At 42.6% G+C, this 72,089-nt stretch overlaps 1 protein-coding gene across 2 annotated transcripts; it reads left to right on the top strand.

Annotated features, from left to right (window-relative positions):
* The first annotated feature begins 21,828 nt into the window (after positions 1-21,828).
* Positions 21,829-60,146, top strand: LOC110504813 (glutamine--fructose-6-phosphate aminotransferase [isomerizing] 2). 2 transcript variants are annotated; one of them, XM_036969993.1, is made up of 19 exons: positions 21,829-21,985; positions 25,487-25,594; positions 26,806-26,910; positions 27,608-27,733; positions 29,734-29,792; positions 39,257-39,391; positions 43,366-43,427; positions 46,129-46,208; positions 46,748-46,825; positions 49,545-49,671; positions 49,765-49,928; positions 50,926-51,021; positions 52,777-52,874; positions 53,076-53,196; positions 54,754-55,026; positions 55,257-55,384; positions 55,630-55,797; positions 56,021-56,182; positions 57,834-60,146. In XM_036969993.1, exons 1-19 carry the CDS (start codon positions 21,979-21,981, stop codon positions 57,876-57,878), a joined length of 2,142 nt encoding a protein of 713 aa, XP_036825888.1. In that variant the 5' UTR covers positions 21,829-21,978; the 3' UTR covers positions 57,879-60,146. The 2 variants fall into 2 exon arrangements, with proteins under 2 accessions (XP_036825888.1, XP_036825889.1); XM_036969994.1 differs by lacking the exon at positions 46,748-46,825.
* Positions 60,147-72,089: the final 11,943 nt, after the last annotated feature.

Raw genomic sequence — 72,089 nt, 5'->3', positions numbered from 1 at the left:
GTCTCTCTGATAGAGTTCTAGAGTTCCTCTGTGGAGATGGGAGAACTTTCCAGCACTCCACCAATCATGCCTTTATGGTACGGTGGCCAGACAGAAGCCAATCCTCAGTAAAAGGCACATGACAGCCTGCTTGGAGTTTGCCAAAAGGCACCTAAAGACTGTCAGACCATGAGAAACAAGATTCTCTGGTCTGATGAAACCAAGATTGAACTGAATGCCAAGTGTCACATCTGGAGGAAACCTGGCACCATCCCTACGGTGAAGCACGGTGGTAGCAGCATCATGCTGTGGGGATGTTTTTCAGTGGCAGGGACTAGGAGACTAGTCAGGATTGAGGGAAAGATGAACGGAGCAAAGTACAGAGAGATCCTTGACGGAAACCTTCTCCAGAGCTCTCAGGACCTCAGACTGGGGCAAAGGTTCACCTTCCAACAGGACATCGACCCTAAGCACACAGCCAAGACAACCGAGGAGTGGCTTCGGGACAAGTCTCTGAATGTCCTTGAGTGGCCCAGCCAGACCCCGGACTTATACCAGATAGACCATCTCTGGAGAGATTTGCAAATAGCTGTGCAGCGACGCTCCCCATCCAACCTGACAGAGCTTGAGAGGATCTGCAGAGAAGAATGGGAGAAACTCCCTAAATACAGGTGTGCCAAGCTTGTCGAGTCATACCCAAGAAGACTCAAAGCTGTCAAAGGTGCTTCAACAAAGTACTGAGTAAAGGGTCTGAATACTTATGTAAATGTAATATTTCAGATTTTTCGAAAAACCTGTTTGTTTGCTTTGTCATTATGGGGCATTGTGTGTCGATTGATGAGGGGAAAAACGATGTGATCAATATTAGAATAAGGCTGTAACGTAACAAAATGTGGAAAAATGGGTCTGAATACTTTCCAAATACACTGTAAACTGGTTAGCCTAGCTATCCTGTAACCTCAAATGGAGGATGACAATAAACATTTTCAAAGCTGCAGGAGCTGTGTTTAGTTTGCTCTATTGCGGAACAATGTGGACCGCCCGGACTTTCAACGTAGCAACTGTGTGCTTGCAGAGGACCACAGGGGCAAAGTGGCTACTCTTAACAAACAAGTATTGAACTTACACACGCTACTGGGGAATCCATGCCCGCCTACTTTTTCTTTCTACACTACCCTAGTAGCCGGATGCCACTCTGGCCTGGTGGAAGTGTCACCGCCGTGTTGGCTCTCCACAGCAGGCTGGCCGGTGCTCTGCAGCCGACTGGCCGCTGCTCTGCAGGGATCCCTCCCCAAAGTGGTTTCCCCCTTCCTTGGATAACAGAGTTAGTAGGTTGCTTCCGGATGACTTGGTGGATGTTCCTATTCTCAATCCTACAAACCAGCCTTGGAGATATGTCACTCGCCGCGGAAGTCAAAAGCAGCGACCTCTGGCAATAGGGGCCTCCTTGGCAATGGTAAGCCCGGACTGGACACAGACTAGAAACAGCTTCGCCGCCCTGGATCCAGAGGTTCCAACGCCTTCTACCCTGAGTTCTTCCAATTCAAGATCAGATCGGGAGTTACTTGCGCCTTCAACCTTTGTTCTGTCTTCTTCTCCGATGGCTTCAACCTCGGGTTCATATCCTCTGAGCTCCCCTTCATCGGACCGTGAGGCTGTCTGAGACTCCGAGCCCATTCAGCATCCACAATGGATACTACAGCTGGCTCGTGTCCATCGGGTCTGACCATCAGGTCCAGTACCATCATTCGACCATGGGTGTGAAAGATTCAGCAGGCTACTGGCATTGCACACCTGGCTAGAATATTACTGTAGCTCTGTTGGAATAACTTTTACAGATAACTTTGACACCTTCTGGAAACAGAAGATGCTCTACAGGAATGACGGAGGCCAACCAAATCATCTTGGCTACTGAAGCCTGTCCACGCGTTTCAAGGTTGCGTTGAGACAATGACTTATCAATGACTCAAGCCCAGGTCAAATACATTTTGTCGTTGAGCTGTCGTAATGCTGCATAAAATGTACATTATCCCAGGGGCGTTGGCAGTTACAATGTACAGTTGAAGTCGGAAGTTGACATGCACTTAGGTTGGAGTCATTACAACTCATTTTTCAACCACTCCACAAATTTCTTGTTAGTTAACAAACTCTAGTTTTGGCAAGTCGGTTAGGACACCTACTTTGTGCATGACACAAGTAATATTTCCCACAATTGTTTACAGTCAGATTATTTCACCTATAATTCACTTAATCACAATTCCAGTGGGTCAGAAGTTTTAGCCAAGACCTCAGAAACAAAATTGTAAACCTCCTGAAGTCTGGTTCATCCTTGGGAGCAATTTCCAACTTTCTGAAGGTACCACATTCTTCTGTACAAACAATAGTACGCAACTATGTACACCATGGGACCATGCAGCCGTCATACCGCTCAGGAAGGAGACACGTTCTGTCTCCTAGAGATTAACGTATTTGGTGCGAAAAGTGCAAATCAATCCCAGAACAACAGCAAAGGACCTTGTGAAGAAGCTGGAGGAAACAGGTACAAAAGTATCTATATCTACAGTAAAACGAGTCCTATATCCACATAATCTGAAAGGCCGCTCAGCAAGGAAGAAGCCACTGCTCCAAAACCGCCATAAAAAAAAACAGACTACAGTTTGCAACTGCACATGGAGACAAAGATCGTACTTTTTGGAGACATGTCCTCTGGACTGATGAAACAAAAAACAAACTGTTTGGCCATAATGACCATCGTTATGTTTGTAGGAAAAAGGGAGAGGCTTGCAAGCCGAAGAACACCATCCCAACCGTGAAGCACTGGTGCTTTGCTACAGGGGGGACTGGTGCACTTCACACAATAGATGGCATCATGAGGATGGAAAATTATGTGGATATATTGAAGCAATATCTCAAGACATCAGTCAGGTTGTCAAGTTAAAGCTTGGTCACAAATGGGTCTTCCAAATGGACAATGACCCCAAGCATACCTCCAAAGTTGTGGCAAAATGGCTTAAGGACAACAACGTCACTGTATTGGAGTGGCCGTTACAAAGTCCTGACCTCAATCCTATAGAAGATTTGTGGGCAGAACTGAAAAAGCGTGTGCGAGCAAGGAGGCCTACAAACCTGACTCAGTTACACCAGCTCTGCCAGGAGGATTGGGCCAGAATTCACTCAACTTATTGTGGGAAGCTTGTGGAAGGCTACCTGGAATGTTTGACCCAAGATAAACAATTTAAAGGCAATGCTACCAAATACTAATTGAGTGTGTGTAAACTTCTGACCCATTGGGAATGTGATGAAATAAATAAAAGCTGAAGTAAATAATTCTCTCTACTATTATTCTGACATTTCACATTCTGAAAACAAAGTGGTGATCCTAACTGACCTAAGACAGTTCATTTTTACTAGGATTAAATGTCAGGAATTGTGAAAAAACTGAGTTTAAATGTTTTTGGCTAAGGTGTATGTAAACTTCCGACTTCAACTGTAACTGCCTTAATGTTGCTGGAGCCAAGGAAGAGTAGCTTTTGCCTTGGCAATAAATACAAATACAAATAACAACATAATTGGAACAGTAAACAAGTACAGTGCCTTGCAAATGTATTCATCCCCCTTGGCATTTTTCCAATTTTGTTGCATTACAACCTGTAATTTAAATGGATTTTTATTTGGATTTCGTGTATTTGACATACACAAAATAGACCTAATTGGTGAAGTGAAATTTTAAAAATAACTAGTTTTTAAAAATTCTAAAAAATAAATAACGGAAAAGTGGTGCGTGTAAATGTATTCACCCCTTTGCTATGACGCCCCTAAATAAGATCTGGTGCAACTAATTACCTGCAGAAGTCACATAAGTAATTAAATTAAGTCCACCTGTGTGCAATCTAACTGTCACATGATCTCAGTATGTATACACCGGTTCTGAAAGGCCCCAGAGTCTGCAACACCACTAAGCAAGGGGCACCACCAAGCAAGCGGCACCATGGAGAACAAGGAGCTCTCCAAACAGGTCAGGGACATTGTTGTGGGGAAGTACAGATCAGGGTTGGGTTATATAAAAGATCAGAAACTTTGAACATCCCAATGAGCACCATTAAATCCATTATTAAAAAATGTAAAGAATATGGCACCAAAACAAACCTACCAAGAGAGGGCCGCCCACCAAAACTCACGGACCAGGCAAGGAGAGCATTAATCAGAGAGGCAGCAAAGAGACCAAAGATAACCCTGAAGGAGCTGCAAAGCTCCACAGCGGAGATTGGAGTATCTGTCCATAGGACCCCTTTAAGCCGTACACTCCACAGAGCTGGGCTTTACAGAAGAGTGGCCAGAAAAAAAGGCATTGCTTAAAGAAAAAAATAAGCAAACACATTTGGTGTTCGCCAAAAGGCATGTGGGAGACTCCCCAAACATATGGAAGAAGGTACTCTGGTCAGATGGGACTAAAATGTAGCTTTTCGGTCATCAAGAAAAACATTTTGTCTGGTTCAAACCCAAAACCTCTCATCACCCCAAGAACACCATCCCCACAGAGAAGCATGGTGGTGGCAGCATCATGCTGTGGGGATGTTTTTCATCAGCAGGGATTGGGAATCTGGTCAGAATTGAAGAAATAATGGATGGCGCTAAATACAGGGAAATCCTTGAGGGAAACCTGTTTCAGTCTTCCAGAGATTTGAGACTAGGACGAAGGTACACCTTTCAGCAGGACAATGACCCTAGCATACTGCTAAAGCAACACTCAAGTGGTTTAAGGGGAAACATTTAAATGTCTTGGAATGGCCTGGTCAAAGCCCAGACCTCAATCCAATTGAGAATCTGTGGTATAACTTAAAGATTGCTATACATTGCAGAACCTATCCAACTTGAAGGAGCTGGAGCCGTTTGCCTTAAAGAATGGGCAAACATCCCAGTGGCTAGATGTGCCAAGCTTATAGAGACATATCACAAGAGACTTTTAGCTGTACTTGCTAGAGGTGGCTCTACAAAGTATTGACTTTAGTGAATAGTTATGCACGCTCAAGTTTTCAGTTTTGTTGTCTAATTTCTTGTTTGTTTCACAATAAATCAATCTTCAAAGTGGTAGGCATGTTTGTAAATCAAATGATATGAACCCCCCCAAAAAAACATTTTTAATTCCAGATTGTAAGGCAACAAAATAGGAAAAATGCCAACCGGGGTGAATACTTTCGAAAGCCACTGTAGTTTGCATCATAAGCCAATAAGCATCCAGGATCCAAACTACCCGGTTTCTAATCAAATCAAATCAAATGTATTTATATAGCCCTTCTTACATCAGCTGATATCTCAAAGTGCTGTACAGAAACCCAACCTAAAACCCCAAACAGCAAGCAATGCAGGTGTAGAAGCACGGTGGCTCGGAAAAACTCCCTAGAAAGGCCAAAACCTAAGAAGAAACCTAGAGAGGAACCAGGCTATGAGGGGTGGCCAGTCCTCTTCTGGCTGTGCCGGGTGGAGATTATAACAGAACTTGGCCAAGATGTTCAAATGTTCATAAATGACCACCATGGTCAAATAATAATAATCACAGTAGTTGTCGAGGGTGCAGGAAGTCAGCACCTCAGGAGTAAATGTCAGTTGGCTTTTCATAGCCGATCATTGAGTATCTCTACCGTTCCTGCTGTCTCTAAAGCGTTGAAAACAGCAGGTCTGGGACAGGTAGCACGTCCGGTGAACAGGTCAGGGTTCCATAGCCGCAGGCAGAACAGTTGAAACTGGAGCAGCAGCACGGCCAGGTGGACTGGGGACAGCAAGGAGTCGTCATGCCAGGTAATCCTGAGGCATGGTCCTAGGGCTCAGGTCCTCCAAGAGAGAGATAGAAAGAGAGAAAGAGAATTGGAGAGAACATACTTAAATTCACACAGGACACCGGATAAGACAGGAGACGTACTCCAGATATAACAAACTGACCCTAGCCCCCCGACACATAAACTACTGCAGCATAAATACTGGAGGCTGAGACAGGAGGGGTCAGGAGACACTGTGGCCCCATCCGATGATCCCCCCGGACAGGTCAATCAGGAACGATATAACACCACCCCCTTTACCAAAGCACAGCCCCCACACCACTAGAGGGATATCTACAACTACCAACTTACCATCCTGAGACAAGGCCTAGTATAGCCCACAAAGATCTCCGCCATGGCACAACCCAAGGGGTGGCGCCAACCCAGACAGGAAGATCACGTCAGTGACTCAACCCACTCAAGTGACGCACCCCTCATAAGGACGGCATGAAAGAGCACCAGTAAGCCAGTGACTCAGCCCCTGTAATAGGGTTAGAGGCAGAGAATCCCAGTGGAAAGAGGGGAACTGGCCAGGCAGAGACAGCAAGGGAGGTTCGTTGCTCCAGAGCCTTTACGTTCACCTTCACACTCCTGGGCCAGACTACACTCAATCATATGACCCACTGAAGAGATGAGTCTTCAGTAAAGACTTAAAGGTTGAGACCGAGTCTGCGTCTCTCACATGGGTATGAATAATAACTCCTACTGTAAATCTGTGTTGTTGTTTGTGTCGCACTGCTTTGCTTTATCTTGGCCAGGTCGCAGTTGTAAATGAGAACTTGTTCTCAACTGGCCTACCTGGTTAAATAAATAATAAATATAAATACTGCAGCTATCTGATAGTGAGTTAAGCAATTAAAGTAGGGTATCAAAGGTATTAAACTGTCCCTCTGAAAGGAGGGTATCAGGGATTAAACTGTCCCTCTGAAAGGAGGGTAAAACAGGTAATAAACTGCCAGTCTTCCTCTCATTGCTGCCTGCCAAGGAGTAATTGTTGTCTGCTTTCTCTCTCACCTCACCTGGAATCTATCTCACCCTGATTAATAACTTGTAAATTCACAAGGTTAACATGGTGTTATCAATGTTAGAGGAACTGTAAAATAAAGTTCAAGTTGATGCCTCATCCATACACACAAATACAACCCACCCAAACCATCCCTAATGTAAAAACCAAGTATGTTCTCGACAAAAGGCTTAAAAATTATGATGAAGTCAGAATGTTGAAGCAAACCATCCCTGTCTCATTTATATGGCTGAGTGCTGAATGGATGCCCATCCTTTCATATCACCATAGCGATTAGGGAACCTTTGATCTCTGGGGTGGAATTGATAGGATGAGGAGGAGGGATGGTGAACACATCGTAAGAACACGCCAATGCTCACAGGCACGCACACACATCTGCGCATGCACCTTGCACACAAAACACATGCACGACTACACCTCTTCCTACTCAGGAGGTTAAAAATATTTGGCATGGCCCCTCACATCCTCAAAAAGTTATACAGCTGCACCATTGAGAGCATCTTGACTGGCTGTATCACCGCTTGGCATGGCAATTGCACCGCGCCTCGATCACAAGGCGCTACAGAGGGTAGTGGCCTAGTACATCACTGGGGCCGAGCTCCCTGCCATCCAGGACCTCTATACCAGGCGGTGTCAGAAGAAGGCCCTAAAAATTGTCAAAGACCCCAGCCACCCAAGCCATAGACTGTTCACTCTGGTACCTCATGGCAAGCGATACCGTAGCGCCAAGTCTGGGACCAAAAGGCACCTGAACAGCTTCTACCCCCAACTGATATTTTGGCGAGGCAGAGATGATTGGCCGATACCGAGACGTGCGAGGACAGCAGTGGAGGCATAAATTCTGACCCAATGACAACCACCAAATGTCTTTTTAATCTTTTAAATTTTTTAGAACATACCTTTATTATTCCCCGCAAACCCTACCACCCCTCCCCCAATTGGAGTAAACTAATCAATTCTACCTTCAGTTTATACATACTATACACATTTTACAGACACAATCTATTTTACAATAGTTATATTTTGTTTGTTTTTAGTTCTGGCCTTCCTCTATTTCTAATGTCCATCCAGTTTGATTTCTATTTGTAACTGTGCTATTTCACAAAAGTTCTGAACCTATATATATTTTACAGACCCCGTATGTTTACATTTGTTCTCTTATTGTTGTCAGCTCCCATCTACAGTGGGGCAAACAAGTATTTAGTCAGCCACCAATTTTCATCATAGGTACACTTCAACTATGACAGACAAAATGAAAAAAAAAATCCAGAAATTCATTAAAAATCCTACAATGTGATTTTCTGGATTTTTTTTCTCATTTTGTCTGTCATAGTTGAAGTGTACCTACGATGAAAATTACAGGCCTCTGTCATCTTTTTAAGTGGGAGAACTTGGATCTTTCTTTTTGTTTTTCCTCTAACTTACTCTGAGCCTCTATGGTACAGTTTTTATTGCTAGCTATCTGTACTGTTAGTCCTTCAATTTCCTTGTGTTTTATAAATGAGAACTGAATTGCATGGCCTCTAAATGCACATTTAAAAGTGTCCCATACAATAAGGGGATCTGCTGTACCTATGTTATGTCGGAAAAAGTCAGTTATAAATTCTTCTGTCCTAGTTAAAAACAAGTTATCATCCAGTAGGCTTTGATTACATTTCCAATATCCTCACCCACGTGGAAATTCTGTAAGAGTAATATAAATTATGTGCCAATTATGTGACTTTTGGTGCCAGAGAGAATGACATAAGAAAGTAATCAAGATGACTAGCTTGATTAAGCCTCCGCCATGTACATCTCACCTGGTCAGGGTATTTAAGCCTCCATATATCCACTAATTCCAATATATCCATGACATTCATGGATATCCTTAAGTGCCTGAGGGTGATATGCTGTAGTGTGATTTCCTTTATGGTCAATAGAGGTATTTTAAACCATATTAAAATCTCCCACCATAATAATAGAGTATAGTGTTGCTTGTAGAGTTGATAAATTCTAATTTGTATTTTCAAAGAAGCTTTGGACCATATAGGTTAATAAGCCATATCTGGTTATGGTCCAATAACATATTTAAAATCATCCATCTGCCTTGAGGATCTGTTTGGACAATTTGCACATTTGGATCAAAATGACTGTTAATTAATATCATTACCCCTTTTGAATTTCTTTGCCCATGGGAGAAATACATTTTGCCCCCTGTCCTTTTTCCTCAAAACTTCCTCTAAAATAGTTGAATCAGTTTCCTGTCAACAATAGATATTATATTCCTTCTCTTTAGCCAGGTAAATACTGATCATCTTTTTTTTACTATGTGCTATTACAATTATAACTGGCTATACTTATTTCACCAATTACCATAATGAGAAACATGTTTTAATTCTATTTATCATAATATATGTTTGTAAACGTACCATTAAAAAGTAACGTGATGATCGAGTGTCTATATAGCTGTACCATGATATTTGCATTGCTACAAAGTAAACCTCCAATTGGTCCACAAGACCCCTCCTCATCCCGAGTTTCCTTCGAAAAGAGCACATAGTGCCACCATCAGAACAGAAGCAGATCAGATGCTAAATGCATTTCCACCATCCTTACTTCCATTAAAATACATACCTATATAAGAAAAATCCTGTTTATCTTATTTTTAATTAATATTTGTAATAATGTAGGCAGTTTATGCAACGGATTTTTACCTCTCGCCAGTATCGCCATTACCAAAATACATTATGGCAATCAATTATTATTTTAGCAAACAATTCTTGTGATTCATCCTACTGTAATGACTGTCTTCGGGTGAAAGAGAGGAGGACCAAAATGCAGCGTGATGATAATCCATATTTTATATTTTAATGGGACACTTAAACAACGAACAAAACAATAAACCGACAAAAATCAACAAAGATGAAACCGTCCCGTAACGTGAACACTAACACATAGGAACACTGGTAACAGGAACAATCACCCACAAAATACCCAAATAATATGGCTGCCTAAATATGGTTCCCAATCAAAGACAACGATAGACAGCTGCCTCTAATTGAGAACCAATCTAGCCAACCATAGACTTATAAAAACACCTAGAATAGAAAACACCCCCATAAACATACAAAACTCCTAGACAAGACCAAAACACATACATCACCCATGTCACACCCTGACCTAACCAAAATAACAAAGAAAACAAAGAATACTAAGGTCAGGGTGTGACACCTACATTGTCCCTAACATATTTTACTCCCTCGCAACAGTTGTTGGATACACACACATGCACACACACACACACACACACACACACACACACACACACACACACACACACACACACACACACACACACATAACAACCATAGACTCAGATTCTCAACAGTTGCACCATCCCTGAGCCCAGCTCAAGAAAGATCTTGATTTACGAATGCATATACAGCTGCAGCTGTATGAGAAGACCTGCAAAATGAAGCAAAAAAAGGGCAGAAACGGGGAGATTTATTTAACCATTGTCACATCCTAGGTGATGGAGGTCAGATATAGCCCCTTCCCCTGAAACACCCACACGGTCCCCCATTGTGACCATATTCCCAAGCATCTCTGTGCCACCAGGGCCACAATAATATGCCCCTTCTCTGAATGTCAGAGTGTGACCCCCTCCCAGCAGCTAGTGTTGCCAGCATTGCCACTGCCTGGTTGGGGACACCCCACCGGAATCCCCACCGGCTAGGTACAAGGTCATCAAGGTTCTCATTAGCAGCTTTGAGAATTTCCTTGTATATTAAGCTCTTCATCAGGGGGCTCTGGATTTGCAGGACCAACCCTGCCAGGCAGGCTCAGAATCTTGAGGGGGCGGTGTTGCTCTAGAAGGTCCCAGACCGCATTTTGGCTGCGGACAGGCCTCTTACAGCAGCCCATAAAATAGAAAGGGACCCAGACTAAAACCCCAAACAGCATCAATGCAGATGTAGAAGCACGGTGGCTAGGAAAAACTCACTAGAAAGGCAGAAACCTTGGAATAAACCTAGAGAGGAACCAGGCTCTGAGCCAGTCCTGAGCCAGTCCTCTTCTGGCTGTGCCGGAAGGAGATTATAAGAGTACATGGCCATTAAGGCCAGATTGACCACATATGTTCAAACGTTCATAGATGACTAGAAGGGTAAAATAATAAGGTGTTTGTAGAGAGTTGTAGAGGGTGCAGAGGTTGTAGACGGTGCAGCAGGTCAGTAATTCAGGAGTAAATGTCAGTTGGCTTTACATAGCCGAGCATTCAGAGGTCGAGACAGCAGGTGCGGTAGAGAGAGAGAGAGAGTCGAAAACAGCATGTCCGAGACAAGGTAGCACATCCGGTTAACAGGTCAGGGTTCCATAGCCGCAGGCAGAACAGTTTAAACTGGAGCAGCAGCACGACCAGGTGGACTGGGGGCAGCCAGGAGTCATCAGGCCAGTTAGTCCTGAGGCATGGTCCTAGGGCTCAGATCCTCTGGATGGGGGAGATAGAAAGACTACTGAGATAGAAAGATAGAATTAGAGGGAGCGTACATAAATTAATACAGGACACCAGATAAGACAGCGGAATTACACCAGATATAACAGACTGACCCAAGCCCCCGCAACATAGACTATTGCACCATAGATACTGGAGGCTGAGACAGGCGGAGTCGGGGGACACTGTGGTCCCATCCGACGCTACCCCCAGACCAGCCCAATCAGGCAGGAAATAACCCAACCCACTTTGCCAAAGCACAGCCCCCACACCACTAGAGGGATATCAACAGGCAACCAACTTACTACTCTTAGACAAGGCTGAGTTTAGCCCACCGCACAAGCCCGAGGTGGCGCAAAACCAGACAGGAACATCAAGTCTGTGACTCAACCCACTCAAGTGATGCACCCCTCCTAGGGACGGTATGGAAAAGCACTAGTAAGCCAGTGACTCAGCCCCCGTAATAGGGTCAGCTGCAGAAAATCACAGTGGAGAGAGGGGAGCTGGCCAGGCAGAGACAGCAAGTGCGGTTAGTCAGATCCAACAGCAGATCTCTTTGTTTCTTGGGACCTAGAACTGGCAACTCTGATTTGTCCGAGTTTAAAAGTAAAAAATATGCCGCCATCCACTTCCTTATGTCTGAAACAAAAGCTTCCAGGGTAGGCAATTTTGGGGCTTCACCATGTTTCATCAGAATGCACAGCTCTGTGTCATCCGCACAGCAGTGAATGTTGACATTGTGTTTCTGAATGACATCACCAAGAAGTAGAATCTAAAGGGAAAACAATAGTGGTCCTAAAACAGAACCTTGAGGAATGCCAAAACTTACAATTGATTTGCCAGAGGAAAAACCATCCACAGAGACTAACTGATACCTTTCCGACATATACTGTAAGATCTAAACCAGGCAAGACCAATTAGGGCTTCTAATCTCTCTAAAAGAATGTGGTGATCGATGGTGTCGAAAGCAGCAAAGGTCTACGAGCATCAGGACAGATGCAGAGCCTTGGTCTGACACCATTAAAAGGTAATTTACCACATTCACAAGTGCAGTCTCAATGCTATGAAGTGGTCCAAAACCAGACTGAAGCATTTCGTATACGTCATTTATCTTCAGGAAAGTAGTGAGTTACTGTGCAACAGCTTTTTCATTTTTTTTGAGGAATGGGAAATTCGATACAGGCTGATAGTTTTTTACATTTTCCAGGTCAAGGTTTGGCTTTTTCAAGAGAGGCTTTATGTCTGCCACTTTCAGTGAGTTTGGTACACATCCGGTGGATAGGGAGCTTGCTTTCTAATGATCATGATATTTTCATGAATTCATCACTGCTGTAGTGAAAGCCATCCTCTCTTGTTGAATGTTGCTTTTAAGTTAGCTTTGCGACAGTATAATAAATACATTTTGGATTGTTCTTATTCTCCTCAATTAGGTTGGAAAAATAGGATGACCAAGCAGCAGTGAGGGCTCTTAGATATTGCACGGTACTGTGTTTCAAAGAAAGTCGGAAGACTTCCAGTTTGGTGGAGTGCCATTTCCGTTCCAATTTTCTGGAAGCTTGCTTCAGGGCTCGGGTATTTTCTGTATACCAGGGAGGAAGTTTCTTGTGACAAAGGCTTTTTTTTTAGGGGTGCGACTGCATCTAGGGTTATATTTAGATCCTCAGTTAGGTGGTTAACCAATTTTTGTACTCTGACATCCTTGAGTAGGTGGGGGGAGTCTGGAAGGGAATCTAGGAATCTTTGGGTTGTCCGAGAATTTATAGCAGAGCTTTAGATGATCCTTGGTTGGGGTCTGAGCAGATTATTTGTTGCGATTGCAAACTTAATAAAATGGTGGTCTGATAGTCCAGGATTATGAGGAAAAACATTAAGATCCACAATAATTATTACACGGGACAAAACTAGATCCAGGGTATGACTGTGGCAATGAGTAGGTCCGGAGAAATGTTGGACAAAACCCCACTGAGTCGATAGTGACTCTGAAAGCCTTTTGGAGTGGGTCTGTGGACTTTTCCATGTGAATATTAAAGTTACAAAAAATGTGAATATTATCTGCCATGACTATAAGTTCCAATAGGAATTCAGGGAACTCAGTGAGGAACACTGTATACAAACCAGGAGGCTTGTAAACTGTGGCTGTAAAAAGTGATTGAGTAGAGTACATAGATTTCATGACCAGAAGCTCAAAAGACGAAAACGCAGTAATTTCCTAAAAAACTTTTATTCAATGTAGATTTTTTTGTCTCTGGCCTACACACAATACCCCATAATGTCAAAGTAGAGTTATGTTTTTCAATTAGTTCAGGAGTAAAACATTTGCTTAACAAATCACACAAAAAATGGCGATTAAATCAATTTTTAACCCATTTTGGAACAAAACTAAATGTGGAAAAAGTCAAAGGGTGTGGATACTTTCTGAAGGCACTGTACATGTACATTATCTCAACTAATTAATACCCCTGCACATTGACTCCATAGCAGTAGTCCTTGTATATAGTCTCATTACTACCTCGTACCCCTGCACAATGACTCCATAGCAGTAGTCCTTGTATATAGTCTCATTACTACCTCGTACCCCTGCACAATGACTCCATAGCAGTAGTCCTTGTATATAGTCTCATTACTACCTCGTACCCCTGCACATTGAATCCATACCAGTAGTCCTTGTATATAGTCTCATTACTACCTCGTACCCCTGCACATTGACTCCATAGCAGTAGTCCTTGTATATAGTCTCATTACTACCTCGTACCCCTGCACAATGACTCCATAGCAGTAGTCCTTGTATATAGTCTCATTACTACCTCGTACCCCTGCACAATGACTCCATAGCAGTAGTCCTTGTATATAGTCTCATTACTACCTCGTACCCCTGCACATTGAATCCATACCAGTAGTCCTTGTATATAGTCTCATTACTACCTCGTACCCCTGCACATTGACTCCATAGCAGTAGTCCTTGTATATAGTCTCATTACTACCTCGTACCCCTGCACATTGACTCCATAGCAGTAGTCCTTGTATATAGTCTCATTACTACCTCGTACCCCTGCACAATGACTCCATAGCAGTAGTCCTTGTATATAGTCTCATTACTACCTCGTACCCCTGCACAATGACTCCATAGAAGTAGTCCTTGTATATAGTCTCATTACAACCTCGTACCCCTGCACATTGACTCCATAGCAGTAGTCCTTGTATATAGTCTCCTTACTACCTCGTACCCCTGCACAATGACTCCATAGCAGTAGTCCTTGTATATAGTCTCATTACTACCTCGTACCCCTGCACAATGACTCCATAGCAGTAGTCCTTGTATATAGTCTCATTACTACCTCGTACCCCTGCACAATGACTCCATAGCAGTAGTCCTTGTATATAGTCTCATTACTACCTCGTACCCCTGCACAATGACTCCATAGCAGTAGTCCTTGTATATAGTCTCATTACAACCTCGTACCCCTGCACATTGACTCCATAGCAGTAGTCCTTGTATATAGTCTCCTTACAACCTCGTACCCCTGCACAATGATGCCAAAGCAGTAGTCCTTGTATATAGTCTCATTACTACCTCGTACCCCTGCACATTGACACCATACCAGTAGTCATTGTATATAGTCTCATTACCACCTCGTACCCCTGCACATTGACTCCACACCAGTAGTCCTTGTATATAGTCTCATTACTACCTCGTACCCCTGCACATTGACTACATACCAGTAGTCCTTGTATATAGTCTCATTACTACCTCGTACCCCTGCACATTGACTCCACACCAGTAGTCCTTGTACAGTATATAGTCTCATTACTACCTCGTACCCCTGCACATTGACTACATACCAGTAGTCATTGTATATAGTCTCATTACTATCTTGTACCACTGCACATTGACTCCATACCAGTAGTCCTTGTATATAGTCTCATTACAACCTCGTACCCCTGCACATTGACTCCATACCAGTAGTCCTTGTATATAGTCTCATTACAACCTCGTACCCCTGCTCATTGACGTGGTACCGGTACTCCTTGAATACAGCCCCGTTATTGCTATTTATTGTGTTTCTATTTTCTTTAAATATTAAGAAATATTACCCCTGCACAATGACTCCATAGCAGTAGTCCTTGTATATAGTCTCATTACAACCTCGTACCCCTGCACATTGACTCCATAGCAGTAGTCCTTGTATATAGTCTCCTTACTACCTCGTACCCCTGCACAATGATGCCAAAGCAGTAGTCCTTGTATATAGTCTCATTACTACCTCGTACCCCTGCACATTGACACCATACCAGTAGTCATTGTATATAGTCTCATTACCACCTCGTACCCCTGCACATTGACTCCACACCAGTAGTCCTTGTATATAGTCTCATTACTACCTCGTACCCCTGCACATTGACTACATACCAGTAGTCCTTGTATATAGTCTCATTACTACCTCGTACCCCTGCACATTGACTCCACACCAGTAGTCCTTGTACAGTATATAGTCTCATTACTACCTCGTACCCCTGCACATTGACTACATACCAGTAGTCATTGTATATAGTCTCATTACTATCTTGTACCACTGCACATTGACTCCATACCAGTAGTCCTTGTATATAGTCTCATTACTACCTCGTACACCTGCACATTGACTCCACACCAGTAGTCCTTGTATATAGTCTCATTACTACCTCGTACCCCTGCACATTGACTCCATACCAGTAGTCCTTGTATATAGTCTCATTACAACCTCGTACCCCTGCACATTGACTCCATACCAGTAGTCCTTGTATATAGTCTCATTACAACCTCGTACCCCTGCTCATTGACTTGGTACCGGTACTCCTTGAATACAGCCCCGTTATTGCTATTTATTGTGTTTCTATTTTCTTTAAATATTAAGAAATATTTCCCTCTTAAACTCTGCATTGTTGGGAAAGGGCTTGTACATAAACATTTAATGGTAACTTGTGACTTGGGACAAATAAAATGTTATTGATTGATTGACACACAGACACACACACAGCATACACTACACCAACATAGCACATACAGTTGAAGTCATAAGTTTACATACACTTAGGTTGGAGTCATTAAAACTTGTTATTCTACCACTCCACAAATTTATTGTTAACAAACTATAGTTTTGGCAAGTCGGTTAGGACATCTACTTTGTGCACGACACAAGTAATTTTTCCAACAGTTGTTTACAGACATATTATTTCACTTATAATTCACTGTATCACAATTCCAGGGGGTCAGAAGTTTACATACACTAAGTTGACTGTGCCTTTAAATAAATTGGAAAATTCCAGAAGATGATGCCATGGCTTTAGAAGCTTCTGATAGGTTAATTGATATCATTTGAGTCAATTGGAGGTGTACCTGTGGATGTATTTCAAGGCCTACCTTCAAACTCAGTGCCTCTTTGCTTGACATCATGGGAAAACCAAAAGAAATCAGCCAAGACCTCAGCAAACAATGTGTAGACCTCCACAAGTCTGCTTCATCCTTGGGAGTAATTTACAAACGCCTGAAGGTAACAAGTTCATCTGTGCAAACAATAGTACGCAAGTATGTACACCATGGGACCATGCAGCCGTCATTCCGCTCAGGAAGGAGACTCGTTCTGTCTCCTAGAGATGAACGTACTTTTGTGCGAAAAGTAAAGGAGCTTGTGAAGATGCTGGAGGAAACATGTATAAAAGTATACATATTCACAGTAAAATGAGTCCTATATCCACATAATCTGAAAGGCCGCTCAGCAAGGAAGACGCCACTGCTCCAAACCGCCATAAAAAAGCCAGACTATCGTTTGCAACTGCACATCATACTTTTTGGAGAAATGTCCTCTGGTCTGATGAAACAAAAAAAGTGTTTGGCCATAATGATCGTTGTTAAAAAGGGGGAGGCTTGCCAGCTGAAGAACACCATCCCAACCGTGAAGCACGGGGGTGGCAGCATCATGTTTTGGGGGTGCTTTGTTGCAGGAGGGACTGGTGCACTTCACAAAATTGATGGCATCATTAAGGATGGAAAATTATGTGGATATATTGAAGCAACATCTCAAGACATCAGTCAGGAAGTTAAAGCTTGATCACAAATGGGTCTTCCAAATGGACACTGACCCCAAGCATACTTCCAAAGTTGTGGCAAAATGGCTTAAGGACAACAAAGTCAAGGTATTGGAGTGGCCATCACAAATCCCTGACCTTAATCCCATAGAAAATTTGTGGGCAGAACTGAAAAAGCATGTGCGAGCAAGGAGGCCTACAAACCTGACTCAGTTACACCAGCTCTGTCAGGAGAAATGGGTCAAAATTCACCCAACTTATTGTGGGAAGCTTGTGGAAGGCTACCCGAAACATTTGACCCAAGATAAACAATTTAAAGGCAATGCTACCAAATACGAATTGAGTGTATGTAAACTTCTGACCCACTGGGAATGTGATGAAAGAAATTAAAGCTGAAATAAATCATTCTCTCTACTATTATTCTGACATTTCACATTCCTAATACAAAGTGGTGACCCTACCTGACCTAAAACAGGATTTTTTACTAGGATTAAATGTCAGGAATTGTGAAAAACTGAGTTTAAATGTATTTGGCTAAGGTGTATGTAAACTTCAGAATCCAACTGTATACCCTTACACAGAACGCACTCACTTCAAGCACGTGCCTGCATATAGGAAATCCTTATCCACAAAATATGCCCATCACCTGATCGACTCTAGCTCTTGTATAACTGTGAATACATAACCAGCTGAACTTGGTGGAGTGTGATAATGTTTTGTGAGAAGGTCTCTGTGGATGAGGATTACTTTCCATTGACTGAAGGATGGGGCTCTCGTACTGTACACTACAGCACTGAAGACAGATACCCTCATCTGCTCAGATCTCTCTCTCACTGGATCATTTCTGGGCCTTCCTGAGATGGCATTAGGTTTTATTTTTATGACAGGGTATGCCACCTGTAAAATGAGGCCTGATTCCTGTAGTGTGAGAGGCTATCGTCTGGCTGGGTTAGGGTTATGGCCTGGGTCGGACATAGCGCAGAAAGGCGTGTGACTTGGCCGGACTCGCACAAATTCCTCAAACAGAGTCAGAGGGGATGATGTGGTCAGACAGAACCGTACTACTGCAGATCTCACTCTCCTCTCTTTCTCTCTGTTTCTCTCTGTTTCTGCATTTCTCTCTCTGTTTCTCTCTCTCTCTCTCTCTCTCTCTCTCTCTCTCTCTCTCTATCTCTCTCTGTCTCTCTCGTTCTTACACTTTCTGCCCACTGTCTTTCTGTCATTGTCAATACATTTTTTTTTTATTAATGGACCTGCCTGGTAAAATCAAGTTTACAATAAGTAAAAAATAAAACTCTCTCAGTTTTTTCTATCTTTTTTTTTTCGTGCTGTTTATCTGTACAGTGTTAATATTTGCACACTCTATTTGCACACAGTCTCAGTAAGAGTTGACACACAATCCAGAGACTTCCCATCATACTATAATTGAGACATCATGTGCACTGAACTAAACTTATACCTGACACAAAAAGAGCCAAAGCCACAATTAACACACTTCCATGGAGGTAAAATGTCCTGGAAGCACAGTGAGTGTAACAGTGAGTGTAACTTGTGATGAGTTGTGAAAGGAATTTTATATGGAAAGTCTTTAAACATCCTCATCATCATCCTCCTCCTCATCATCCTCATCATCATCTTCCTTCTTCCCCTCATCATCAACTTCCTCCTTCCCCTCATCATCCTTCTTCTCCTATTATTCATCATCATCATCAGCTTCCTCCTCCCCCTTATCCTCATCTTCATCATCATTATCATCTTCCTCCTTCCTCTCAGCATCATCTTCCTCCTCCCCTCAGCATCCTCCTCATCGTCTTCCTCCTCCCCCTCCTCATTCGTCATCATCTTCCTCCTTCCCCTCACCATCCTCATCATCAATATTATTCAATGTCGTTGCATATAGTCTAGTTCTTGTGGCAGTTTTGTTTGGCAGTCAAACCTGGGTTGTCAGCACACTTCAAGACCATGTCAGTACGCTTATCTAAAGCCTAGGCTCGGGTCTCCAGGTCTCAGACGAGATCACTCATTATGCACGCATAGCTCACTGAACCACCTCCGCTCCACTTGTACGCAGAGCGACAGATAATCAGATAAACTATACCAATTAAGCAAATTTGCCCTGCCAATGGAGTCTATAGTCCAGTCAAGTTTTTATCAGACTGACTCAACTTCTACTGACTAAACTCCTACCGAGAATGACTCAACTCTTACTGAGAATGACTCAACTTTTACTGAGACTGACTCAAATTCTACTGAGACTGACTGACTCAACTTCTACTGAGACTGACTGACTCAACTTCTAATGAGACTGACTGACTCAACTTCTAATGAGACTGACTCAACTTCTATTGAGACTGACTAAACTTCTACGGAGACTGACTCAACTTCTACTGAGAATGACTCAACATCTAATGAGATTAACTCAACTTCAACCAAGACTGACTCAACTTCTACTGAGACTGACTCAAATTCTACTGAGACTGACTGACACAACTTCTACTGAGGCTGACTGACTCAACTTCTAATGAGACTGACTGACTCAACTTCTAATGAGACAGACTCAACTTCTACGGAGACTGACTCAACTTCTACTGAGAATGACTCAACATCTAATGAGATTAACTCAACTTCAACCAAGACTGACTCAACTTCTACCTAGACTGACTCAACTCCTACCAAGAATGACTCAACTCTTACAGAGACTGACTCAACTTCTACTAAGAATGACTCAACTTCTACTGAGGTTAACGCAACTTCTACTGACTCAACTTCTACTGAGTATGAATCAACTTGTACTAAGTAATCTTAAATAATCTTAGGAAAGGGTTCTTTATAGCACCATACAGGTTCCATTTAGAACCTTATGAGCATGGTTCTTTATTTAACCTTAAAAAAAGGTTCTATATAGCACCAAAAATGGATCTGCAATGGTTACAAGCCAAAGAACCCTAATTTGGCACTAATACAGAACCATTTTCTTTGTATGTATTCTCCCCTCTGTCTCTCTGTTCTGATTGTCTCTACCCTCGACTCTCTCTTAAGAAACTGTCAATCAAACAACACTGTGGACAACCATCACTTTGCATCACCTTAATGTAACCGATGTGAAATGGCTAGCTAGTTAGCGGGGTGTGCGCTAATAGCGTTTCAATCGGTGACTTCACTCGCTCTGAGTCCTTGAAGTAGTTTTTCCCCTTGCTCTGCAAGAGCCGTGGCTTTTGTGGAGCGATGGGTAACGATGCTTCGTGGGAGGCAGTTGTTGATGTGTGCAGAGGGTCCCTGATTCAAGCCCAGGTAGGGGCGTGGAGAGGGATGGAAGCTATACTGTTACATTAACAAAAGTTTATATAGAAGGTTTATGACCACAGTTCCTATGTTATAGAACCATATACATTTAATAAGTGCAATAAAGCTCAGTTACTGTGTGCACAATCAACCCATGCCTAAAAAATCCCTCAGTATTCACTGCCATTAATTTAAGGTGGGTCATCCCTCAGTATTCACTGCCATTAATTTAAGGTGGGCCATCCCTCAGTATTCACTGCCATTAATTTAAGGTGGGCCATCCCTCGGTGGATGTTTCCTTCTATCGCCCTTTATTTGTTGCTAAATGATTGTGAGTAATTACTCTCAAGGTCCTCCCTTGGCCAACCCTACAAAGTTATAAACCTCCATGTCACGATTGTAAAATTACAGGGATTGGGACGATATCACTGCCCCACTCACAGTAATAGTTTGATAAAGACTGGACTGAACTATAGACTCCATTGGCAGGAAAGATTGAACATGCTTGACCTAGTTGCTCTTACTATCTGTAGCTCTGCGTGCAAGTGGAGCGGAAGTGGTTCAGTGAACTATGCTCGCATGATGAGGGATCTTGTGTGAGACCTGAAGACCCGAGCCCAAGCTTCATCTCTGTGGAATAGCATGGTCTTAAGGTGTACAACCCAGGTTTGACTGCCAGGTGGTAAGCCCAGACTGCTAGAGTCGCCAAACAAAGTGACCACAACAACTAGACCAGCCTATATGCAAGAACATCTAATAATATTGATGATGATGATGAGGGGGAAGAGGAAGATAATGAGGATGAGGAGGAGGATGATGATGATGAGGATGTTAACAGACTTTCCATATAACATTCCTTTCATAACTCATCACAAGTTACATTCCCGGGTTCTTCATAACCATAACTGATGATAGAAAATAGAAAAGGAAGCTTTACCTCCATGGAAGTTTAAGAATGCCTTGGGTTCTTTTTGATGATGCAAAGTGTCAGGTATTAGTTCAGTTCCTTGCACATGATGTCTCAATTATAGTATGATGGGAAGTCTCTGGAATATGTAAGGACTGGATTACAGTAAAACTTGAGTTCTAGGAAGTAGTCCACATTGCAGTATAAAGTTGGTTGTATGTTACAGTGAAAGGGTGGTTACCCTAGTTGCCTTGGAGACGAGGCCGGGGGTGGAGCCCGCGCTCGCGGAAACTGGCTTTAAATAAGTGCTGGGAGTGAGAAGTTTTACACAGTTTCATTTGGATTCTACTCAGGAACTACTGACGGTAGTAACGGCGTAAACTACCACGATCCGGCCATCGCCTTGAACAGTATCGATTTGGACAAGACAATCAGAACCATGTGTGGTAAGGTCAAATAGAGCTACATCTTTTACTGTGCATCATGGAACTGGCAATCTGGAGTGCCTAATCAGGAGACAGTTTACGCATTATGCAAAAACATGACGGTAGGTTAGTTTAGTTTAGGCTATTACTATTATTGGAATCTGACAATTATTATGTATGTTGTTATTGTAGGCTATTTTAAACCAGTCCGTTCAGACAGTTTGTGTATGTGCGTCACTGAATGCTGAATGAAGTGCCATCCTTGTAGGCAATTTACATGTCAGTGCAGGCACTTTTTATATCTAAATATAAACCTCGATTAAATGTAGAGTTCAGCTGCGGTCCTCAGTACAATATATTGGTGGGACACTGATCCTCCCGCCGTAGATAACATCCCTCTTCCATGCATCCTGAATAGGACGTTGAGTTGCTACGTGTCAATTTACCTCCTCGGGGTAGGCCTGTCAATGACAGCTCAGCATTGTATTGTGAGCAGGTTCTGATGATACACATCAATGTGATATTATCGCCCCATGGAGCTTCATTTTCAAATGTCCAACATTTGGTAAAACGAAACGTAGCCTATGCTTAAAGATGTAGGTGTCACCAGAGTCGTTGGATTCTAGGCCTACGCACATTTATGTTGCTGAAATATGATTATGCATTATCATGAACATGTAGGATTGTTTAAGCAATAAGGAATGTTGTATATGACCAATATACCACGGCTGAGGGCTGTTCTTATGTATGACGCATCTCGGAGTACCTGGGTACAGCCCTTAGCGGTGGTATATTGGCCATATATAACAAACAAACCCCGAGGTGCCTTATTGCTATTATAAACTGGTTACCAACGTAATTAGAGCAGTAAAAATGCATGTTTTGTCATACACGTGATATATGATCTGATATACCACGGCTGTCAGCCAATCACCATTCAGGGCTTGAATGAACAAGTTTATAAATACTATTAAATACTTTTAGTTTAATAGTAACTATTTTGCCCCTAGGTGAGAAATCTAAGCAATGCGTTACAACAGACACTATATCTATGTCGGCCAGTTTGCTTTTCTCAGCCACTCAAAAAAATGCTATCTAGAACCTAAAAGGTTTCATCGGCTGTCCCCATAGGAGAACCCTTTGAATAATTATCCCTGTTTTGTTCCAGGTAGAACTATTTTGGGTTACATGGAGAACCCTTTCCACAGAAAGGTTCTACGTTCCACCTGAAACCAAAAATGGTTCTACCTGGAACCAGAAAGGCTTCTCCTATGTGGACAGCAGAAGAACCCTTTTGGAACCCTTTTTTCTAAGGTGTACTTGGTTGAGGCGAACATTGCGCTCCGCTCAATGGCCACCTTAAACCAACCTCCCTCCATTGCACAGCGCGCAGACTGGGAAGTTTAATTTCGCACATCACGGATCCCCTTTGAGGTGCTCCGGATACAGTGAAATGCTTACTTACAAGCCCTTAATCAACATTGCAGTTTAATTAAAAAATATATATAAATATAACAAATAATTAAGGAACCACAATAAAATATTCAGACAGCAGCAACTATTCTGTAAATGCTACCATTATATCCCCAGTTGGATAGAGACTAATTCATTGATATACACTTTTAAAAAAAATGTATATATATAAATATTATGATTCAATTTCACTTATTTGTCCCAGTTGGCCATGTCAGTAACCCATCTGCATAGGCCACTGCTTCCATGTTTACAGTATATTATAGAGGAGGATTTTTCCAAACACAGGAAGAGAGGATTGTGAAATACATCAAACAACTGTTGGGTTACTGAGTGACACTTTATCCGTCTCTGCTCTCAAATTCTTACACTACTTTGCTGAGAGTTTTATTCTATATTTGAATGAATACACTGTAAAATATGTATAGTACAGGACTCATCTCATCAACTGATTTGATTTGATTTGAACTGTTTGCTGCACCATAGCAACAGAATAGGTTTTACCCCCTGTGCTAACACGACTATGGGAAATGGCAGCCCCTATCCCTAACTCAACAACCCAGTATTGAATGTACAATCTACATTATAACTACACACTGTTGAATATGAAGATTGAAGAAGGAAAGGGAGGGTCAAAAAAGCAGTGAAAAGACCACAGAGCTGATCTATGTCTCTATGCCTCTATCTCGCTGTCTCTGTCTCTATCTTTATGTCTCTATGTTTCTATCTCTGTCTCTATCTTTATGTGTCTATGTTTCTATCTCTGTCTCTATCTCTATGTCTCTATCTTTACGTCTCTATGTCTCTGTCTCTATGTCTCTATCTTTGTGTCTATGTCTCTGTCTCTATCTCCATGTCTCTATCTTTATGTGTCTATGTCTCTATGTCTCTGTCTCTATGTCTATATTTTTGTCTCTGTCTCTATCTTTATGTCTTTGTCTATATGTCTCTGTCTCTATGTCTCTATCTTTATCTGGCTTTATATCTCTGTCTCTATTTCTCTATCTCTATATCTCTATGTCTCTGTCTCTATCTTTATGTCTCTATCGCTATATCTATGTCTGTATGTCTCTATCTCCATGTCTCTATGTCTCTGTCTCTATGTCTCTGTCTCTATGTCTTTGTCTCTATCTTTATGTCTCTATTTCTCTATCTTTATGTCTCTATTTCTCTATCTTTATGTCTCTGTCTCTGTCCTGTCTCTATGTCTCTGTCTCTATATCTCTGTCTCTATGTCTCTATCTTTATGTCTCTATTTTTATGTCTATGTCACTATGTTTCTGTCTCTGTCTCTTTATTTATGTCTCTGTCTCTATGTCTCTATCTCTATGCCTCTATCTTTATGTCTCTATCTCTATATCTATGTCTGTATGTCTCTATCTCCATGTCTCTGTCTCTGTCTCTATGTCTCTGTCTCGATGTCTCTATGTCTCTGTCTCTATGTCTATGTCTATGTCTCTATCTTTGTCTCTATTTTTATGTTTCTGTCTCTATGTCTCTGTATTTGTCTCTGTCTCTGTCTCTATCTCTATATCTCTCTCTCTGTCTCTATCTTTATGTCTCTATATATATGACTGTATCTCCATCTCCATGTCTCTTCTCCATGTCTCTATCTCTATGTCTCTATCTCTATGTCTCTATGTCTCTGTCTCGATGTCAATATGTCTCTGTCTCGATGTCTATATGTCTCTGTCTCGATGTCTAAATGTCTCTGTCTCGATGTCTATACGTCTCTATCTCCATGTCTCTATGTCTCTATCTCTATGTCTCTATCTCTATCTCCATGTCTCTATCTCTATGTCTCTATCTCTATGTCTCTGTCTCTATGTCTCTGTCTCGATGTCTATACGTCTCTATCTCCATGTCTCTATCTCCATGTCTCTATCTCTATGTCTCTATCTCTATGTCTCTGTCTCTATGTCTCTGTCTCGATGGCTCTATGTCTCTGTCTCGATGTCTATATGTCTCTATGTCTCTATGCCTCTGCCTCTGTCTCTGTATCTCTTGCTATCTTTTTCTCTCTCTCTCTCTCTCTCTCTCTCACTGTAGGGATCTTTGCCTACCTGAATTACTGTGTGCCTCGCACCAGAAAGGAGATATTTGAGACGCTGGTGAAGGGACTGCGAAGGCTGGAGTACAGAGGCTATGATTCAGCAGGTAAATAAATGAATATGTTTTATTTTCGCAGTTACATTTTTGCAGTGAAATGTGTTGTTTTACAGGCTCAGCCATAGTAGTACAGCACCCCTAAATCTTTCACCTTGTCGGCTTGGGTATCACCCTGAACACACACACACACACACACACACACACACACACACACACACACACACACACACACACACACACACACACACACACACACACACACACACACTATTAATGTATCCAGACTTACTGTGTAACTGTACAGACAGTTTAAGGCTTATAGCACAACTCAACTCATAGTAAAGCACTATTACATCATAAAACCCTAAGGACTACTGATTTCTGCCCTGTGTGATTCAGGCCGGTTAGACAGTATTTGTACATGCTCTGTGTGGTCATACTGAAGGTATGGTATCTAATCACTTACAAGGCAGCTGAAAGCTCCCAGTTCCTGTCAGTTATAGATCATCCTGCTGAGTGCATTGTAGATCTAGGTCCAGGAAGCAGGGCTATGTTGACACACAGGTAGGACAGGTAAAATGAGGTGGGGTGTGGACATCTGATTACATGCTCCATCTGAAACTGGTGTGGGCACTCCATCTAGCTTTAATACCTTATTACTTCCACTATCTGTTCATAGCTACAGCTAGGGGTTGATTTGGGACAGGGAATAGGTCAGCAACGCTCAGATAAGTCTGATGAGTTGAACTTATAACAGAGAAGGTAGTAGTAGAGAGCCCTCGTGAGGAGAGAATCTGTAGCCTTTAGTTCTGTTCTGAGCCTCACCGTGCACCAATGATATCTGCCTCACTGGTATTTACTATTGCTTTGGCATTCCTCCAATGGCATATTCCAGAGTACACAGACACGCATGAACCCCCCCCCCCCATGTTTGTTTATCCTGGAACACAGCCCCTTTCATGGCCGGTAAAACCCATATGCGACACACACACACAGTCATTACCTGTCATTCTATGTGAGCTGGTTAATATCCACAGGGGTTCCACAGTAATCAGCTCTTTGCTCTAAATTAACAACTGGATTAGGATTTGAAGTCTTTCAAACAAGCTTTCACATTGTCATGACTATTGTCTCAGTTAAAGTTGACCTGATTCATTGACTGGCCCTGCAGCCTACTAGCCAGTTAATATAGCCTGCATTGATGATGATTGGCTTAAGGTTGGTATTGGTATAAGTTTGCCTTGTCTCTCTGGTTTCAGGCATCGCTGTGGACAGTGACAAGAAGACAACGACAGAAGACAACAGCAAAATTGTTCTCATCAAGAAGAAAGGCAAAGTGAAGGCCCTGGATGAAGAGCTCTACAGTAGGTCTCACGACTACCTGCATCCATCACATTCCTGTTGTCCAGCGTCAGTATTATGTGTTGTTGAAGTATTCTATAGTCTGTAGCTCTCTCTCTTCTTGGTAACTCCTCTGTCCTTCTGCCGCAGAACCCTTCCAGTTTACTTCCCTCCTTCTTTGCCATAACTAATACCTGTCTAATGAAAGAGGCGACAGTGTAGGGTTACTGTAAGGGTAGCCTCTGCTGAGACCCCAACAACCGGATGTTCCGGTTTTCAGGGGAAATGAAAAGAGGGCGTGTGACGCGACCTCCGTTTTTCGACGTTGACAAGACGACACAACAGAGTTTCTAAACCTACGTACATACGTAACTGTCTCTGGCGACACTCCATCTTAACTCCTCCTCCACATTTACTGGATTGGTTGAACAGTGCAGAAGAGAACCTCCCCCGACAGTTTTTTTCCCTTCTCGTCAAGACCAGTATATAAGGGGTTCTAGTCTCAGAGGCCTTTCTTTTACACCTGCTACGTTAGGTAATGATAAAAGGTTGAATTACACTTCCGTAGTCCTCTGTCAGCTTCACCCTTTATCACAGTGCTTTATAATGCACCTTTATGGACCGATGTAATGATTCTCCCTTTCATGTTACTGTGCAGACATTGCCATACATGTAAAATGACATGCTCATGGCATTGATCTTGATGTGTCTTGTGAGCAGAGAAAGACTGCATGGATCTGGAGGTGGAGTTGGACACACACTTTGGCATTGCTCACACACGCTGGGCCACACACGGTGAACCCAGTGCCCTCAACAGCCATCCCCAGCGCTCCGACAAGAACAACGGTAACACACACTACACACACATACGCACACATGCCATACATACAGCTGCAAGAATACGTTTGTGAACCCTTTGGAATTACCTGGATTTCTGCATTGATTACTCATAAAATGTGTCACAATAATAGACAAATACAATCTGACTAAACTAATAACACACAAACAGATGTACTTTTCACATTTTCATTGAAGACATTGAGTAATCATTCATAGTGCAGCCTGGAAAAAGTAAGTGAACCCTTGAATTTAGTAACTTGTAGATCCTACTTTAGCAGAAACAACCTCCACCAAACATTTCCTGTAGCTGCTTATAAGACTTGCACAACATTGAGGAGGAAGATTTTTGAAATATTCCTCCCTACAAATCTGTTTCAGTTCATCAATATTTCTGGGTTGTCTTGATTCAGGTCAAGCCACAGCATGGTTAAGGTCAGGACTCTGACTTGGCCATTCCAAAACACAAATGTTCTTCCTTTCAGTCATTCTTTAGTTGATTTACTTGTGTGCTTTGGGTCATTGTCTTGTTGCATCACCCAACCTCTCTTAAGCCTGAGGTCATCTGCCCTGACATTCTCCTGTAAAATGTCTTGATACACTTTTGAATTAATTGTTCTCTCAATGATTGCAAGGCGTCCAGGCCCTGAGGCAGCAAAGCAGCCGCAAACCATGATGCTCTCTCCACCACGCTTCACACTTGGGATGAGTTTTTAGTGTTGGTGTGCAGTGCCCTTTTTCCTCCACACACATCGTTGTGCATTTTTCCCAAAAAGTTCAACTTTTGTCTCATCTGTCCACAGCACATTTTCCCAGAAGCATTATGGAACGTCCAGGTGGTCTTGGGCAAACTTGAGACGTGCCGCAATGTTTTTTTTTAGATAGCAGTGGTTTCCTTGGTGGTGTCCATCCATGAACACCATTGTTGTTCAGTGTTTTTCTGATAGTGGACACATGAACACAGACTATTGTTGTTTGTAGAGTTTTCTGGAGGTTTTTTGCTGTTACCCTTGGGTTCTTTCTCACCTCTTTCAGGATTGCCCTTTGTGCTCTTGGAGTGATCTTCGCTGGACGCCCACTCCTAGGGAGAGGAGCAACAGTCATGAATCTTCTCCATTTGTAGACATTTTGTCTTACTGTGGATTGATGAACACCAAGGTCTTTAGCAATGCTAATGTAACCTTTTCCAGATTTGTGCATCTCTATAATGTGTCTTCTAAGGTACTTTGAAAGTTGTTGGGATCGAGGCATGGTTCAAACTAACCAGTCATTCTGGAGAAGAACAGATTGGTCAGTAACCAGGTTTTGTGTGGCTTTGTTTAAAGGGCAGGGCACATGTGCAACCCACACATGCAACCCACTCATCTGCAACCCACTCATCTCATCTCCTTAATTGAAACAGCTGACTCCAAATAGTTTTAGGAGAAGTCGTTAACACAGAGGTTCACTTACTTTTTCCATCCTGCACATGAAGGATTACTCAAAGTCTTCAATACAAATGTGACAAGTACAACTGTTTGTGTGTTATTAGTTTAGTCAGATTGTGTCTGTCTATTATTGTGACTTAGACGAAGATCATACCACATTTTTATGAGTAATCAATGCAGAAATCCAGGGTTCACAAACGTATTCTTGCAACTGAACATACATACATGCATACTTACATACATACATACTTACATACTTACATACATACACACACCCACCCACGGCTCTGCCACATAGATTTCTGGAACGGAGGGGAGAGAGCTTTTTTTCTGTTTACCGATTGTCCAGAGATGTCAATGTGTAGTTACAGTACAGCTCACAGAGGTGTCTGGCCTCTGACAGAGTCCAGACAGACAGAGTCCAGACAGACAGAGTCCAGACAGAGGCAGAGGCCCAGACAGACCGACAGACAGGTTCTACTTCAGTTGACCATAGCCATGTCCTTCCTCAGGAACACATTATCATTTTACACATATTTTGTACAGTATCTTCACTGTATTCTCTCTCTCTCTTTTCCCCAGCGTTTGTTGTCATCCACAATGGCATCATCACCAACTACAAAGAGTTAAAGAAGTACCTGGTAAGTCCACTCCCCAGTATGTATTTCTGTAGTTTCACTATTTCAGTATCAAGGCTGTTTTGGGTCAAACCCTTGGTTATGGTCCGAGATATGATCAGAAGTGTCATAGGGTTTCAAGCCTTCTGTCATGCGAAGCTTTGCCTTTGACAATCTTAGGCCTGGGTCCTTTGTGTAGGGCTTTTTGACTGTTGCACTATTCCACACAAATGCAAGTGAATTGAAATGGCATTGAAAAAGTGGCAATGGGCAATGTTTACTTTAGGCAGAAGTCGTACATAGGCTGTGTAGAAAACCCTAAAGCGTTTGTTCAGCTCCCCTCTACATTGTGGACTTCACAGCGTGAGCAGCGCAAGTGATTTATATAAGGAAGGGAGTTTGTCAAATCGGAAAGTATGCACCTAAGAAATTGTTTTCAATATGAACTTTATATGCCCGAACTCAGAATCACTTGGGCTCTCCAAAAATAATATGGTCCCTGTGATAGAACATTTATGTTGATTGCCGATTACAGCTGTAGCAGGCTAACTCTCTCTCCCGCCTCCATTTTAACCCACACCTCTTTCAAGTGCCACACAAGCAGGCCATCCTGAATAGTTACTTATAGCTACCGCTACTGGTATTACTAGTTGCCACTCCTTATTATTGTGGTATATAATGTTGATACCTATACCATTGCAACTACACTGAGTATAAAAAAACATTAAGAACTCTTTCCATGATATAGACTGACCAGGTGAATCCAGGTGAAAGCTAGGATCCCTTATTGATGACACTTACAATAAACATACACCAGCGAAAGTTGCTGGGAAAGTAGCCCTGTTTCTGCCCTAGTCATGACTGTACTATACATGCTGTAAACTACAAAGGGAGAAGCCAAATTCTGAACCACACCCTTCTCAAGTACATACTCTGATACTCTTCACTCCGTTTTCCCCCCCAGCTATTACCAATGTTATCAGTAATTACTAGCAATTAATTTATCAAAAGCAGTTGATATGCTCTAACAATAAGTCAATAAGGTATGTACAAAGGAATTTTGTCACTGTGTTCTGTCTCACTGGTTTCTTGTGGCAGATGAAGTCTCAATACGTACTAAAATACACTGAGTATGCAAAACAACTATTTCAAAGACATAGACTGACCAAGTGAATCCGGGTGAAAGCTATGATCCCTTATTGATGTCACTTGTTAAATTCACTTCAATCAGTGTAGATGAAGGGGAGGAAAGAGGTTAAAGAATACTTTTTAAGCCTTGAGACAATTGAGACATGTATTGTGTATGTGTGTCATTCAGAGGGTGAATGGGTAGGACAAACAATTTATGTGCCTTTGAGCAGGGTATGGTAGATGGTGCCAGGTGCACCGGTTTGGGTCAAGAACTGCAATACTGCTGGGTTTTCCAACAGATGAGTTGTTAGTCTAGAGGAGTTGTTAGTCTAGAGGAGTTGTTAGTCTAGAGGAGTTGTTAGTCTAGAGGAGTTGTTCTGCTAGAGGAGTTGTTAGTCTAGAGGAGTTGTTCTGCAAGAGGAGTTGTTAGTCTAGAGGAGTTGTTAGTCTAGAGGAGTTGTTAGTCTAGAGGAGTTGTTATGCTAGAGGAGTTGTTAGTCTAGAGGAGTTGTTAGTCTAGAGGAGTTGTTAGTCTAGAGGAGTTGTTATGCTAGAGGAGTTGTTATGCTAGAGGAGTTGTTAGTCTAGAGGAGTTGTTAGTCTAGAGGAGTTGTTAGTCTAGAGGAGTTGTTATGCTAGAGGAGTTGTTATGCTAGAGGAGTTGTTAGTCTAGAGGAGTTGTTCTGCTAGAGGAGTTGTTAGTCTAGAGGAGTTGTTATGCTAGAGGAGTTGTTATGCTAGAGGAGTTGTTATGCTAGAGGAGTTGTTAGTCTAGAGGAGTTGTTAGTCTAGAGGAGTTGTTAGTCTAGAGGTGTTGTTAGTCTAGAGGAGTTGTTATGCTAGAGGAGTTGTTATGCTAGAGGAGTTGTTAGTCTAGAGGAGTTGTTAGTCTAGAGGAGTTGTTAGTCTAGAGGAGTTGTTAGTCTAGAGGAGTTGTTATGCTAGAGGAGTTGTTATGCTAGAGGAGTTGTTATGCTAGAGGAGTTGTTATGCTAGAGGAGTTGTTAGTCTACAGGAGTTGTTAGTCTAGAGGAGTTGTTCTGCTAGAGGAGTTGTTATGGTAGAGGAGTTGTTAGTCTAGAGGAGTTGTTAGTCTAGAGGAGTTGTTAGTCTAGAGGAGTTGTTATGCTAGAGGAGTTGTTAGTCTAGATGAGTTGTTATGCTAGAGGAGTTGTTATGCTAGAGGAGTTGTTATGCTAGAGGAGTTGTTATGCTAGAGGAGTTGTTATGCTAGAGGAGTTGTTAGTCTAGAGGAGTTGTTAGTCTAGAGGAGTTGTTAGTCTAGAGGAGTTGTTAGTCTAGAGGAGTTGTTATGCTAGAGGAGTTGTTATGCTAGAGGAGTTGTTATGCTAGAGGAGTTGTTATGCTAGAGGAGTTGTTAGTCTAGAGGAGTTGTTATGCTAGAGGAGTTGTTATGCTAGAGGAGTTGTTATGCTAGAGGAGTTGTTATGCTAGAGGAGTTGTTATGCTAGAGGAGTTGTTAGTCTAGAGGAGTTGTTAGTCTAGAGGAGTTGTTATGCTAGAGGAGTTGTTATGCTATAGGAGTTGTTAGTCTAGAGGAGTTGTTCTGCTAGAGGAGTTGTTCTGCTAGAGGAGTTGTTCTGCTAGAGGAGTTGTTAGTCTAGAGGAGTTGTTAGTCTAGAGGAGTTGTTAGTCTAGAGGAGTTGTTAGTCTAGAGGAGTTGTTAGTCTAGAGGAGTTGTTAGTCTAGAGGAGTTGTTATTCTAGAGGAGTTGTTATGCTAGAGGAGTTATTATGCTAAAGGAGTTGTTAGTCTAGAGGAGTTGTTAGTCTAGAGGAGTTGTTAGTCTAGAGGAGTTGTTAGTCTAGAGGAGTTGTTATGCTAGAGGAGTTGTTATGCTAGAGGAGTTGTTAGTCTAGAGGAGTTGTTAGTCTAGAGGAGTTGTTATGCTAGAGAAGTTGTTATGCTAGAGGAGTTGTTATGCTAGAGGAGTTGTTATGCTAGAGGAGTTGTTATGCTAGAGGAGTTGTTAGTCTAGAGCAGTTGTTCTGCTAGAGGAGTTGTTAGTCTAGAGGAGTTGTTATGCTAGAATAGTTGTTATGCTAGAGGAGTTGTTATGCTAGAGGAATTGTTAGTCTAGAGGAGTTGTTAGTCTAGAGGTGTTGTTAGTCTACAGAAGTTGTTAGTCTAGAGGAGTTGTTCTGCTACAGGAGTTGTTAGTCTAGAGGAGTTGTTAGTCTAGAGGAGTTGTTATGCTAGAGGAGTTGTTCTTCTAGAGGAGTTGTTAGTCTAGAGGAGTTGTTAGTCTAGAGGAGTTGTTAGTCTAGAGGAGTTGTTATGCTAGAGGAGTTGTTATGCTAGAGGAGTTGTTAGTCTAGAGGAGTTGTTAGTCTACAGGAGTTGTTAGTCTAGAGGAGTTGTTCTGCTAGAGGAGTTGTTAGTCTAGAGGAGTTGTTAGTCTAGAGGAGTTGTTAGTCTAGAGGAGTTGTTAGTCTAGAGGAGTTGTTATGCTAGAGGAGTTGTTATGCTAGAGGAGTTGTTATGCTAGAGGAGTTGTTAGTCTAGAGGAGTTGTTAGTCTAGAGGAGTGGTTGTGCTAGAGGAGTTGTTATGCTAGAGGAGTTGTTAGTCTAGAGGAGTTGTTATGCTAGAGGAGTTGTTATGCTAGAGGAGTTGTTATGCTAGAGGAGTTGTTATGCTAGAGGAGTTGTTATGCTAGAGGAGTTGTTATGCTAGAGGAGTTGTTATGCTAGAGGAGTTGTTATGCTAGAGGAGTTGTTAGTCTAGAGGAGTTGTTAGTCTAGAGGAGTTGTTATGCTATAGGAGTTGTTATGCTAGAGGAGTTGTTAGTCTAGAGGAGTTGTTAGTCTAGAGGAGTTGTTATCCTAGAGGAGTTGTTATGCTAGAGGAGTTGTTATGCTAGAGGAGTTGTTATGCTAGAGGAGTTGTTATGCTAGAGGAGTTGTTATGCTAGAGGAGTTGTTATGCTAGATGAGTTGTTAGTCTAGAGGAGTTGTTAGTCTAGAGGAGTTGTTAGTCTAGAGGAGTTGTTAGTCTAGAGGAGTTGTTCTGCTAGAGGAGTTGTTAGTCTAGAGGAGTTGTTCTGCAAGAGGAGTTGTTAGTCTAGAGGAGTTGTTAGTCTAGAGGAGTTGTTAGTCTAGAGGAGTTGTTATGCTAGAGGAGTTGTTAGTCTAGAGGAGTTGTTAGTCTAGAGGAGTTGTTAGTCTAGAGGAGTTGTTATGCTAGAGGAGTTGTTATGCTAGAGGAGTTGTTAGTCTAGAGGAGTTGTTAGTCTAGAGGAGTTGTTAGTCTAGAGGAGTTGTTATGCTAGAGGAGTTGTTATGCTAGAGGAGTTGTTAGTCTAGAGGAGTTGTTCTGCTAGAGGAGTTGTTAGTCTAGAGGAGTTGTTATGCTAGAGGAGTTGTTATGCTAGAGGAGTTGTTATGCTAGAGGAGTTGTTAGTCTAGAGGAGTTGTTAGTCTAGAGGAGTTGTTAGTCTAGAGGTGTTGTTAGTCTAGAGGAGTTGTTATGCTAGAGGAGTTGTTATGCTAGAGGAGTTGTTAGTCTAGAGGAGTTGTTAGTCTAGAGGAGTTGTTAGTCTAGAGGAGTTGTTAGTCTAGAGGAGTTGTTATGCTAGAGGAGTTGTTATGCTAGAGGAGTTGTTATGCTAGAGGAGTTGTTATGCTAGAGGAGTTGTTAGTCTACAGGAGTTGTTAGTCTAGAGGAGTTGTTCTGCTAGAGGAGTTGTTATGGTAGAGGAGTTGTTAGTCTAGAGGAGTTGTTAGTCTAGAGGAGTTGTTAGTCTAGAGGAGTTGTTATGCTAGAGGAGTTGTTAGTCTAGATGAGTTGTTATGCTAGAGGAGTTGTTATGCTAGAGGAGTTGTTATGCTAGAGGAGTTGTTATGCTAGAGGAGTTGTTAGTCTAGAGGAGTTGTTAGTCTAGAGGAGTTGTTAGTCTAGAGGAGTTGTTAGTCTAGAGGAGTTGTTATGCTAGAGGAGTTGTTATGCTAGAGGAGTTGTTATGCTAGAGGAGTTGTTATGCTAGAGGAGTTGTTAGTCTAGAGGAGTTGTTATGCTAGAGGAGTTGTTATGCTAGAGGAGTTGTTATGCTAGAGGAGTTGTTATGCTAGAGGAGTTGTTATGCTAGAGGAGTTGTTAGTCTAGAGGAGTTGTTAGTCTAGAGGAGTTGTTAGTCTAGAGGAGTTGTTATGCTAGAGGAGTTGTTATGCTATAGGAGTTGTTAGTCTAGAGGAGTTGTTCTGCTAGAGGAGTTGTTCTGCTAGAGGAGTTGTTCTGCTAGAGGAGTTGTTAGTCTAGAGGAGTTGTTAGTCTAGAGGAGTTGTTAGTCTAGAGGAGTTGTTAGTCTAGAGGAGTTGTTAGTCTAGAGGAGTTGTTAGTCTAGAGGAGTTGTTATGCTAGAGGAGTTGTTATGCTAGAGGAGTTGTTATGCTAGAGGAGTTGTTATGCTAGAGGAGTTGTTATGCTAGAGGAGTTGTTAGTCTAGAGCAGTTGTTCTGCTAGAGGAGTTGTTAGTCTAGAGGAGTTGTTATGCTAGAATAGTTGTTATGCTAGAGGAGTTGTTATGCTAGAGGAATTGTTAGTCTAGAGGAGTTGTTAGTCTAGAGGTGTTGTTAGTCTACAGAAGTTGTTAGTCTAGAGGAGTTGTTCTGCTACAGGAGTTGTTAGTCTAGAGGAGTTGTTAGTCTAGAGGAGTTGTTATGCTAGAGGAGTTGTTCTTCTAGAGGAGTTGTTAGTCTAGAGGAGTTGTTAGTCTAGAGGAGTTGTTAGTCTAGAGGAGTTGTTATGCTAGAGGAGTTGTTATGCTAGAGGAGTTGTTAGTCTAGAGGTGTTGTTAGTCTACAGGAGTTGTTAGTCTAGAGGAGTTGTTCTGCTAGAGGAGTTGTTAGTCTAGAGGAGTTGTTAGTCTAGAGGAGTTGTTATGCTAGAGGAGTTGTTAGTCTAGAGGAGTTGTTATGCTAGAGGAGTTGTTATGCTAGAGGAGTTGTTATGCTAGAGGAGTTGTTAGTCTAGAGGAGTTGTTAGTCTAGAGGAGTGGTTGTGCTAGAGGAGTTGTTATGCTAGAGGAGTTGTTAGTCTAGAGGAGTTGTTATGCTAGAGGAGTTGTTATGCTAGAGGAGTTGTTATGCTAGAGGAGTTGTTATGCTAGAGGAGTTGTTATGCTAGAGGAGTTGTTATGCTAGAGGAGTTGTTATGCTAGAGGAGTTGTTAGTCTAGAGGAGTTGTTAGTCTAGAGGAGTTGTTATGCTATAGGAGTTGTTATGCTAGAGGAGTTGTTAGTCTAGAGGAGTTGTTAGTCTAGAGGAGTTGTTATCCTAGAGGAGTTGTTATGCTAGAGGAGTTGTTATGCTAGAGGAGTTGTTATGCTAGAGGAGTTGTTATGCTAGAGGAGTTGTTATGCTAGAGGAGTTGTTATGCTAGATGAGTTGTTAGTCTAGAGGAGTTGTTAGTCTAGAGGAGTTGTTAGTCTAGAGGAGTTGTTATGCTAGAGGAGTTGTTATGCTAGAGGAGTTGTTATGCTAGAGGAGTTGTTAGTCTAGAGGAGTTGTTAGTCTAGAGGAGTTGTTAGTCTAGAGGAGTTGTTAGTCTAGAGGAGTTGTTATGCTAGAGGAGTTGTTATGCTAGAGGAGTTGTTAGTCTAGAGTAGTTGTTAGTCTAGAGGAGTTGTTAGTCTAGAGGAGTTGTTAGTCTAGAGGAGTTGTTATGCTAGAGGAGTTGTTAGTCTAGAGGAGTTGTTAGTCTAGAGGAGTTGTTATGCTAGAGGAGTTGTTAGTCTAGAGGAGTTGTTAGTCTAGAGGAGTTGTTAGTCTAGAGGAGTTGTTAGTCTAGAGGAGTTGTTATGCTAGAGGAGTTGTTAGTCTAGAGTAGTTGTTAGTCTAGAGGAGTTGTTAGTCTAGAGGAGTTGTTAGTCTAGAGGAGTTGTTATGCTAGAGGAGTTGTTATGCTAGAGGAGTTGTTATGCTAGAGGAGTTGTTATGCTAGAGGAGTTGTTAGTCTAGAGGAGTTGTTATGCTAGAGGAGTTGTTATGCTAGAGGAGTTGTTATGCTAGAGGAGTTGTTATGCTAGAGGAGTTGTTATGCTAGAGGAGTTGTTAGTCTAGAGGAGTTGTTAGTCTAGAGGAGTTGTTAGTCTAGAGGAGTTGTTATGCTAGAGGAGTTGTTATGCTATAGGAGTTGTTAGTCTAGAGGAGTTGTTCTGCTAGAGGAGTTGTTCTGCTAGAGGAGTTGTTCTGCTAGAGGAGTTGTTAGTCTAGAGGAGTTGTTAGTCTAGAGGAGTTGTTAGTCTAGAGGAGTTGTTAGTCTAGAGGAGTTGTTAGTCTAGAGGAGTTGTTATTCTAGAGGAGTTGTTATGCTAGAGGAGTTATTATGCTAAAGGAGTTGTTAGTCTAGAGGAGTTGTTAGTCTAGAGGAGTTGTTAGTCTAGAGGAGTTGTTAGTCTAGAGGAGTTGTTATGCTAGAGGAGTTGTTATGCTAGAGGAGTTGTTAGTCTAGAGGAGTTGTTAGTCTAGAGGAGTTGTTATGCTAGAGGAGTTGTTATGCTAGAGGAGTTGTTATGCTAGAGGAGTTGTTATGCTAGAGGAGTTGTTATGCTAGAGGAGTTGTTAGTCTAGAGCAGTTGTTCTGCTAGAGGAGTTGTTAGTCTAGAGGAGTTGTTATGCTAGAATAGTTGTTATGCTAGAGGAGTTGTTATGCTAGAGGAATTGTTAGTCTAGAGGAGTTGTTAGTCTAGAGGTGTTGTTAGTCTACAGAAGTTGTTAGTCTAGAGGAGTTGTTCTGCTACAGGAGTTGTTAGTCTAGAGGAGTTGTTAGTCTAGAGGAGTTGTTATGCTAGAGGAGTTGTTCTTCTAGAGGAGTTGTTAGTCTAGAGGAGTTGTTAGTCTAGAGGAGTTGTTAGTCTAGAGGAGTTGTTATGCTAGAGGAGTTGTTATGCTAGAGGAGTTGTTAGTCTAGAGGTGTTGTTAGTCTACAGGAGTTGTTAGTCTAGAGGAGTTGTTCTGCTAGAGGAGTTGTTAGTCTAGAGGAGTTGTTAGTCTAGAGGAGTTGTTATGCTAGAGGAGTTGTTAGTCTAGAGGAGTTGTTATGCTAGAGGAGTTGTTATGCTAGAGGAGTTGTTATGCTAGAGGAGTTGTTAGTCTAGAGGAGTTGTTAGTCTAGAGGAGTGGTTGTGCTAGAGGAGTTGTTATGCTAGAGGAGTTGTTAGTCTAGAGGAGTTGTTATGCTAGAGGAGTTGTTATGCTAGAGGAGTTGTTATGCTAGAGGAGTTGTTAGTCTAGAGGAGTTGTTATGCTAGAGGAGTTGTTATGCTAGAGGAGTTGTTATGCTAGAGGAGTTGTTATGCTAGAGGAGTTGTTAGTCTAGAGGAGTTGTTAGTCTAGAGGAGTTGTTATGCTATAGGAGTTGTTATGCTAGAGGAGTTGTTAGTCTAGAGGAGTTGTTAGTCTAGAGGAGTTGTTAGTCTAGAGGAGTTGTTATCCTAGAGGAGTTGTTATGCTAGAGGAGTTGTTATGCTAGAGGAGTTGTTATGCTAGAGGAGTTGTTATGCTAGAGGAGTTGTTATGCTAGATGAGTTGTTAGTCTAGAGGAGTTGTTAGTCTAGAGGAGTTGTTAGTCTAGAGGAGTTGTTATGCTAGAGGAGTTGTTATGCTAGAGGAGTTGTTATGCTAGAGGAGTTGTTAGTCTAGAGGAGTTGTTAGTCTAGAGGAGTTGTTAGTCTAGAGGAGTTGTTAGTCTAGAGGAGTTGTTATGCTAGAGGAGTTGTTATGCTAGAGGAGTTGTTAGTCTAGAGTAGTTGTTAGTCTAGAGGAGTTGTTAGTCTAGAGGAGTTGTTAGTCAAGAGGAGTTGTTATGCTAGAGGAGTTGTTAGTCTAGAGGAGTTGTTAGTCTAGAGGAGTTGTTATGCTAGAGGAGTTGTTAGTCTAGAGGAGTTGTTAGTCTAGAGGAGTTTAGTCTAGAGGAGTTGTTATGCTAGAGGAGTTGTTAGTCTAGAGTAGTTGTTAGTCTAGAGGAGTTGTTAGTCTAGAGGAGTTGTTAGTCTAGAGGAGTTGTTATGCTAGAGGAGTTGTTATGCTAGAGGAGTTGTTATGCTAGAGGAGTTGTTATGCTAGAGGAGTTGTTATGCTAGAGGGGTTGTTAGTCTAGAGGAGTTGTTAGTCTAGAGGAGTTGTTAGTCTAGAGGAGTTGTTATGCTAGAGGAGTTGTTAGTCTAGAGGAGTTGTTAGTCTAGAGGAGTTGTTAGTCTAGAGGAGTTGTTAGTCTAGAGGAGTTGTTAGTCTAGAGGAGTTGTTATGCTAGAGGAGTTGTTAGTCTAGTTACTGGTACATCTGGGAGTGCTGCTTCATTAAGCTTGTAACATTCATTCTGATCCCCACCCTCTTTAAGAACTCCAAGGGCTACGAGTTTGAGTCCGAGACGGACACAGAGGTCATCCCTAAACTGATCAAATATGTTTACGACAACCGTGAGAGAGAAGACTTGTCCTTCTCTACGCTGGTGGAGAGGGTCATTCAACAGCTGGTGAGTACTGGGACACCTCAACACTGTTCTAATATGTAATTACTATGGTGCTACTAAGTAATGTACTTCTATTACTATTGCTACTCTACTACTACTACTACTGGTGCTACTGTTACTGCTACTGCTACTACTATTACTACTACTATTACTATCATTACTCTGCTACTACTACTACTATTACTACTAATACTACTACTACTATTACTATTATTACTCTGCTACTACTACTACTACTAATACTACTACTACTACTACTAATACCACTACTACTACTAATAATACTACTACTACTATTACTACTACTATTGCTATTATTACTCTGCTACTACTACTGCTATTACTACTACTACTACTACTACTATTACTACTACTACTACTACTGCTGCTGCTGCTGCTACTACTACTACTACTACTACTACTGCTACTAACACTACTACTACTATTACTACTACTACTACTACTACTACTACTACTACTGCTGCTACTACTACTGCTGCTACTGCTACAATTATTACTACTACTACTACTGCTGCTACTGCTACTACTACTACTACTACTACTATTACTATACTATTACTACTACTACTACTACTACTACTACTACTACTACTACTACTACTACTACTACTGCTACTACTACTACTACTACTACTACTGCTACAATTATTACTACTACTACTACTGCTATTATTACTACTACTACTACTGCTGCTACTACTACTACTACTACTACTACTACTATTACTACATTGACTTCTACTACTACTATCACTACTACTATTACTATTATTACTACTACTACTATTACTACATTGACTTCTACTACTACTATCACTACTACTACTACTATTATTACTATTACTACATTGACTTCTACTACTACTATCACTACTACTACTATCACTACTACTATTACTACTACTATTACTACATTGACTTCTACTATTACTATTATTACTACTGCTACTGCTACTACTACTGCTACTACTACTTCTATCAGTACTATTACTACTGCTACTACTACTACTACTACTACTATCACTACTACTATTACTACTGCTACTACTACTACTATCACTACTACTATTACTACTGCTACTACTACTACTATCACTACTACTATTACTATTATTAATACTACTACTGCTACTACTACTATTACTACTGCTGCTGCTACTAAACAAAAATGAATTGCTTGACAAAATAACAAGAACCCTCTCAGATTCCATCTTGCACTATGATGAATGCCAGGTCTTAAACAGCATTGTAAAATGGGTTTGTTTTTAACAACAACAGAGCAACAATATCTCCCAGTTCCTCTCGATGACGTCATCATTCCATACCCCTGTCCCGTAGCTCTGTGTCATTGAGTCCAATCTAGCCTAAAATCTGCCCCCCCCCCCCCCCCCCCTTCTATCTCCATTGAGCCCAGTATGACGTTACTTCACTTTCCGTCCCATTAATAGTGTTACATCATCACCAAAACAGTCATCATTGCAACCGCCCTAACAACATCTTTAGTGACATCACATCTGTATCTGGGGACCAGGAGCGAGACAGACTAACGTACTTAATCACTTTTTCACTTACTAGATTGTCCAGTCATTTTCTCTCATTTTCTCTCTGTCTCGCTCAGTTCTAAACACACTCTTTTGTCTTATTGGAGACCGTCCCATCTCAGCCCCATCTCCCCTCTCCCTGGCTCATCCCAGCCCCATCTCCCCTCTCCCTGGCTCATCCCAGCCCCATCTCCCCTCTCCCTGGCTCATCCCAGCCCCATCTCCCCTCTCCCTGGCTCATCCCAGCCCCATCTCCCCTCTCCCTGGCTCATCTCAACCCCATCTCCCCTCTCCCTGGCTCATCCCAGCCCCATCTCATCTCAGCCCCATCTCCTCTCCCTGGCTCATCTCAACCCCATCTCCTCTCTCCCTGGCTCATCTCAGCCCCATCTCATCTCAGCCCCATCTCCTCTCTCCCTGGCTCATCTCAGCCCCATCTCCTCTCTCTCTGGCTCATCTCAGCCCCATCTCCTCTCTCCCTGGCTCATCTCAGCCCCATCTCCTCTCTCTCTGGCTCATCTCAGCCCCATCTCCTCTCTCCCTGGCTCATCTCAGCCCCATCTCCTCTCTCTCTGGCTCATCTCAGCCCCATCTCCTCTCTCCCTGGCTCATCTCAGCCCCATCTCCTCTCTCCCTGGCTCATCTCAGCCCCATCTCCTCTCTCCCTGGCTCATCTCAGCCCCATCTCCCCTCTCCCTGGCTCATCTCAGCCCCATCTCCCCTCTCCCTGGCTCATCTCAGCCCCATCTCCTCTCTCCCTGGCTCATCTCAGTCCCATCTCCTCTCTCACTGGCTCCCTGTAAAAGCTCTGAGAAGATCACAGAGGATCAAGAGTATCTTACAGCTTCACATGGTTTGGGCTAATAGAAACCAGACCAGAGCAGACCCTTTACAGTCTAAAGACCACTGCCTCCCCTCTCTTTCTTCTACTATCCCTCCTCCTTCTCTCTCCACCCTCCTCCCTCCCTCTTTTCAATCTTTTCTCTCTTCCCCGTCCTCTCCACTCACTCCCCACTCCTCTGCTCTCCACTCTCCCTGGCTCATCTCAGCCCCATCTCCTCTCTCCCTGGCTCATCTCAGCCCCATCTCCTCTCTCCCTGGCTCATCTCAGCCCCATCTCATCTCAGCCCCATCTCATCTCAGCCCCATCTCATCTCAGCCCCATTTCCACTCTCCCTGGCTCATCTCAGCCCCATCTCCACTCTCTATGGCTCATCTCATCCCCATCTCCCCTCTCCCTGGCTCATCCCAGCCCCATCTCATCTCAGCCCCATCTCCTCTCCCTGGCTCATCTCGACCCCCTCTCCTCTCTCCCTGGCTCATCTCAGCCCCATCTCCTCTCTCTCTGGCTCATCTCAGCCCCATCTCCTCTCTCCCTGGCTCATCTCAGCCCCATCTCCTCTCTCCCTGGCTCATCTCAGCCCCATCTCCCCTCTCCCTGGCTCATCTCAGCCCCATCTCCCCTCTCCCTGGCTCATCTCAGCCCCATCTCCTCTCTCCCTGGCTCATCTCAGTCCCATCTCCTCTCTCACTGGCTCATCTCAGCCCCATCTCCCCTCTCCCTGGCTCATCTCAGCCCCATCTCCTCTCTCCCTGGCTGATCTCAGTCCCATCTCCTCTCTCACTGGCTCCCTGTAAAAGCTCTGAGAAGATCACAGAGGATCAAGAGTATCTTACAGCTTCACAGGGTTTGGGCTAATAGAAACCAGACCAGAGCAGACCCTTTACAGTCTAAAGACCACTGCCTCCCCTCTCTTTCTTCTACTATCCCTCCTCCTTCTCTCTCCACCCTCCTCCCTCCCTCTTTTCAATCTTTCCCCTCTTCCCCATCCTCTCCACTCACTCCCCCCTCCTCTGCTCTCCCTTCTCCTCTCTCCTCCTCCCCTTCCCCTCTCTATCCAGGGCGGCAGGGTAGCCTAGTGGTTAGAGCGTTGGACTAGTAACCGGAAGGTTGCAAGTTCAAACCCCCGAGCTGTTGTTCTGCCCCTGAACAGGCAGTTAGTTAACCCACTGTTCCTAGGCCGTCATTGAAAATAAGAATTTGTTCTTAACTGACTTGCCTAGTTAAATAAAGGTAAAATAAAAAAATATTCCATCTCCCTCCTCTTCCCTTCCTCTCCTTCTCCCCTTCCCTTCTATCTCCCCCCACTGGTTTTATGTTTATCCCTAATCATCCCTCTCTCAACATCCCCATTACTACCCCCCACGCGGATCAATACAGGTTAAGAAGTCTATCCAAAAAGAGACAGGGAATTTCAATGTTGCTCACTGCTTGTCTGTTCGACTGAAACTGATGTCTACATTTTCCTCCCATGTATTTAGCATTTTTACAAATCTTCATCCTTCTTCTCCTTTTCATCTTCATCATCATCATGAACACTAACATATTCTCTCCTCTTTGTCATCCTGTTTTAGGAGGGGGCCTTCGCCCTGGTGTTCAAAAGCCATTATTTCCCCGGAGAGGCTGTAGCCACCAGGTCAGTATACATGTCCACTACCTCACACGTCTCTCTCCGTCTGGTCTTGTCTGTGAGTTCTCCACACACTAACGTATGGAAACATGATCAAAAAAATAATCAAGACCCATTGACATTGACTCATCATCTATTGCCACAATAAAGCAATAAAACCTGATTAGCCATATATTGGTGTTCAGATTGTGTGTCTCTGCCTACGTCTATTCCGTCTATTCCATGGGTCACGTTTGATGACAGGAAGTTGAAACAGTCAGGGTTTACAGGAAAGGGGTGGAAGTGTGAGGTGGATCTCTCTTTAAGTGTGTGTGTGTGTGTGTGTGTGTGTGTGTGTCTGTGTCTGTGTCTGTGTGTGTGTGTGTGTGTGTGTGTGTGACTTTTAGATCCAGACAGGGGAGTGTGGTCCAGGTTCAGTCACTCCTTGCTGGGCCTCTCTAAAGCTGGCTGCTGGCCTCTTGCCTGGCTCTCCTCTACTCTACTCTCTGTGACTCATTAGGCTCTGCTCTGTTTCCTCTTGCTTCTCAGGGAGAAAACCCTGGCCAGCACCTATTACACTCAATCACCTCTGACGTCTTGATTTCTTCAATTATTTCTCTCTGTTTCCTCGTTGGTAGACTGAGAGAAGAGGGCGAGGGCTGTTGACCTATGGTTTATAGTACACAGTAAAGAGGATGATTGGTTGATGTTGGTGCTGTTGCCAGGGTTCAGTTAGTCCACCTGTTGTTGCTCCACCTGGATATAGTGGGTTTCACTGAATAATATAACTCTCTCTCTCTCTCTCTCTCTCTCTCTCTCTCTCTCTCTCTCTCTCTCTCTCTCTCTCTCCCTACCCTCTCTGTCTCTCTCTCTCTCCCTACCCTCTCTCTTCTCTTCTCTTCTCTCTCTCTCTCTCTCTCTCCCTCCCTACCCTCTCTCTTCTCTCTCTCTCTCTCTCTCTCTCTCTCTCCCTACCCTCTCTGTCTCTATCTCTCCCTACCCTCTCTCTCTCTCTCTCTCTCTCTCTCTCTCTCTCTCTCTCTCTCTCTCCCTACCCTCTCTGTCTTTCTCTCTCTCTCTCTCTCTCCCTACCCTCTCTGACTCTTTCTCTCATTTTCTCTCTGATAGTTGCCTGCTGTTTTTAGCTTAGTCTTGTATTGAGAGCCAGGGACTGAGCTGACAGTTAATGTCTTGCATTGTTAGCGCTGTCTCCCAGGGTAGAGGGAGAAACGGAGGGAGGAAGTGATTAAGCAGTGATGCTAGCCCCTGCTCCCTCTCTTTTTGGCAGAACTTATCAGCCCTCCATCAAGGCTTGCCTGAGAATCACTGTCTCTACATCTCTCTCTCTCTCTCTCTCTCTCTCTCTCTCTCTCTCTCTGTACCCTGCCATTACACCTGCAACCCTGTACATGTGACTATTAAACACTGTACCCTGCCATCACACCTGTAACCCTGTACATGTGACTATTAAACACTGTACCCTGCATCACACCTGCAACCCTGTACATGTGACTATTAAACACTGTACCCTGCATCACACCTGGAACCCTGTACATGTGACTATTAAACACTGTACCCTGCCATCACACCTGCAACCCTGTACATGTGACTATTAAACACTGTGCCCTGCCATCACACCTGCAACCCTGTACATGTGACTGTTAAACACTCTGAATCTGAAAAGAACAGCACAGCATACTGCCTTTCAGCCTGACGTCACTCTGCCCAAGTGTACAGCTCCTTGTTCACTGCTCCCAGCTCCACGTACAGGGCTGACAGAGAAGACAAGGATACAGGGAACAGAGGGAAAGAAAAGAGTGTAATTGAGAAACTGCTGTTTTCTTTGAGCCTCAGGTGGGAATTACCCCAGCCAAGTGTAAGCTGTCAAACAGCACAATGCTACATACATAGGTGTAATTGAGATGTAGATATTTATGGAGTGTTAAGTACTTTTATCAGGTGCTTGGTGTACAGTGCACTCTGTCATAGGTCCTACTTGATCTATATACAGATTAGGTTTGCCACGCCCTCTCTCCTCACCTGTTATGCACACACACACACACACACACACACACACACACACACACACACACACACACACACACACACACACACACACCAGCCAATCAGAGAAGCACACATGGAGCACTGGAGACAGAATGCATGGCTGATGAGCTAGAAACAGGAGCAGGAACTGACTCAACCACCTGTAGGGGAGAGGGAGGACAAGGAGCAGGAACCTGCTAAAAAACAAGAGAGAGACAGAGGGAACGAGGAAGAGGAGGAGGGGGAGAGGTGAATTAGGGGACAGACAGGCAGAGAGTAAAAGTAAGAGATAGTATGACAGAGACACACAGAGGAGAAAAAGGAGAGAGAGCGAGGAGTGCTCCAGGTACTTCATTATCGTGGAGTGAACAATGGGAGTCATTCAACAGCGACACTCGGGAGAAAGAGTTCAGCTGAGGTGTGGAGACCAATCCCAGCTCATGTTCCCCTGCTGAGGGAAATGTTACACTCACAAGACATTTTTTAAGACATTACACTGTGTGCTCGTTTGTGTTCTCTCACACAAGATAGAAATCTAACCATTTCTCCCCTTCTATCCCCTCTGTCTTTCCCCTTCATCCCCATCCCCCTATCATCCCCCTCTCATTCCCCTATCATCCCCATCCCCCTCTCATCCCCCTATCATCCCCCTATCATTCCCCTTTCTCTCTCTCTCCTTCAGGAGAGGAAGTCCTCTTCTCATTGGTGTGCGGAGCAAGTATGAGCTTTCCGCAGAGCACATCCCGATCCAGTACAACAGTGGTGAGCTCTGTTCCTCTCTCCCAAGCCTCTTCTCCAGCTGACGTTCTCACTTCACAGTGTTCTCCAACCTCGCTGTCTGCCCACTGTCCTCACAGAAACCTGACTGTGTTAGTTAACGCATCTGAACACGTTCTGTTCCATAATATTCATGGTCAGATCTCTAACTTGAGACACAAGTGTGTAACTGGAACTGACACATACATCATGCATTGATATTAATGAGGTTATATGTCTGTATCTCAAGTCATGATTCAGGTCAGTAGGAGTACACCCTTGCATAACAAACTAACCAACCTAATCAATCAATTAAGTAACTGTGTCCTAACCCTAACAGTAGCAGTACTTACTGTGAGCAGTACCCATATCTGTCCTAACCAAAGCAGTAGCAGTACTTACTATGAGCAGTATCTGTATCTGTCCTAACCCTAACAGTAGCAGTACTTACTGTGAGCAATACCTGTATCTGTCCTAATCCTAACAGTATCTGTATCTGTCCTAACCCTAACAGTATACTAACCCTAACCCTGTCCTATCCGTAGCACCATACTACTTTGTCCTGAGGGACTGTGCAGTCACCCCAGTGTCTACAGAGCGACAGGGGGCTGCTGAGCCCGTAGGTGCGCTAACTACCAAATAAACACGTGGGTGTTGTGGGTTCTCACCTCTGATTGGATTGAACCGCCTCATAAGAGTTGCATGACTAACAACAATCAGAATCCCTTTAATCAGACACACGTCTCCAATGATTCCACTGCTAAATGATTGTCTACTTGTGCAAAAATGATGCAGAATCACAAAAATTATGGTTATGAGAAATGAGACTCTTGCTTCTTGTGGAAATGCTGCCAGTAGTGTGTTGAACCTCTATGGGTTATTATAGGTTAACATCATGATCACACTCAGTGGAAAGTAGTGTCAGGTTAATAACATAACAATAAGACATTATGTCTCTAAAGCGCCCTTTCTTCTGATGAATAGGGTGCTGAATCCTCATCCTCTAACTATTACCTAGAAACGAGGAGTAGGACAGCCCTCTCCAAATGATAGATTTCAAATTGACCTTGATATGCATGTTATAAAAAAATCTGCTCCTTACATACTCATTGGCCAGTTAATAAGAGTTCTGCGTTCTCTGTGTGTGTCAGCTATCTAAAGAATAGCCCGTAGATGTGTTGACTGCCTTCACCCTGCTATCTGTTAACTTAGCCCAGCTCCACTTTAATAGTGATGTATCCTGCTGGAGTCCAAAGTCTGAGGCCCAATGAGAAAGGAACCCGGAAGAGTAGGAGGACACTGGGTTGCATCTCAATGCTATAAAGTGGCTTCCTCCTCTCTGCTCCTTTCCCTCATCTCCTCTCATCTAAAAACACAAGATAGGTGAGGCAACATAGTGGATGGAAATGTATTTTCGCCTGTCGAGTGCAGATGAAGGAAAGAAACAAGGAAACAAGATGTTACTTATCACTATTAGGGACTAAAACTGTGACAAAGGACAAAGGTCACTGTGTGTGAGTCACCTCATAAATACCATGGACAAATCAATACAGATTGCAAATTGAACTCCCATATCCACCTGGTTATTGATTCCAGAATCTTCTGAGATGAACCAATGTAAACATATGATTAGCTTGTTTATTGGTGGTCAAAGGACCCTTGACTCCTCTCCTCTGCCTGTCAATCCCGATCACCTGTCAACTCTCATCCCACCTGTTATGTTTTGGTTTAAATCATTGGGTTGTTGATTAAATCCCTCTCTGTTTGTCATTGTTCACTGTTCACACTCGCAATCGTTAGTTTACAGCACTTTACTTGAACCCTCCACCTTGAAGGCTTAAGTATCAAATCAAAACAAATCAAATTGTATTGGGCACATACACATGGTTAGCAGATGTTAATGCGAGTGGAGCGAAATGCTTGTGCTTCTAGTTCCGACAGTGCATTAATATCTAACAAGTAATCTAACAATTTCAAAACAACTACCTTATACACACAAGTGTAAAGGAATGAATAAGAAGAATATGTACATATAAATACATGGATGGGCGACAGCAGTGCAGCATAGGCCAGATGCAGTAGATGGTATAGAGTACAGTATATACATATGAGATGAGTAATGTAGGGTATGTAATCATTAAAAAAGTGGCATTGTTTAAAGTGACTAGTGATACATGTATTACATCCAATTATTAATTATTAAAGTGGCTAGAGATTGAGTCAGTATGTTGGCAGCAGCCACTCAATGTTAGTGGTGGCTGTTTAACAGTCTGATGGCCTTTAGATAGAAGCTGTTTTTCAGTCTCTCGGTCCCAGCTTTGATGCACCTGTACTGACCTCGCCTTCTGGATGATAGCGGGGTGAACAGGCAGTGGCTCGGGTGGTTGTTGTCCTTGATGATCTTTTGGCTTTCCTGTAACATCGGGTGGTGTAGGTGTCCTGGAGGACAGGTAGTTTGCCCCCGGTGATGCGTTGTGCAGACCTCACTACCCTCTGGAGAGCCTTACGGTTGTGGGCGGAGCAGTTGCCGTACCAGGCGGTGATACAGCCCGACAGGATGCTCTCGATTGTGCGTCTGTAAAAGTTTGTGAGTGTTTTCGGTGACAAGACAAATTTCTTCAGCCTCCTGATGTTGAAGAGGCGCTGCTGCGCCTTCTTCACCACGCTGTCAGTGTGGGTGGATAATTTCAGTTTGTCCGTAATGTGTGCGCCGAGGAACTTAAAACTTTCCATCTCCTCCACTACTGTCCCGTCGATGTGGATAGGGGGTGCTCCCTCTGCTGTTTCCTGAAGTCCACGATCATCTCCATTGTTTTGTTGATGTTGAGTGTGAGGTTATTTTCCTGACACCACAATACATAGGTATTCCTCTTGTCCAGATTTGATAGGGCAGTGTGCAGTGTGATTGCGATTGCGTTGTCTGTGGACCTATTGGGGCGGTAGGCAAATTGGAGTGGGTCTAGGGTATCAGGTAGGGTGGAGGTGATTTGATCCTTGACTCGTCTCTCAAAGCACTTCAAGATGACGGAAGTGAGTGCTACTGGGCGGTAGTCGTTTAGCTCAGTTACCTTAGCTTTCTTGGGGACAGGAACAGTGGTGGCCCTCTTGAAGCATGTGGGCACAGCAGACTGGGATAGGGTTGATTGAATATGTCTGTTAACACACCAAACACACCAGTAGCCACCATCATGATCATGACATACAGTATAAGCAGTTATATGCATGTCACAAGCAGTCACTAGTTAATTACAAATGACTTAAACAGTCTAGGTGAAAAGTTCAAGTAAAGCCAGAAGTGTTGATTACCCTGACCCAGTCTGAACCATGCCCTCTGTCCTGTAGGTCTGTTCAAGGAGGGGGTCCAGGATAAGAACAGCCACAACCGGCCAGACAAGCCAGACAACTCCACTGCTGTGAATTCAGCTGGAGACGGCAAGGCTGTAGAGTACTACTTTGCCTCCGACGCCAGGTGAGCTGAAAGCCCTAGGTGTGTGTGTTTGTGTGTGTGTGTGTGCATGCATGCTTGTGTGCTTGTCTTATGCTCCCACCTGTCCCTGCCCAGTGCCATCATAGAGCACACCAACAAGGTTATCTACCTGGAGGATGATGACATTGCAGCAGTGGTCGGGGGCAAGTTGTCCCTCCATAGGCTGAACAGCCTGGCAGGGGAGAATCCAGTCCGGGCAATCCAGACCCTCCAGATGGAACTACAGGAGATTATGAAAGGTCAGAGGTTAATCATAGGGCTCATCGCCGTGGCAACCTGGGAGTTTACTTGGAGTAGGATATAGTGTCCCAGGCCCTACACAGTAATGTAAGATCTGTTTTGTGCCAGGTTAGGATATGAGGAGGGTAGGTGAAACCTCATTGTAGATCTGTGTGCCTAAGGGTAACAAATACCTGGAGTGGTCAATACCAATACACATTCCTATTCACACAGAGATCATATACCTGGAGTGGTCAATACCAATACACCTTCCTATTCACACAGAAATCATATACCTGGAGTGGTCAATACCAATACACCTTCCTATTCACACAGAAATCATATACCTGGAGTGGTCAATACCAATACACCTTCCTATTCACACAGAGATCATACACCTGAAGTGGTCAATACCAATACACCTTCCTATTCACACAGAAATCATATACCTGGAGTGGTCAACACCAATACACCTTCCTATTTACACAGAGATCATATACCTGGAGTGGTCAATACCAATACACCTTCCTATTCACACAGAAATCCTATACCTGGAGTGGTCAATACCAATACACCTTCCTATTCACACAGAGATCATATACCTGGAGTGGTCAATACCAATACACCTTCCTATTCACACAGAGATCATATACCTGGAGTGGTCAATACCAATACACCTTCCTATTCACACAGAAATCATATACCTGGAGTGGTCAATACCAATACACCTTCCTATTCACACAGAAATCATATACCTGGAGTGGTCAATACTAATACACCTTCCTATTCACACAGAAGTCAAAGATAGGGTATTGTGTCATACCTGAGAAACGTAGTCTGATTTACAGAGAGACAGGCCCATGGTTAACCATACTTTAATGCAGTCACTAGCTACAAGAACAGGAGAGCAAGATCTCCCCCTGTTGACGTTAGGGAGAACCTACACCAGTGTGCTATGAGATTGAAACGCAGTCATCATGCTCCGTGTCCCTCGTCTCTCTCTCTCTTTCTGTGCAGGTAACTTTGAGGCATTTATGCAAAAGGAGATCTTTGAGCAGCCAGAGTCTGTCTTCAACACCATGAGGGGACGGATCTGTTTTCACACCAACAAAGGTAGCTTACCATAGTGATGTCATATTCTGATTGATGTCACTCTGTTGTTTCGGGATGTCGGTGATACTGTGCCGTATCTTCAATCAATACTAGCACAGCAACTCACGGAGGCAAGCATAGGTTATTAACAGTTACTACATGGATGTATAGCGTGATTCCTCAGGAAACCCAGACACAAAGAATACTAAGATTTGGGGGGGGGGGATTTTCACGAATTGTAATCCATAGAAGGGTCCTTTGGAGGAAGGAATATTTGACGTTTGTATTTTAAAGCATAATTGAGTAATAATTCATCAAAGTTAGCATATTTATTGCAGGCCTCCTTTAAGACTCCATAGTTTTTCATCTGTAGGTGCCACAAAGAAAACATGCATGTCATATGAGGCTTTACTGCTTGCTCTGTAATATGATTAGTATTTTGATTTCCAATGTTAGTTTTTTTTTTACATTAATTTATAAATACAGAAAAATATAAACATTTTTTATTTTTTTATTTCACATGTATTTAACCAGGTAGGCTAGTTGAGAACAAGTTCTCATTTACAACTGCGACCTGGCCAAGATAAAGCAAAGCAGCTCGACACATACAACAGCACAGAGTTACACATGTAAAACAAACATACAATCAATAATACAGTAGAAAAATCTATATACAGCATGTGCAAATGAGGTAAGGCAATAAATAGGCCGTGGTGGCAAAGTTATTACAATATAGCAATTAAACACTAGAATGGTAGAATGTGCTGAAGATAAATGTGCAAGTTGAGATACTGGGGTGCAAAGGAGCAAGATAAATAAATAACTACAGTATGAGGATGAGGTAGATTGGATGGGCTATTTACAGATGATCTACTGTATGTGCAGTGATCTGTGAGCTGCTCTGACAGCTGGTGCTTAAAGCTAGTGAGGGAGGTAAGAGTCTCTAGCTTCAGAGATTTTTGAAGTTTGTTACAGTAATTGGCAGCAGAGAACTGGAAGGAGAGGCTGCCAAAGGAAGAATTGGCTTTGGGGGTGACCAGTGAGATTTACCTGCTGGAGCGCGTGCTACCGGTGGGTGCTGCTATGGTGACCAGCGAGCTGAGATAAGGGAGGACTTTACCTAGCAGAGTCTTGTAGATGACCTGGAGCCAGTGGGTTTGGCGATGAGTATGAGGCGAGGGCCAGCCAACGAGATCATACAGGTCGCAGTGGTGGGTAGTATATGGGACTTTGGTGACAAAACGGATGACACTGTGATAGACTGCATCCAATTTGTTGAGTAGAGTGCCATATAGAATGACACATTAACACTATAAACCAGCTCTGTGAAACATGAATATTGAATTGGAAAATTGTTTCACTATATTGTTGAACATAATATACTCTATGGGCATATCAACGTTCTAGAGGGGGATATCTTCTTGTGTTAAAGTTATGGCCCATTTTATATAGACAAACGTCGTTGTCAATGTAACCAATCACAGTCCCCCTTTCACTTGTATCCTGGCACATCCTGCAAATCACCAGCAGAGGGCGACCATTTTGAATCCATTTTCACATTCACTCTGTTGGTAGTACTTACAAATTGGACCATAACTCTAAAAGTAGCAGAGATCCCACTCTGGAACTTTGATATGCTTGTTTCTCTCCTGAACTTACTTTGTGTCGTCAACGTAGTGTGATGTAAAGAGGCTCATAGTTACCCCTCTTACCTCCTTGGACAAATATGAATGCTGATGGTCCCCCCTCTCCTCTCCTGTCCTGTCTTGTTCTCAGTGATCCTGGGAGGGCTGAAGGATCACCTGAAGGAGATCAAACGCTGCAGACGCCTCATCGTGATTGGCTGTGGAACCAGCTTCCACGCTGCCGTGGCTGTAAGTGAACCAACCAGAAGTGTGATTGAGGAAGAGGAGGAGAAAGAAAAGATGATGATGACCATTGTAATTATGATAAGGATGAGTCTCTCTCGCTCTTTCTCTCTCTCTCTTTCTCTCTTTCTCTCTTTCTCTCTCTCTCTCTCTCTCTCTCTCTCTCTCTCTCTCTCTCTCTCGCTCTCTCTCTCTCTCTCTCTCCAGACCAGACAGATTCTGGAGGAGCTGACAGAGCTTCCTGTCATGGTGGAACTGGCTAGTGACTTCCTGGACCGCAACACACCCGTCTTCAGAGATGATGTCTGCTTCTACATCAGCCAATCAGGTAATTCCTCAGAGCGATTAATCTGCTACACAATTTTGTATTGCTGGTGTTTCATAAAACTCTCTCTGGTGGAGACTAGATGCTCTAATAGAGAGAACTCTCTCTCTGGTGGAGACTAGATGTTCTAATAGAGAGAACTCTCTGGTGGAGACTAGATGTTCTAATAGAGAGAACTCTCTGGTGGAGACTAGATGTTCTAAGAGAGAGAACTCTCTGGTGGAGACTAGATGTTCTAAGAGAGAGAACTCTCTGGTGGAGACTAGATGTTCTAATAGAGAGAACTCTGGTGGAGACTAGACGTTCTAATAGAGAGAACTCTCTGGTGGAGACTTGATGTTCTAATAGAGAGAACTCTCTGGTGTAGACTAGATGTTCCAATAGAGAGAACTCTCTGGTGGAGACTAGATGCTCTAATAGAAATAACTCTGGTGGAGACTAGATGTTCTAATAGAGAGAACTCTCTGGTGGAGACTAGATGTTCTAATAGAGAGAACTCTGGGGGAGACTAGATGTTCTAATAGAGAGAACTCTCTGGTGGAGACTAGATGTTCTAAGAGAGAGAACTCTCTGGTGGAGACTAGATGTTCCAATAGAGATAACTATTTGATGGAGACTAGATGCTCTAATAGCAATAACTCTGTTGGAGACTACATGTTCTAATAGAGAGAACTCTCTGGTGGAGACTAGATTCTCTAATAGAGAGCACTCTCTGGTGGAGACTAGATGTTCTAATAGAGAGCACTCTCTGGTGGAGACTAGATGCTCTAATTGAGAGAACTCTCTCTCTGGTGGAGACCAGATGTTCTAATAGAGAGAACTCTCTCTCTGTCTCTCTCTGGTGGAGACTGGATGTTCTAATATAGAGAACTCTCTGGTGGAGACTAGATGTTCTAATAGAGAGAACTCTCTGGGGGAGACTAGATGCTCTAATAGAGAGAACTCTCTGGTGGAGACTAGATGCTCTAATAGAGAGAACTCTCTGGTGGATACTAGATGTTCTAATAGAGAGAACTCTCTGGTGGAGACTAGATGCTCTAATAGAGAGAACTCTCGGGTGGAGACTAGATGCTCTAATAGAGAGAACTCTCTGGTGGAGACTAGATGCTCTAATTGAGAGAACTCTCTCTCTGGTGGAGACTAGATGCTCTAATTGAGAGAACTCTCTCTCTGGTGGAGACGGAATGTTCTAATAGAGAGAACTCTCTGGTGGAGACTGGATGTTGTAATAGAGAGAACTCTCTCTCTGGTGGAGACTGGATGTTCTAATAGAGAGAACTCTCTCTCTCTGGTGGAGACTAGATGTTCTAATAGAGAGAACTCTCTCTCTGGTGGAGACTGGATGTTCTAATAGAGAAAACTCTCTCTCTCTCTCTCTCTCTCTGGTGGAGACTGGATGTTCTAATAGAGAGAACTCTCTCTGGTGAAGACTGGATGTTCTAATAGAGAAAAGGCTGGTATGGATACTGTGGGTAATCTGTTGACTAAGGGAGAATTCTAGTGTGTTTTGCTGGTATAAATGATGACATGCCTTGGCTATCTCCGTCCTTCTCCACTCAGGTGAGACAGCAGACACTCTGATGGCTCTGAGGTACTGTAAGGATAGAGGAGCTCTGACCGTGGGGGTCACCAACACAGTGGGCTCCTCCATCTCCAGAGACACAGACTGCGGGGTGCACATCAACGCCGGTCCAGAGATCGGTGTGGCCAGTACCAAGGCCTACACCAGCCAGTTTGTGGCTCTCATCATGTTTGGTCTGATGATGAGTGAGGACAGGATCTCCCTGCAGCCGAGGAGGCTGGAGATCATCAATGGACTTAGGATTCTCCCAGGTGAGTTCCTATATGAAAGCCATGTAGAATGACACATTAACACTATAAACCAGCTCAGTGAAACAAAACTGCATCTGTAACCATCACACACTATAGCCAATAGATTACTGCCAGGTGTTACAAAATGGATTGAGTGAACAAAATAGTTGAATGAGAGTGAACCAAACCCTCTCCCCCTCCTCCTTTCGATCTCCCTCACCCTCTCTGTCTCTCTCTTCTTCCTCTCTCAGACATGATCAAGAAGGTTCTGACTCTGGATAATAAGATCAAGTCCATAGCAGATGAGCTGTATCAGCAGAAGTCTCTGCTGGTCATGGGACGAGGCTTCAACTACGCCACCTGTCTTGAGGGGGCACTGGTGAGGACAGATCTACGATCAGCTTACCCACCCCAAATCCTGACCCTAAACCATTATAGGAAACTTGCCAAACTGACGTTAAATCAGTTTCTAGGGGCAATGTTTTGCTTTTACTCCTATTTTTCGCTCCTTTATATATCATTAAACATCTCACTTTATATTGACATGCCTGTTAATCTATATGAATTATAGACTATTATAGACTATTGATTATGTTATGTCACTGATTGATTCTTCCCAAACAGAAAATCAAGGAAATCACGTACATGCATTCAGAGGGCATCCTGGCTGGGGAGCTGAAGCACGGCCCTCTGGCTCTGATTGACAAGCACATGCCCGTCATCATGATCATCATGAAAGACGCCTGCTACACCAAGTGTCAGAACGCACTGCAGCAGGTCACAGCCAGATCGGTACGTCACATTCCTCACATCACATATTCAAATGCACGTAGACACAACTAAATACCCACCTCGTATGCACGCCCATGACTTAACTGGCTCACGCGCAGTACACAGGCAAAAAAATGAATAACACACACACAGCCTCACTATCAAAAGCTTTGAATAATGAATTCAAATGAATTGATCGATATACTTCTGTAAACCGCTCTGTCTTTCTCTCCTTCCCGTTCAGGGGCGGCCGATTATCCTGTGCTGCCAGGACGACCAGGAGATGTCTAAAAATGCGTATAAGACCATTGAGCTGCCTCACACAGTGGACTGTCTCCAGGGCATCCTCAGTGTCATCCCCCTGCAGCTCCTGTCCTTCCACCTGGCCGTGCTTCGGGGATACGACGTGAGTCTACCACTACCTGCTCTTTCCTTATGGACTTTAATTACCTAGATTTGAATATGTTTTATTCCAATTTCATTACTAAAAGCATCAATATCAATGGTTACAAGTACACACTAAATCAACTACCCACACACCAGTGGCGGTCAGTGCCGTTTTAAGATGAGGGAGGATCATTATTTGTTTTCTATTACAGCATATTGGATGACTGTCATTCATATTCCAGTCACCCAGCTCAATGTAACATTGATAGGTTTAGGCTGCTACATGATACTCACATCCTGTACCCATCATGAGGTTGCTACAACCTAGCCTATGAATGAAAGTTTACAACGTAGGTGCACAGGTCGAGAGAAATTTTAATAATCAAGGTGACAGCCATCAAGACCGCCTTGCACAATTTTGCCTGCATCTAGCTGATCTAGGGTATAATCATTAGTCCAACAGAAACGAGAGTTTCTATTGGACTAATTCAGGTATGTTTAACCCCATTTTGTTCCATATGCTTCCGGTTAGGAAACATTTTTCAACAGAATTGGTGGAATGAATACACCCCTGATCACATGCGAACACAGTTCACTTTCATAGCAGCCACATACAAACAGCATGATACCTGTGATCATTGTATAATTCCTTCTCGCATCTACGTTCTCTCCCCTCACCTTATATATTCGCTTGTGGACTTCAGTGCACAACACATCAGCTGTATGTGACCAAGTCAAACCTTCATATCATAACCGCAAACCGCTATACACAGCCTACATCGTTATTTGCTATTAGCTAATGTTAGCTAATGTCATAGACAACATAGCTACTAGAACTAAAATGTTAGTAAACCCGCTACAATCATGGAGTACAGTGTACAGTCAACAACAAGCAGTTTAGCAGATACACTGGCGGGCCCCGGTGGCAATAAATGAATAAAACCAAAAGCTTACCTTGACTTGGAAGAAATGCAATGTTGGCTAGCCATAGACAGCTAGCTAACATATGTTTGAGTATGCTAAACTAGCTAGCTGCATTTGGTAGCTAAGTGAAAGTGGAAAAAAATGAAATAGCTAGCTCTCTCTCTCTATCTCACTCTTGCTTCTCCTTCATTTTTTAAGAAATTGGTTCAAAACTGTTCAACTATTGTCTTTCCCTCTCTTTGAGTGAACTACTGACAACATGTTATGCACTGCAGTGCTAGCTAGCTGTAGCTTATGTTTTCAGTAGTAGATTCATTCTCTGATCCTTTGATTGGGTGGACAATTTGTCAGTTCATGCAAGAACTCTGATATGTTGGAGGACGTCCTCCAGACGTTGTCATAATTATTGTATAAGTCTATGGAAGGGGGTGAGAACCATGAGCCTCCTAGGTTTTGTATTGAAGTCAATGTACCCAGAGGAGGCCGGAAACTACTGTAGATGTCCTCGGCTACACCATGGTGTTACCCTGCAGAGTGCTTTTGAGGCTACTGTAGACCTTCATTGCAAAATATGTGAATATATTTAGTATAGTTTTATCTCAAAATCATAACTTTTTTTAATGTTTCACTATTTTTATTTTTCTGAGGAGCCTCCACTGCCATATGCTGTATGTGTATGTAGTCTTGTCTCCTTTACTCATCAGTATTGATCTGATTTAATGGCTGTCTCTCTCCTCTGGTTGCAGGTGGACTGTCCCAGGAACCTGGCCAAGTCTGTCACTGTGGAGTAATAGCAGACAGACAGACAGGAGGCAAACAGGACAGGAGGCAGTAGAGACCATAACACTCTGCTCAAGAGAGACACTGAGTGGAGGCTTACACATAAAAGTGCAATTGTGTGTGTGTGTGTGTGTGTGTGTGTGTGTGTGTGTGTGTGTGTGTGTGTGTGTGTGTGTGTGTGTGTGTGTGTGTGTGTGTGTGTGTGTGTGTGTGTGTGTGTGTGTGTGTGTGTGTGTGTGTGTAAATCTCACGACTGTTTGACCATCTGTCCAATCAGCAGCATTATCACCAATAATGTTTCCAAAGCAAGAGACTATACACTACTGTGCCTTGTACCCAATTGGTGCCTTGTCCACAAACAGTTGAGCCAAAAACACCAAATGTTGGAATAATGCATTGACTTGGTAGATTGAAGTGCTTATAACTCTGCAATATGTGAAAAAGTACATTGTGAATGTTTATGATAATATTATCTTCATGTGTATTGGGCTCTCTGTCCTGTGGCAGTCTATCATCTTCACTTTGTATCTTGGGAAGTGTAGTCTATTCCATAGCATTCCTTTATACAGAATAGCCTATCCTATAGAGCCCCACAGTGGAAGTGTCATAATATCCATAAAACCTAGCGGTCAAACAGGGAAATGGTTCCAATCGTTTTTCCCTTCGGGGATTTTAGAAACACTTAAAATAAGGTCTGTGTTTTGTGAAGGCTTACCCTGGTGTGATGTTTTGATAACCATGTAAATCTCTCTCGAACAAGGTGACTTTTATCAATATATTCAGCTCTATTTACTCTCAGATTCGAAAATGCTAATTAGCATTAAAGTATACTACAAATCCCTGCAAGCTCCTGCATGTCATCTCAACTAACAGGTATTATATCAAGAAAAAAATGTATTGCACAAGACAGTTCACAGAATTGTCGTTTTAAAGAAATGTTGCCAATTTATTCATGACTAAATTTAGCTAACTTTAGAGAGTTAATCCAGAGATTCTTACCTTTGCTTCGATTCGGCAGTCTCGTCCAGATCATCATGGTATTTGTAGTTTTTTTTAATAGCCACATTAGCAGCTAAATAGCATTTCATTTGTGGGGGTAAATACAGGCTAATATATTGATAAAAGTCGCCTTGTCCTAGAGAGATTTACATGGTTATCAAAATGTAATGCCAGGGGAAGCCTACACGAAACACTGTCCTTATTTATTTATTCTTTCTAAAATCCCCTATGGGCCAAATGAATGGTGGAAAAACAATTGCAACCATTTCTTTGTTTGATCGCTAGGTTTTATGGGTATTATGACTCATACTGTGGTACTCCATAGCTAGGACATTGTAAGGAACTATTCCAGAAAGCGCTATTGATGTACAATGTATGTACATCATAACACTTATGGTGTTATGATGTACACACTTTGCTTTGATGTACTGTATACAGCCTCTATTCATTGTGCTTGTAGTCCTTTTTAATCCTTCTGAGTGAAATTTTTACACCTGAGGGGATTACTGTTAATCTACACTCCAATCTGTTGAAAAGGGCTGGATGATACTGCTACAGTTTAGTCTCTCAAGACACCATAATAATTATTCTTAATTTAATTCACTACCCTTTCATGAATCCTTATTCTGTGTTGAGTCGTTGTGTGGTGGTCATCATCATCATCATCATCATCACAATCTTATTCTATTTTCTGTCATGCAGCATTGTGGGGGACATCTGTCACATTCTCTGAAGATTGTCTGCGCTTCATTGTCTTATTTATCCCATGTATGATGCCCACTTTCTTTTATATTGTATTTCATCTCCCATAATGCCAGTGTTGACCTAACTATTGTTTTCATGAGGCACTACCCTGACATCTCATAGGAAGAGTGATATGCAGAAGCAAGATATAACATGAATTGTAGTTTTGGCAGTTTCACTACGTGTACTGTATAGGGTAAAACATGTTAGATGTACTGTGTAGGGTAAAACATGTTAGATGTACTGTGTAGGGTAAAACATGTTAGATGTACTGTGTAGGGTAAAACATGTTAGATGTACTGTGTAGGGTATTTCATGTTATATGTACTGTGTAGGGTAAAACATGTTAAATGTACTGTATAGGGTAAAACATGTTGTACTGCAGTTGGTGTATTTATCAGGTTATTTTATGACGATTAAAAAAAGTGATGCTGATTTATCGCTTTAACTATGATTGTATTTTATACCGTAGGTTTTCTAGCAACCAGATATTCAATGAATGAATGAATAAAGGAAACTTTAGGTGAAAATGGAAAGTGTGCTTACCTTGACCTTTTACTGTGCCTCTATGACCCATTTCAGAAAAAAATACAACTTTATATGACCCCTTTCAAACAGCCCCTTGTTGACCACGTATTTGCAGGAATACCCCTTTCATACATACAGTATCAGTGGGTAACTGGCAAATGGGGAGAGGTGGTGGGTGTTGTTAAACCATGAGGGCTGTTTGCAGTTCAAATTAGGGAGGTGTTAAAACAATGGAAGTGTTCATGAATTTAGCTGCTAAAAAATAGAGAACCATTCACATAGACCCAATACCTGTATTTTGGTTAAAGGCTAGCTCTTTAGGTGGGTTTTATTTGTCCATGTTTTTGACCCCCTTGACCCCAGATATACCAACAGATGGTATGAAGAAGCCGGCTGGTATATTAATGGGATTTTGATCTTTGTATGACAGGGATAATACAGTGGGTGTTGGGCCACCATGAGCCACCAGAACAGCTTCAATGCACCTTGGCATGGATTCTACAAGTGTCTGGAACTCTATTGGAGGGACATTTCTTCCATGACAACTTCCATCATTTGGTGTTTTGTTGATGGTGGTGGAAAACGCTGTCTCAGGTGCCGCTCCAGAATCTCCCATAAGTTTACAATTAGGTTGAGATCTGATGACTGAGACACACACACACACACGCACACGCACACACACACACACACACACACACACACACACACACACACACACACCCTTTAAACCCCCTATGCTCCTTTGAGACCCCTGTTTCAAAGTCACTGAGATCTTTTGGTAGCCAATAATGCTTATTTAACTCAGTGTGGAAGCACCTGCTTTCAATATACCTAGTGTCCCTCATTTACTAGGTTTTCCCCTAATATGTTCATAGAATACTGGTGCTTGCTGTTATAGTTACATTTCAGATGTGATATGAAATTGAAACAATGTTTCTTTTGCCAATACAAAAGTTAGTCACAAACGTTCAGGATCTCGTGATTACGTCATTCGCTTGTTGTACCAAGACTACCCTCCACCCCATATAATTAGGAATTTCAATACTTAGAATATTAATTAGAATAGTAATGTAAAAGGATCTCTACGCTCCTTCCCCGCCCCCAGTTGTCACTAATTACCACAGCCACAAAGTCAAAATAGGTATCCTAAAAATTCACATTTTTTGTTTTTGTTTTAAGGTTAGGGTTATAGGCATAAGGTAAGCAGTGTGGTTAAGGTTAGGTTTAAAATCAGATTTTAAAGAAGATCAACGTAGGGTAGGGTAAGGTATCGCGGATTACCAATGGTATGCAGTGTTATAACCCGGGTGGCGAAGGAAGTGGTGGGTGATTACTTCATCAGTCAAACTCTCTGTGTGTGCCTATTTAATCGGTATAAAGAGTGAGTGAATGTAATTGAATGAGAGAGAGAACTATTCATTCATTCATCTGAGTCATCGGCAGTTCTCACTGTGGACCTATGCCTCATCGTCACATTATCTAGGGCCATGTGTGTGTGTGTGCGTATGTGTCACGTGTGTGTACCAACAGCTGCTGTGTATTTACATGCAATCGTGGTTGCATAACATGTGTATGTATGTATGTGTAGTCTCTGTGTGTCTGAACTTGTTTCCACTAATTGCTATTTTGATCAATCTCATCAGATATTTTCACAATATATCTTTTTCAGAGCTGATCTGATTGGTGAAAAAAAAGATCAGAATTGGGATGCCTGTGTAAACTCAGCCTTTGCGTCATTGTCTATGAGTGTTGTTGTAATGCTGTCTTAGTGCATGTTTTAAAGTGCTATAACTCCTATCTATGCCTTCCCTTTCCCTGGCTCTGGCAATGGGAGTGACTGAAAGGCTATAATGCAGCCTAGTCCAGTTCACATCTGGGAATGTGTCATGGTACACTGCTAACCACAGTGTGGGAATCTGCTATTACACACACGCATGCACTCACGCACACACACATGCACACACACACACACACAGGAAAACATGGATCTCAATCAACGGAGATGAACTGTTGTGTCAGTGTTTGTGTGTACATTTACGTTGTATGTGTGTGTCAGGGTGCATGTGCTTGCCGGAGGCAGCAGAGGAGCCAAATCAAATCATACCTTATTTGTCACATGTTGATGTGTAACTGGGTGAGAGCAGACACTGTAGTGTTGTTGTGTAACTGGGTGAGAGAAGGCACTGTAGTGTTGTTGTGTAACTGGGTGAGAGCAGGCACTGTAGTGTTGTTGTGTAACTTGGTTAGAGCAGACACTGTAGTGTTGTTGTGTAACATGGTTAGAGCAGACACTGTAGTGTTGTTGTGTAACTGGGTAAGAGCAGGCACTGTAGTGTTGTTGTGTAACTTGGTTAGAGCAGACACTGTAGTGTTGTTGTGTAACTGGGTGAGAGCAGGCACTGTAGTGTTGTTGTGTAACTTGGTTAGAGCAGACACTGTAGTGTTGTTGTGTAACTTGGTTAGAGCAGGCACTGTAGTGTTGTTGTGTAACTTGGTTAGAGCAGACACTGTAGTGTTGTTGTGTAACTGGGTAAGAGCAGGCACTGTAGTGTTGTTGTGTAACTTGGTTAGAGCAGACACTGTAGTGTTGTTGTGTAACTGGGTGAGAGCAGGCACTGTAGTGTTGTTGTGTAACATGGTTAGAGCAGACACTGTAGTGTTGTTGTGTAACTGGGTGAGAGCAGACACTGTAGTGTTGTTGTGTAACTGGGTGAGAGCAGACACTGTAGTGTTGTTGTGTAACTGGGTGAGAGCAGACACTGTAGTGTTGTTGTGTAACTGGGTGAGATCAGACACTGTAGTGTTGTTGTGTAACTGAGTAAGAGCAAGCACTGTAGTGTTGTTGTGTAACTGGGTGAGAGCAGACACTATAGTGTTGTTGTGTAACATGGTTAGAGCAGGCACTGTAGTGTTGTTGTGTAACTTGGTTAGAGCAGACACTGTAGTGTTGTTGTGTAACTGGGTGAGAGCAGGCACTGTAGTGTTGTTGTGTAACTGGGTGAGAGCAGACACTGTAGTGTTGTTGTGTAACTGGGTTAGAGCAGACACTGTAGTGTTGTTGTGTAACTGGGTTAGAGTAGGCACTGTAGTGTTGTTGTGTAACTGGGTGAGAGCAAGCATTGTAGTGTTGTTGTGTAACTGGGTGAGAGCAGGCATTGTAGTGTTGTTGTCTAACTAGGTTAGAGCAGACACTGTAGTGTTGTTGTGTAACTGGGTGAGAGCAGACACTGTAGTGCTGATGTGTAACTGGGTTATAGCAGACACTGTAGTGCTGATGTGTAACTGGGTTAGAGCAGACACTGTAGTGTTGTTGTGTAACTGGGTGAGAGCAGACACTGTAGTGCTGATGTGTAACTGGGTTAGAGCAGACAATGTAGTGCTGATGTGTAACTGGGTGAGAGCAGGCATTGTAGTGTTGTTGTGTAACTTGGTTAGAGCAGGTACTGTAGTGTTGTTGTGTAACTGGGTTAGAGCAGGCACTGTAGTGTTGTTGTGTAACTGGGTGAGAGCAGACACTGTAGTGCTGATGTGTAACTGGGTGAGAGCAGACACTGTAGTGTTGTTGTGTAACTGGGTGAGAGAAGGCACTGTAGTGTTGTTGTGTAACTGGGTGAGAGCAGACACTGTAGTGTTGTTGTGTAACTGGGTGAGAGCAGACACTGTAGTGTTGTTGTGTAACTGGGTGAGAGCAGACACTGTAGTGCTGATGTGTAACTGGGTTAGAGCAGTCACTGTAGTGCTGATGTGTAACTGGGTGAGAGCAGGCATTGTAGTGTTGTTGTGTAACTTGGTTAGAGCAGGTACTGTAGTGTTGTTGTGTAACTGGGTTAGAGCAGGCACTGTAGTGTTGTTGTGTAACTGGGTGAGAGCAGACACTGTAGTGCTGATGTGTAACTGGGTGAGAGCAGACACTGTAGTGTTGTTGTGTAACTGGGTGAGAGAAGGCACTGTAGTGTTGTTGTGTAACTGGGTGAGAGCAGACACTAGTGTTGTTGTGTAACTGGGTGAGAGCAGACACTGTAGTGTTGTTGTGTAACTGGGTGAGAGCAGACACTGTAGTGCTGATGTGTAACTGGGTTAGAGCAGGCACTGTAGTGTTGTTGAGACAGAGGTCCTAGGAAGTCCCAATCTGTCCCAATTAGTCTTTTTATTGATTACAGTTATTGATCATGATTATTGAACATGCCAAATCATCAAGTTCATCAATCCCATGTATTAATCATTTTAATATTGATGATGGTTGTTGAATGTGGACGGTATTGCCCTGTGGTCTGTTGGCCGCAACACACTGTTATGAAATAGTCCAAATGCAGGAGTAGGGCGGGACAAGTTGAGATGGGATGGGAAGGACAGGGTGTTGAATGTTGATGGTATTGCTCTGCAGTCGACCTGTGGTCTGTTGGCTGCCTCATGGCTTAGATGATTGCACACAAAATCCTATTTTCTGGAAAATACTTTATTGTTCCGTGTGTGTGTGGGGGGGGGGGGGGGGGGGGGGGGTGAGAATGTGTATTTGGGTGTGTGTATTTGGGTGTGTGTCTGTGGGGGTGTGTCTGTGTGTGTGTGAGATAATGAGTATTTGGGTATGTGTATTTGGGTGTGGGTGTGTCGGGGTGTGTCTGTGTGTGTGTGAGAGAATGTGTATTTATGTATGTGTATTTGGGTGTGGGTGTGTGGGGGTGTGTGTCTGTGTGTGTGTGAGAGAATGTGTATTTGGGTATGTGTATTTGGGTGTGGGTGTGTGGGGGTGTGTCTGTGTGTGTGTGAGAGAATGTGTATTTGGGTATGTGTATTTGGGTGTGGGTGTGTGTGGGGGGGGGGTGACAATGTATATTTGGGTGTGTGTATTTGGGTGTGTGTATGCTACACTTATGAAGCATCACTTTATTAGGATAATGTTTATGTAGCAGTGTTACGTAGTGAATGGTATGCCATGTACTGTATATGTGTTGTGTATATGATTAACGTATAGCTAAACCTAACTTCCTGTGGAAGTGAAGGCTAATTGTTCCAGTGCATCAAAAGTTTCCCATTGACCTTTTAAGAGAAAATACCTCTTTAAATAATCATAGGGTTGAAAGTGGGAGTAGTTTAGGACCATTCTGTTGGAAGCACACAGTCCAACGCAAACACGACCCACCCACTGACCTCATCACATCCTACTGTAACGGCTACACACACACACACACACACACACACACAAACAGAGACAGGTGTGTAAACTGATAAGCAGTGCTCCTTAGCATGAAAGGGGAGCCTGGAAGGCTGTTAGTTAGCCTGTCCCCTCCTAATCCTGCATTTTAACCATTTCATAACTGAAAGTATTATTAATTATTTTATTCATCTTTAACCACTGTCTATCTGTGATTTTGATGATCTGTGTTATGTGATTCATTTTGTTTCACAAATGATACTCCCAACCGTATGTTCATGTTTGTTTGTTTTTGTTTTCTTCCTGTCCACAGTGGACATCTGGTCAGTGGGGTGCATCGTGGGAGAAATGGTGAAGGACAGTGTTGCCTTCCAGGGCACGGAAGGTATCCTTTATTCACCATCCGTGCCATGAGTCATCTCTTACTCGTTTCTTTCATTGTCTCTATATCTATACTTCGACATAGTGTTAGATTAGATCCATGTGGATGTCTGGGCTTCATGTGTGTTTCCTTAACAGTTCAGATGTGTGTCAGATGTCTACACTGATCGTGTGAAAACAGTTCAGATGACTCACTGATGATTATCATTTATATTGACTGTTTCACCTTTTGGAAGGGTTTGGCACCCTTTCTCTCCTATGTCTGCCAGAATCTTTTCTTCACAGTTTTGTAGTTAAGGTATGTGAGTATCAGGATTGAGTGGATTACATAAACAATGTAATCTGTAACAGATTAGTTACATGACAAATTAAGTAATCGGTAACCTAATCCTCTGGATTACTCAAAATGATTACCGTAATCTAATTACTTTTGGATTACTTTATCTTCTAACGCCGACATCTTTTAAAATGTTTAAAAATGGTAAACTAATATTTTTTTTAAAAAGTGTAATTTGAGGATTTTCAAATTGGGGACTAGTGTTCTATCTATTAATTGTTAAAGCAGAGTCACAGGCCTGCATGCAAAACATTTCAGTTAGTGGCACCAGCCCATGATTTGGTTGCACCACAATTACTGTGGGGTAGCCTCATAGTCTTCTTAAGTAATTCAAACTGTTTCATTAAGAAATGTACTAGACTACTAAAACAGTAGGATTCAAAAAATACATAGCTTATTCTAACATTATGTTCAAGCATGAACTGCTATGTGGCCAGCCGGACCTAGGTTTCTGTGACCTGTAGCAGGATAAATATATACTAATGGTAATATATACATGTAAACAGGAGTAATAGTGACCAGTAACAGGATAAATAGATACTAATGGTAATATATACATGTAAACAGGAGTAATAGTGACCAGTAACAGGATACATAGATACTTTAATTGGCTTGCGTGATTTGGATTTGAGCTTTTACTCCACCTGACCTCCAGGGGTCTCTGTGGTTGCAGAGTTAGTTTTATGTCCTTATAAACGTACTGGTATGTAATAGGATTCATGGTAAAGATCTGAAAATGTGTATGTCCTATACAGCACCCAATGTCACAGGAAGGCCAAAAAGATCATCAAGGACATCAAACACCCGAGCCACGGCCTGTTCACCCTGGTATCATCCAGTACAGGTCAGTACAGGTGCATCAAAGCTGGGGCAGAGAGACTGAAAAACAGCTTCTATCTCAAGGCCATCAGACTGTTCAATAGCCCTCACTAGCCGGCTACCACCCGATTACTCAACCCTGCACCTTAGAGGCTGCTGCCCTATATACATAGACATGGAATCACTGGTCACTTTAATAATGGAACACTAGTCACTTTAATAATGTTAACATACTTCTTTACTCATCTCATATATATACTGTATTCTACTGTATTTTAGTCAATGCCACTCTGACATTGCTCGTCCTAATATTTATGTATTTCTTAATTACATTATTTTACTTTTAGATTTGTGTGTATTGTTGTGAATTGTTAGGTACAACTGCACTGTAGGAGCTAGGAACACAAGCATTTCCCTACACCCACAATGACATCTGCTAAATATGTGTATGTGACCAATAGAATTGGATTTGATTTGATTTTAATGAACATACAGTTGAAGTGGGAAGTTTACATACACTTAGGTTGGAGTCATTAAAACTTATTTTTTTACCACTCCTAAAATTTCTTGATAAAAAGCTATAGTTTTGGCAGGTCGGTTAGGCCATCTACTTTAAGTCAATTTTCCAACAATTGTTTACAGACAGACATTTTCACTTCTAATTCACTGTATCACAATTCCAGTGGGTCAGAAGTTTACATACACTAAGTTGACTGTGCCTTTAAACAGCTTGGAAAATTCCAGAAAATGGCTTTAGAAGCTTCTGGCTAATTGACATCATTTGAGTCAACTGGAGGGGTAACAGTGGATGTATTTCAAGGCCTACCTTCAAACTCAGTGCCTCTTTGCTTGACATCATGGGAAAATCAAAAGAAAACAGCCAAGACCTCAGAAAAAAATGTGTAGACCTCCACAAGTTGGGAGCAATTTCCAAATGCCTGAAGGTACCACATTCATCTGTACAAACAATAGTATGCAAGTATAAACACGATGGGACCACACAGCTGTCACACCGCTCAGGAAGAAGTCTCCTAGAGGTGAACGTACTTTGGTGCGAAAAAATGCAAATCAATCCCAGAACAGAACAGCCCTTTAAAGATGCTGGAGGAAACAGGTACAAAAGTATCTATATCTACAGTAAAACGAGTCCTATAGCTACAACCTGAAAGGCCGCTCAGCAAGGAAGAAGCCACTGCTCCAAAGCCGCCATAAAAAAGCCAGACTATGGTTTGCAACTGCACATGGGGACAAATATTGTACCTTTTGGAGAAATGTTCTCTGCTCTGATGAAACAAAAATAGAAAATTGTTATGTTTGGAGGAAAATGGGGGAGGCTTGCAAGCTGAAGAACACCATCCCAACCGTGACGCACAGGGGTGGCAGCATCATGTTGTGGGGGTGCTTTGCTGCAGCAGGGACTGGTGCACTTCACAAAATAGATGGCATCATAAGGATGGAAAATTATGTGGATACATTGAAGCAACAGCTCAAGACATCAGTAGTAGTTAAAACTTAGTCGCAGGTAGTTAAACTTAGTCGCAAATGGGTCTTTCAAATGGACAATGACCCCAAGCATACTTCCAAAGTTGTGGCAAAATGGCTTAAGGACAACAAAGTCAAAGTATTGGAGTGGCCATCACAAAGCCCTGACCTCAATACCATAGACAATTTGTGGGCAGAACTGAAAAAGCATGTGCGGTTAAGAAGGCCTACAAACCTGATTCAGTTACACCAGCTCTGTCAGGAGGAATGGGCCAAAATTCACCCAACTTATTGTGGGAAGCTTGTGGAAGGCTATCCAAAACGTTTTACCTAAGTTAAACAATTTAAAGACAATGCTACCAAATACCAATTGAGTGTATGTAAACTTCTGACCCACTGGGAATGTGATGAAAGGAATAAAAGCTTAAATAAATCATTCTCTCTACTATTATTCTGACATTTCACATTCTTAAAATGAAGTGGTGATCCTAACTGACCTAAGACAGGGCATTTTTACTAGGATGTCAGGAATTGTGAAAAACTGAGTTTAAATGTATTTGGCTAAGGTGTATGTAAAATGCTGACTTCAACTGTATAACTAGCATATGTGTTAATGTAAGACATTCAATATATCAATAGAAGCATCTTCCTATAGTACAAACCTTATGGCATAAGGTACTGACTAGCAATGTGTATATCCACATATCTTTATCCTCTACATTTGAGAGTACAAAAAAATGTATTTGTGTATGTATATGTTTTTTTGCACACCACTGATCATGTTTAACTCATGCAAGTAAAGGCCCTTGTCAAACGGCTCATTGATGACAAAATGCATGGGCTCCTACTCAAAACCATTCCATCAGTAAGGTAATTCCTTTGACACAAAACATATAGAAATTGGGCATCTGGAGACATAACAACACAACAAGTGAAAGGGTATGGAAAAGGGAAAGGTGCTTAGGCAACACCTCCACTGAGACCTCTTTGAGGGTATCCATGAAGGATTTAGGTTAGGGTTAAGGTCGCTGAATTAGCCTATGTGACAGTGGGATATCATTGTCCCTGTGTGCTGTATTCGTGTTCGGCTCCACGAGGTAGAGGGCTTGGCTCCCTCCGTTCAAACCTTAGCCCCCTCTGTTAAATGTGTATGTCCCTATATAAAAAAGCAAAAAGGTGAAAATGATTGAGTAACAGGTTGACGCAAAACAAATCTGTCTCTCCGCTGCACTGTACTGTCAGCACAATGGACAGAGTGCACCGTGATGTGTGTAGGGGGGCTATGGAAAGCCATTGGGTGGTTAGGTATGCCTCCTTTGAGGTTCCCATAAAAAGCAGGGAAAAACTCACACGTTCCTACAACACAGAAGTAAGACTGGAGGCTACAGGGCTGCTGAGGGTGGTGATGGACCCACAGCTTTAAGTTTACAGTCACCATGGTGCACAGAATCCTCAGTCTTCTCCATCCTCCAAACAAATCACTCCAGGCAAAAGGAACAGATCTTTACGCTGGAGTCAAAGTGGTCTGCAGTGCATTGGAGTGCATCAAGAAGCTGAGTGGCAACAGCGAGTTTGAAGCCATTTGGGCGCAGTGGCAGTGGCACTGACGCATCGTCAGCTCCAAGCAAACAGCAACATTATGTAGGTACAAATCTCCAACCATACCTGGTGGACAGTACAGTGGGCCAGCAGGACAGTGGATAAGAGACTGAGTGTAAAAGACTGTTCTTCAGCACGTTGGATGCTGTTATTGGTGAAACAGCCAAATGGTGGAGGCCTTGTGTGCTCTTGACCCAGAGAACCATTACTTTCTAGATTTGAAAATCACTGCTGGATCTAAAGCAAAAAAACTTTGGTGGAAACAGAGTTTAGTGTCGCTCTCCAGTTTTTGCAGACTGAAATAGTCAGCTCGTGCCCAATGAGGACAAATGGACCACACTTGATATCCTGCAACAATTCTCTGGGCCTCTCTCCTCTATGCCGACCGTGTTTACTGCACTGAAACATGGACTGTCTTTTGGGGCGTCCACAGCTACATGCGAGAATTAATTTTCCACTTTGACAGACGTCTTCAGTCAAGAAACATGCTACACCCGAGGAAAGCCCAACTAATCCAACTGGCATTTGAGAGGGATCTTACAAGAAGATTTTGGGGAGAATGGAATGATCGATTACCATGATTGGGTAGGCTACTTTCTAAATGTAATCTGTTACAGTTACTTGTTACCTGTCCAAAATTGTAATCAGTAATGTAACCTTTGGATTACCCAAACTTGGTAACGTAATCTGATTACATTCGGTTACTTTTAGATTACTTTCCCCTTAAGAGGCATTAGAAGAAGACAAAAATGTATGTTACCAATTGAATGACATCTATTGCAGGATAAATCAACGTTAGAGTTTACATAGCTGGCCATCAATGGATGTTACATTTTACTTTATGGTTTGGTTATGTAGGCTTCTTCTAACCCATTGCTTTCTACTACACATAATAATATGATTAAATTTACATTAAAAACCAAAGTCCATCCAGTAAATTCCAATAAATGTTATAGCCCTTGATCTTCAAGGGGACTTGATTATTGTTTTATTGTTTTACCTGAACATGAACACTAAGCACTTATTAGTCCGGCCCTACTCTGTTGTTTATGATTTTGCTGTCATGGAGGACTGATTGGGCTCATTGATTCAAGTTGAAAAATTTGCTGCGCTCATAGAATGTCATGCATTGAGTACTACTGAAGAAAAAAAAGCCCCACTTTTATTCCATAGGTTTGGATCCCCAGTGTGCAGTTGTTGCAAGAGCACATTTTTCACTGGCTGTCCACTGGTTTCAAAAACAATGATTGATAGGCAGGTTAAACTTCTTGAATTCAACCATTATTGGGTTCAAATACACATTTAGACTTGTGAACAGCCATCCACAACAACCACAATCTGTATATGGCTTCCACTAGATGTCAAAAGTCTAGGGTTTCAGTCGTGTTTCTTGAAAAATGAATGAGTAGTTGTAGTTCATCCAAAGTGTTCTCATCAGGAAAGGTAGGCTTTTGGCTCGCTTGAATGAGGGCGCGCTCTTCGTTATTTTAAGCCCTGCCTTATCTCAGCTCACTGGTCACCATAGCAGCACGCGCTCCAGCAGGTATATTTCACTGGTCACCCCCAAAGCCAATTCCTCCTTTGGCCGCCTTTCCTTCCAGTTCTCTGCTGCCAATGACTGGAAAAAACTGCAAAAATCACTGAAGCTGGAGACTCATATCTCCCTCACTAGCTTTAAGCACCAGCTGTCAGAGCAGCTCACAGATCACTGCACCTGTATATAGCCAATCTGTAAATAGCCCATCCAACTACCTCATCACCATATTGTTATTTATTTTAGCTCCTTTGCACCCCAGTATCTCTACTTGCACACTCATCTTCTGCACATCTATCACCCCAGTGTTTAATTTGCCATACTGTAATAATTTCGCCACTATTCCCTATTTATTGTCTCACCCCCTTCATCCTACCTCATTTGCACACACTGTATATAGACTTTCTCTATTGTGTTATTGACTGTATGTTTGTTTATTCCATGTGTAACTCTGTGTTGTTGTTTGTGTAGCACTGCTTTGCTTTATCTTGGCCAGGTCGCGGTTGTAAATGAGAACTTGTTCTCAACTAGCCTATCTGGTAAAATAAAGGTGTAATAAAAAATGTAAAAATTGTTTCACTTGTTTGGACGAAGTTTACCGGTATGCATGTTGAAGGAGTGGATTACTGTAATCAATGGCACCAATG

This window comes from Oncorhynchus mykiss, chromosome 31, assembly GCF_013265735.2.
Source record: "Oncorhynchus mykiss isolate Arlee chromosome 31, USDA_OmykA_1.1, whole genome shotgun sequence".
NCBI lineage: Eukaryota > Metazoa > Chordata > Actinopteri > Salmoniformes > Salmonidae > Oncorhynchus > Oncorhynchus mykiss.
The sequence above is the reverse complement of the archived record's forward strand: the minus strand, read 5'-3'. Positions and strand labels throughout refer to the sequence as shown.

What these genes read in the sequence shown, in the direction of transcription:
- LOC110504813 (XM_036969993.1), top strand. An exon ending in CCCGATCCAGTACAACAGTG is followed by an intron (nt 46,209 to 46,747) that starts GTGAGCTCTGTT and finishes TCCTATCCGTAG; the next exon opens with CACCATACTACTTTGTCCTG. An exon ending in CCTGTCTTGAGGGGGCACTG is followed by an intron (nt 55,385 to 55,629) that starts GTGAGGACAGAT and finishes CTTCCCAAACAG; the next exon opens with AAAATCAAGGAAATCACGTA.